This window comes from Moschus berezovskii, chromosome 17 (genome assembly GCF_049115385.1).
Source record: "Moschus berezovskii isolate FMDL1 chromosome 17, NW_MosBer_1.0, whole genome shotgun sequence".
NCBI lineage: Eukaryota > Metazoa > Chordata > Mammalia > Artiodactyla > Moschidae > Moschus > Moschus berezovskii.
Genome location: NC_142476.1, coordinates 63,392,662 through 63,457,387, shown reverse-complemented (window position 1 = coordinate 63,457,387; position 64,726 = coordinate 63,392,662). Strand labels below are relative to the sequence as shown.

At 45.0% G+C, this 64,726-nt stretch overlaps 3 protein-coding genes and 2 pseudogenes across 4 annotated transcripts in view; all 5 read right to left on the bottom strand.

Annotated features, from left to right (window-relative positions):
* Positions 1–4,452: 4,452 nt before the first annotated feature.
* On the bottom strand, positions 4,453–8,526 carry PYCR2 (pyrroline-5-carboxylate reductase 2). The gene is made up of 7 exons (XM_055419789.2): positions 8,284–8,526; positions 7,932–8,002; positions 6,690–6,869; positions 6,373–6,594; positions 6,074–6,166; positions 5,724–5,887; positions 4,453–5,164 (listed from the first exon to the last, which is right to left on the bottom strand). The coding sequence occupies exons 1-7, from the start codon at positions 8,348–8,350 to the stop codon at positions 4,999–5,001; spliced, it is 963 nt and encodes a 320-aa protein (XP_055275764.2). The 5' UTR covers positions 8,351–8,526; the 3' UTR covers positions 4,453–4,998.
* Positions 8,527–13,214: 4,688 nt separating this feature from the next.
* Positions 13,215–20,840, bottom strand: LOC129551635 (left-right determination factor 2-like). Of its 2 annotated transcripts, XM_088845524.1 has the most exons (5): positions 17,532–20,840; positions 17,273–17,368; positions 16,427–16,673; positions 15,953–16,195; positions 13,215–14,403 (listed from the first exon to the last, which is right to left on the bottom strand). In XM_088845524.1, the coding sequence occupies exons 1-5, from the start codon at positions 17,779–17,781 to the stop codon at positions 14,040–14,042; spliced, it is 1,200 nt and encodes a 399-aa protein (XP_088701650.1). In that variant the 5' UTR covers positions 17,782–20,840; the 3' UTR covers positions 13,215–14,039. The 2 variants fall into 2 exon arrangements, with proteins under 2 accessions (XP_088701650.1, XP_088701651.1); XM_088845525.1 differs by lacking the exon at positions 17,273–17,368.
* An 8,274-nt stretch (positions 20,841–29,114) lies between these two features.
* On the bottom strand, positions 29,115–30,162 carry LOC129551636 (deleted in azoospermia-like; annotated as a pseudogene).
* Positions 30,163–41,662: 11,500 nt separating this feature from the next.
* LOC148775183 (cytochrome c oxidase subunit 7A2-like, mitochondrial pseudogene) lies at positions 41,663–42,663 on the bottom strand (annotated as a pseudogene).
* Positions 42,664–55,760: 13,097 nt separating this feature from the next.
* SDE2 (spliceosome associated SDE2) overlaps positions 55,761–64,726 on the bottom strand; it is a 15,603-nt gene continuing 6,637 nt past the window's right edge. The window contains exons 3-7 of the mRNA XM_055419786.2: positions 63,866–63,977; positions 63,367–63,536; positions 62,457–62,571; positions 58,914–59,418; positions 55,761–56,091 (exon numbers count right to left, since the gene is read on the bottom strand). Of these exons, the coding sequence (XP_055275761.2) occupies positions 55,870–56,091; positions 58,914–59,418; positions 62,457–62,571; positions 63,367–63,536; positions 63,866–63,977 (1,124 nt within the window). The 3' untranslated portion in view covers positions 55,761–55,869. The remainder of the gene's footprint in view (positions 56,092–58,913; positions 59,419–62,456; positions 62,572–63,366; positions 63,537–63,865; positions 63,978–64,726) is intronic.

Genomic DNA, 64,726 nt, shown 5'->3' with positions numbered 1-64,726 from the left:
GACAGAGTGGGAAGGATAGAAATTCACTGTGTCCCTCACATTCCAGCCAATCAAGCATGAGCAGAGCATCTCACAAGTGCTCAGTAAACACTCGCTGATTGAAGAAGAGCAAGTGGTAACCCAGCAAACAGTGGATTACCAGGTCCAAAGAGGCTGTGAGCTGCATAGGGCTTTCACCTCAGTAAACCAGATGCCTCAGGAGGCACAGCAAGAAATAGCCCAAAGTGACATTTTTTAAAATATATATATTTTATCGAAGTATAGTTGACTCACAGTGTTTCAGCCGCACAGCAAGGTGATGCAGTTATACACATACACGTATATTATTTTAAAATTCTTTTCCATTGTAAGTTATTACAAGATAGTGACTATAGTTCTCTGTGCTATACAGCTGAAACTGACATTTAAGCAGGAGAGATGTCATTCATTCACGACTGCAGGCATTCATTCGGCTGCATTTCCTGGGCGTTTACTAGGACCAGGATGGATGGTCTACAGCCCAGCCCGCCCCCAACCACTGGAAGCACCCAGACTGGTGGGGGAACCAGACAGGAAAACAGCTGACTATCACGCGACGGACCTGGTGTCATTAGAGAGGAGTCAGAGGTTTCACAGGAGCCCAGAGCTCCAGCCCATCCTGAGGGCTCATGACCCAGAAGGTGGGCTGAGGTGGAAGAAAGAGACTGATGCCCAGAAGACCCCTCTGGCGGACATGCTCGTGCCCAGAGTGTTCCTGGATGCAGTTCAAGACCAGAGTGGGGCACTCAGGTAGTGCCAGCCCTGACTGACCACCTTGGGGAGACGTGTCATTCTGGAGCACTGCGCAGCCGAGGCAGCCCGGCAGCCCCTGAGGGTTTGTAGGATGTATTTGGTGACTCGGTGACACCTTCATATGATTCCTGAATCAGTACAGTACAAAAAGGATTATAGTGAGATATCTTACTCCCGCACCTGCCCCCATCTGCCTCCTTCCCTCTGTCCCCCAGTACCCTTCTTCTTGGTGTCTTGTGTAGCCTTTGAGGGTTTCCTCACCTGATTTTGTACCACCACTTTCATTTTTAAAATTTATTTATCTATTTGGCTGCACCAGTCTTGGCTGCAGCATGCAAATTCTTAGTTACGGCACATGGAATCTAATTCCCTGAACAGGGATCGAATCCAGCCTCCTGCATTGGGAGCTCAGAGGCTTAGCCACTGGACCACCAGCAATGTTCCCTCCCCATCTCTTACATAAAGGTAGCACACCATCCACTCTGGGTTGGACCTTGAAAAGAGGTGCATTTTATTTTCAGAACACTCCTGATCTCACATTGACACGATATCCATTCTGCCTACATTCTGGTTTATTGGTGAAAGCAAGCACAAGTCAAGGCTTTTAAGAAGTTCGTTAGATACACAGAAAGGCCTGTCTACACCGCGGGAATGCTGAGGGAAGAGGCCCCGTCAGGCTCTTCTGTGTGCCTCCCCAGAGAGTTGCTAAGTAACTGACGGTCACATGGGAACAAGGATGAAAGAGGGTATGTTTGTGTCCCACAAATGGGCTGCCGGTGGGGATTGGTGAAAACATTTTTAAATCTTTCGACCATGGAGATCCTGCCTGCTTATCGTAAGCAACAATCTAAAGCAAAATAAAGAAATCAAGCAAGGAAGTAACCTCAATCCCACTTCCCCAAAGTAACTATTGCTAACCTCTGGGCCAGAGGTTCATGCCCCTATTTCACAGGAGAGCAAAACTGAGGCAATAGATGTGGGAGTGCCTGGGGCTTGGTGTCCTGAGAGAAGCCAGTTATGAAATGGGGGTTGCACCTGCTCTAGGCCCGGCTGCCCCCAGAGTCTAGTTCGGGGAACAGGGAGGGCTCGGTGCGGGCAGGGATTGGTTGGCCCCTTCCTCACTCTTTACCTGTCTCCGTGCTGCTGTTTCCTCGGCCTTCTCGCGTTTTCCACTTCTCCCTGTGTCATCTGTCCTCGGCCCTTGTGCAATTCAGAACAAGAACTGAGTCTCACTGACTAGGGCACACCCTGGCCTCGCAGGGCACTCAGCACAGAGGGCGTTCAGCACACTTCCTGAAAGGCTGCGCTGACCTCCAACACCAGCTCTTACTCCTAAAAGGCTTGCAGGGGGCATTTGGGTGTTCTCCTGGTGGCCACACGCTCCAGACCTTCTGGCCAGGGTGTCCACTGGGAGCTGCTGGCCCCTGGCTCTGCCTGCCTGCGTCTCCCACCCCTGGCCGGTCAGTCCTGCAAGAAGGCAGGCAGCTGAGGCGGCAGGACCGAGGCCCTGTGGAAAGGTGCCTGGAACTGTTTCCCTGGAGAGGCCCTCTTTACTCACGCCCTGGAGGACTGGGGCCGCAGCCATCCTGGGTGAAACCTAGTCCTGACCGTACATACCTGGTCAAAGCTCAGAAGCAAAGGTTAAGGGGGTCCTGAGCAGGTGAGGACTCACCTGAGCCAGGTGGACTCATACCAAGGCATGACCGGGGCCTGGTGTTTAGGATGTCCTCAGTAAATGTATGGATTTAGGCCTGGGAAGGGGGTGGCCCTGCAGGGGGTGGAGGAAATGAGGGGACAGTATCCTGTCATCTAAGACAGCTTGTCAGCAGGCTTGGTGCAGAAAAGACAGAATTTGGTATCAGACATGGATTTGATACCAAATCCTGGTACCACTTCCTAGCTAATTAAACTAGGGAAAAATGTTTCCTTTTTTTTAAAGCTTTACAAAGTATAACTTATACACCATAAAATTCATCACTTTAAGTGTACAATTTGACAATGTACAGGTTTGTGCAACCATTGCCATAATCTGATTTTGCGTGCATTCTTAGTGGTTCAGTTGTCTCTTTACGATCCCATGGACTGTAGCCCTCCAGGCTCCTCGGTCCATGGGATTTCCCAGGCAAGAGTACTGGAGTGGGTTGCCATGCTCTCCTCCAGTGGATCTTTCCCACCCAGGGATCGAACCTGTGTCTCCTGCATTGGCAGGTGGATTCTTTACCACTGAGCCACCTGGGAAGGCCTGTGGCATGTTTATTTCCCATTTATTATTGAATAATACCCACCATTACACATTTTATCCTTTCATCAGGTTTTCAACATCTGGGTTATTTTCGATTCTTGGCTATTTTGAGTAATGCTGCCATAACATCCATGTGGAAGTTTTTGTGTGGATACATATTCTTCTCTCAGATTGGTACCTACAAGTGGAATTGCCTGGCCTGTTTAACATTTTGAGAAACTACCAAACTGTCTTCCAAAGTTGCTGCACCATTTTACATCCCTACCGGAGCTACACAAGAGTTCTAAATTCTCCATATCCTTGACAACATTCGTCATTATCCTTTTTAACAAAGCACGATACTAGTGGGTGTGGAGTGCTCTCTCACTGGGCTTTGATTGGAAATGGCAACCCACTCCAGTATGCTTGTCTGGAGATTCTATGGACAGAGGAGTATGGCACGCTACAGTCCGTGCGGTCACAGAGTTGAGCACGACTGAGCAATTAACACTTGACTTTCATAACTAATGGTGTTGAGCATCTCTTCATGCACTTATTTGCCATCTGTAAATCTTCTTTGGTGAAATATCTATTAACATCTTTAGGGCCACTTATTTAACCTCTTACTCTTAAAAAAGTCTAGCACCTAAAGCCATGAAACTATATAGAGGGTTTGCAAAGGGGCTGCTGTATAATGAGGCGCTTAAAGATGACAGTTTTCAGTATTGTACTCGTTGTCACTTTGGCCCCATGGGCTCACAGGATTGGAGTTGGAGCCCTCACTGGAGGGCGAAGAATGAGCTCCACCAGCATCAGGGTCCACATGTTCCAGATGTTTCTACTGAGCCATTCCACACGGTCTCATTTCATACTCACCAGAACCTTTTGATGAAGGATAACCTCGGTATTTACACGGATGAAATTCTGTGGTCAGAGATACTCAGTAACTTCTCCATGGTCACCTAGTTAAAACTGGTGGAAATTAAGACGTGAACTCAGAGCTGCTGCTGCTGCCAAAGCCACAGGCAGGTGCTGCTGGGGAAGAGCACCAGGCACACAGCCTGCACAGGGAAACCACAGGACTGACCAGTAACTCAACTGGGGTAAGTTGCTTATCCCCTCTGGGCCTCAGTATCTTCTATAAAGTGAGGAAAAGAATAATTCCTCCCTCAGAGAGCACTTGTCTGGATCCGATGCAGTGCTTGGCCCACTGCAAGGCAGGCAGCTTCCTCCTGTCTGGGATGCCGCCCGCTCCCCACCCCCATAAAGTGGAAATGAGCACTGGCCCACCTGACTGTAGGGGCTGGGCTGGAGCAGAGTGTCATTACAGCTGTCAGGGCCTGGCCCCTTATTTCTTCTCATCCCTACTTCAATGCCCTCCTGATGAAGCCAGGAACACCTGGCAAGGGCCTCGAGTTCTCCAAGATGATGATTTGAGATTAAGCATAAGAAAAGCAAGGTAATAAAAAATAAAACTTTATTAAAGCAGCCAAACTGAGCAACATTGAATAACACATTTTCAATGGTACACCTATAAAGCAAGAGTTAAATATAACACAGTCTAAGATGTGCATTTCTGATTGTGAGAATTCTAAGTCACTCACTTCTTTTCCTTGTACCAAGTTGAAAAGTCCTTGTCATGTTTCGTACACCTTGACTCAACAACAAACTGACCCTGCTGTGGGCTCAAGTGGGAGGACCCCAGTTGAAGGGGTCATCCACTGAAGGTCTCCAGGCCTGCCTGCACAGCTGGGGCTCTGGAGTCCCAGCCTCCCTGTCCTCCAAATGCGTGAGGTCTGCAGGGCTGCATCTGGTTTCCAGTGTCAGCCACCCCTTCAGAGCATCATCTAACACGAGACAGGAGGGGAAACCAGTGCTGCTGTGTCTAATGGAAGGAAGGAGGTTTATCATGAGGACCTGAAGCTGACTTAGCCTCTGTCAGCTCGCCCTGCATGGCCCCCGCAGCCGAGGGCTCTGGACACAGGGGAGGGCAGACCCAGGCTGCCTTAGTCCTTCTTGCCTCCTGGGCATGGGCTTCTCGTGAGGAGCTTCCCTGAGCTGGTTGGGGTCAGTGTGGTCACTGTGGGGGATTCCAGCTTCACTCTGTCCAGGAGAGTCTTCTTGAGGGCAGCTGGGGAGATCTTCTCTTGGTCAGCCATGGACTGCAGCTCTCTGCAGGCAAAGCCCCAAGAGGTTGAAGGAGAAGCTAGAGTTAGCTATATAAGGTCTCCCCATCCACTTAACCCCAACCCTTGTTGACGTGATACCACCTGAACTTAGAATCCCAAACACTCCCCTAAGCTTCTCAGAAGTGCTATTTAACTAAGTATGGCTTACTACACGGATGCAGAGCTTCAAGTGGTATCTGTGATCAGCTAGGGAGAGAGAGAGTAGGGAAAAAAAAAATCACAGAATTGGGGGTCAAAGACTTGAAGTCTAATCCTACCTCCATCACTTACTAGCTGTTTGACTTTGAGAAAGCTGTTATCTCTAAACCTCAACTTCCTCATCTGGAAATCAAAGCTAAACTCCAGTTGTCAGAACTGTGTAAGAATTACATGAAGTAAGGCCTGCAAACCCTTAAGCTAACAGAGTCTAATAACTGGGTTATTAACAGAGAGGAGACTCCGGCACTGCTAACGGGACACAGAAGGCAGATTCTGTGACACTGACAGCCCACATGGGGTTGGCTCCAAGTGGAGGGCCTGGGCGGAAAAGGAGAGCAACCCACCGTGTTCGGATACAGGAGGCCTCAACCGCATTGATGAGCAGGGAACGGAAGCCCCCGCTCTCCAGGAAGTGCAGGGCGTGGATGGTGGCCCCCCCAGGGGAGCACACATTGTCCTTGAGCTGGCCGGGATGCTGTTCTGAGTCCAGGAGCATCTTGGCAGCTCCCTAGGGCGGGAAGGGCCATTAGAGGAGAAAACTGCTTGTTCCCCTTGGGATGAGCTTCTCCACACCCACTCCTCCTCTATCCCTATCCCAACTTCCCCACCAAGTCCTGCCCTGGCTCAGAGAGCCCTAAGAATCCCATCCCATCCCTACACCAGGGTCCAGAACACGCAGGGAGAAGATACTAACCAGCAAGGCCTGGGCCCCCAGTCGGACGGCCAGGCGCCGTGGCAGGCCCATCTTCACCCCACCGTCAGCCAATGCGTCCAGGGCCATGAACGCCTGTGAAGACACTCACTGAGTCCCAGGGCTATGGGTACTCGGGCACGCGCTAGGGTCTTTTCCTGACAACTAGCTCCAAGGGTCAACCTCCTCCACCAGACAGCCTCACCCAAGAGGTGAGCGACACCCCCAGCCCAGGCTCGCCTGCCAGCCCATCTTGCATCACAGGGTCCCCAAAGGACTGAGTGAGTATATGAGGGCCTCACATAGGCAGGTCCGCTGCCACTGAGCCCTGTGACGGCATCGATCAGGTCCTCCTCCACCTCTGTGCAGAAGCCCACGCTGCTCATGAGCTGCTCCAGGAGCTGCCCGTCCTCCACCAGGGCATGGGAGCCCGTGGCATACACTGTCGCACCCTCCCGCACCAATACAGGTGTGTTGGTCATGCAGCGGATCACCTTGGGTGCCGGCTGGAACGCCATCAGCTTCTGGGGTGAAGGCAGAGGGCCGAGTGAGCTGCCAGTCCCACCAGCAACCACCCCCTCCTCCCCTTACACAGGGGCGCCAGGACTGAGATGGGCACCTTCTCCACAGAGCTGATGGTGACGCCAGCCGCACAGGACACCACGATGTGCCTGGCCTGGACGTCAGCCCCGATCTCGTCCAGGATGAAGGGGATGATGTGTGGCTTCACGGCCAGGAACAGGACGTCACTGTGCCTGACCGTCTCCTTGTTGCTCCGGGTCAGGTTCACACCCATCTTCTGCAGGGGGAGACCACCGGACTCACAGTGTGTGGCAGCCTCACAAGCCCCGGCCCTCCCAAGGAGCAGCTGAACCCTTCCAAGCTCACATGGCCAGGGGCAGCCTGGAATTCCCTGCCCTATTCCCCTCACGATCTGCCTCTACCCCATTGCCTCGAAGTTTTCCAATGTTGCTACTGGGCAAGTGAGCATCGGTGCTGGACATGGACAAGCTTCCCCACGGCAACCAGGAAATCACTGTCCCTCATCCACACTTCTCTGGCACCCAAGGCACCCCTCTGCCAGATGAGATGTCTCCATGGCTGAAAAGTGGCACAGGTAAAGGGAAAGGGGAAATGCTGGTGCCCTATGGTCAGAAGCAGGGCTCTATCCCAACCCTGGACACTTGTTCATCAGGGTGCCCAGTTTCTGTGTGGTCCAGGGGTGTAATGGAGGACACCCCACTAAGACTTCACACTAAGAAACAAGGCCCTCCACTGATGGCAACACCTACCACCCCAGGCCCAGACACTGCCTGTTACCTACCGCCTGCCTCATTAGCCATCCTCTCCCACATTGCTCAGGTTTTGGATGAAGACTTGGGATATTGTTTAGAAAGAGGAAAAACTAACTTGCCAGGTTCTTTCCCAACATGCTCATTTACACCTCAGAATAGCTCAGCAAAGTGACTACTGTGGGCTTCATTTTATAAATGCTGAAACTGAAGTTCAGAGCAGCTAAGTACCTCAACTGCTTAAGCTAAGTACCTCAGCTTAAGTACCTTAACTGACCTAGTGGATGAAGCAAAGTGAATATTTTATCGGGTACCTATTATGTGCTAGGTGCTTTCCACCCATCAAAACCTCAAGTAACCTTCCAATCACCCCAGTGTCTGGATTGGAACCCAAGTCGGCCTGCCTGGCTGCTCGCACCACCCTGAGCTGCCCCAGGAAAGATGGAGGATAGTGATGCTCCTGGTGCGGAGGTCAGCGCCGGCCACGGAACAGCACAGGGGTTCAGCTCATCAGCCCACCCTTCTCCTGGGTCTCCGCCCCCTTCCCCAAACCCTCATGCACCACCTACCCTGAGAGCGGACACCGTGGGCAGGTCCATTTCCGGGGAGCTGGCTATTATTTTGTGAGCCGACAGGATGCCTACAGAAGACAGGGCTTTTCAACTGGGGATCATGGCCCACCCGGTTCCCATGCTTTTCCCTGGGAGAGCAGAGTCAAAACCCACGCCACTCCGACCGTTGTGGAGACGGTCGCTGGTGCCCCCCTGTCCCTTAATCCCTTATTAGGGATTTATGAATCCTTAATTCCCTAGCAGACGCAAGTTCCCCGTTCTTCATTTCCTCACGTTCGTGCGGCGGAGGGTGGTCACAAGCTAAGCTGGGGGCCTTCCGCGCACCCGCCTCCCGCCTTCAGGCGCTTACCTGCGGCCGTGAAGCCCCGCGCCAAGGCGCAGGCCAGCTGGCCGGCGCCGATGAAACCCACGCTCATGGTTATCCGGGCTCCGCGTCTGCCCGGTGGCCGCAGGAGTCCGCTCCGAGGGGCCCTGAGAGAAACGTGCAGAAGCGAGAGCGTAGTCGGGCCGGCGATGAGGAGCCAGATCCCGGGAAACGCTCGCGGCTTCCGGCCTCTATTCCACAACCCCGCCTCTCTCACGCTCACCCACCACGCCGCGGGGTTCCAGACGGCCCCGCCCTCCCAGGGGGGCCAATCCGCGGCCGGGACGGGGCCGCGTGCCCGCCTTCTGACACGGGATTGGTGGGCGGAAGCTCCGCCCCCCGCGAAGGCCGTATCTCCGCGTCGCGGACGCCCCCGCCCTGGGTGTTCCCGGAGCTCCGCCCCCACCTGCGGGCGGGGGTCGCCGCTGGCACCCGGGCTCGGCCCTAGGCTGAGGCCGGCGGCGACGTCTGGCTTATATTATTTCTGGCGCTGGGCCGTCAGCCGCCTCTCGAAGGCTAGAGAAACTCTCCAGGTTGCTGATTTGAGGGGACGAATGTGACGCTCCTGCTGAGGCTTTAGACTGGAGCGTGGAGGTCCGTGGGCTCCAAGTCAGGCTTCTCGGTGCACCCAGGGATTATCTAGGTTGGAGCTGGGAGTTCCCCGGCTACCGTCCGCACCCTCTCGGTCGGCGCGGGGAGGCGGTGGGGAAGCCCCCGTTATTTACTTGCACTTACATGGTTTACGCGATTGGTCTTTCTTAACTAGAATTGCAAACAGAACCAGTTCCTCTGTTTAGGAAATGATGGGCTCCTTAGGACCTGACTAAGGTATCCCCTGACCATGCTACTTGCTTTCATAAGCTTCACAAATGTGATGTTTGCTTTTTCATCCCTAATAAATTTAAGAGAATTGATGCTTTTGAAATGTGGTGTTGGAGTAGACTCTTGAGAGTCCGTTGGACTGCAAGGAGATCCAGCCAGTCCATCCTAAAGGAACTCAGTCCTGAATATTCATTGGAAGGACTGATGCTGAAGCTGAAATTCTAATACTTTGGCCAGCTGATGAGAAGAACTGCCTCACTGGTGACTTTCTCTGATTAGCAAGTAATACATGCATATTGAGAAAAATTTGGAAAATAGAAAAAAATAAAAGTAAGAAGTCAGAATCACCCACAGTCATACTTTCTAAGGATCGTTTCTTGCAGGCATTTTTGGTATATTTCCTTACACATTATTTTATGTCCATACAGACCTTTTCCATCCTTGTAAATAAATGATACACATATGGGTTTGAAATTTCTATGCTAGATATACAATAGATATTTTCCAAAGTTACTGGAAAGTTATTTAAAATAAGATTTTGGTGACTAATTAGTATTCCATTGTACAGATGCTCAGTCACTCAGATTTTATTTTCTTATGATGACCTTGCTGACTAAAGATCCATTTTGTTTGTGCAGTGGCCCCTGCTGTGACTCTCATGACCATTATGTTTGATGCCTGTGAATTTCCTCTGGAGGCAAGTGTTTATAACAAGTTTACAAGTGAAAGTCACTCAGTTGTGTCCAACTCTGCAACTCCGTGGACCATACAGTCCATGGAATTTTCCAGGCTAGAATACTGGAGTAGGTAGCTGTTCCTGTCTCCAGGGGATCGTCCCAACCCAGGGATCGAACCCAGGTCTCCCACATTGCGGACAGATTCTTTTACCAGCTGAGCCACCAGGGAAGCCCTGGGCGCAAGTGTTGAGTAGATGAGATGGGATGGGATGGGATGGGACACAACGCGACAGGACCTCCTCACCACCCAGTCATTTAGGACACACCCTCAGGAATGGTCACAGGCTGATGCTTCTATTCAACCACAGGTACCTGTCTTCTTGGGTGCCTACTCTATCACTTTACTTCATCTGAAGGGACAGAGAAGCCCAGAAAGAAAGCGGGGAGTTCACTAAGAATCCAGGACTACCCACCTCACTTCTCTCCTCTGATCCTCTCATCCACTAGTCAGATGGGTTCAGCTGTTCCTGCCCTTCCTCCCTTCCCATCCCCCACAGTCCTGCCCCCCTGTTCCCCTCTAGCTGTCTCAACAAAGTGGGCCGTGCTTCATTTCTTCAGTCTCAAGGCCTTCCTGGTCTGTCTCTAAATAATAGGTTCATCTGTCCTAATGTTAGGGGAAACACACCGATTGAAACCGCCCACCCTGGCAAGGCACCATAGTAACTATTTGCATGAGTTGTTTTACGACAGGAAGTCCTGGTAAGGAACACAGAACTAATAAGCCACCACCAACCGGAAGAGTTCAGGAAAGATCAAAAGGAGACACCACATGTCCAAGCACCTCCCAGAATCCTCTCTGGCATCCATCTTGGCTGAACAAGGTGTGCACTGCCAGGAAGGACTCTGAGTGAGAATGATCGGCTAAAGACAACCTGGAAACTAATCCCATCACCATAAAACCCGAGACTGTGAGCCATGTGGCAGAGCTGTTCTCCTGGGTTCCCTTACCCTACTGCTCACCACCGGGGTGCCCTTTTCCAATAAAATCTCTTACTTTATCAGCACATGTGTCTCCTTGGACAATTCATCTCCGAGTGTTAGACTAGAGCCCAGTTTCGGGCCCTGGAAGGGGTCCCCCTTCCTGCAACACTAAGAAGGGAGATGATCCAGAAAATGAATCCTTGATTTGCTCCCAGCAAGTCAAATGGCAGGTGCTCTTGATTCCTAATCCTCCCTGATTTGGGAACTTCCAGGGAGGCACATTTTGCATACATTTTCGCTTCTTCTTATACCAATAATCCATGGTTATTGTAGAAAAATTAGAAATTAGATCAAATGGAAAAATGAAAATTGAACATTGCCTTTAATCCCATCATCTAAGGAGAACCAGTGAGGCTCTTTTGGAATGTGACTCTACACCTTTATTTCCCCTATGCGTTAAGGCACATCTTAACCTTAATTTTTAAAACAGGTACGAACTCATGCTGTATGTAAACAGGTCAGGTTGTGTATGAACAGGAGGTGCAAAAACCAAAATAATTCTGTTTTAGGATTGTGGGATTATGTGTGGTTTTCAATTCATTCAAAATTATCTTTTAATGTTGTTACTTCATCTTTTCAGTGGGAAAAAAGTTGTAATTACAGGTCACTTCTAATGGGATTTGGCTTAATGTCTGTATTAGATTTTTTTGCTGCCATAACGATTTATCACAAATTTAGCGGCCTAAAGCAAAACAAATTTGTTATCTCACATCCTGTGGGTCAGAGATCTGAGTGGACCAAGCTGGTTTCTGTGCTCCAGGTCCCACAGGCCAAATCAAGGTTTCAACTGATCTGGGTTCTTATCTGGAAGCTCTGGGGGGAGAATCAGCATCGAGTCTCGTTCAGGTTGTTGGAAGAATTTGGTTCCATGTAGCTGTAGGACCCAAGGAAAAGGTCCCTTTTCCTTGCTGACTGTCAGCTGGGAGTCATTTTCACCTTCTGAAAGTTACTCGCATTCCCTGGCTCATGGTCCTTTTCATCCGCAAACCCACAATGGAAGATCGAGTCCTTCTGAAGCTTTGAATCTCTTGACCTCCCCTTTTGTCTCCAGCTGGAGAGTTCTCTGCTTTCATGTGATTAGATGGGGTATACCTGAAAAATCCAAGATAATCTCCCTATTTTAAGATTTGTAACCTTAATTACATTTGCCATGTCCCTGTGCCATGTAACAGGACATAGTCACAGGTTCTAAGGATTGGGAGGCATGGACATATTTGGAGAGAAGATTCTGTCTGCCATACTGTTGCCCTGTGCTGATGAGCACATCCTAACATGTTGAAATGGAACCAATCTCCTCGATTTTTTTTTAGCTCATGTGGGATGATGTGAACAGGCCCATCCTTGCCACTGATTGCATGTGACTGTCTGAGAGTCCACAGTCCTTCTAGAGTTGCAAATACATCACTGAGTAGCTGGGAGAATTCTTTGGATGGTTTTGATATGCTTCCTGTAGAGACAGCGACTGTATGACCTGGTACTCACAACAGGCCAAGTGGCAGTTCTTCATTTTGTTGTCTTATGAAGGTAATATAGCCATTTACAAGTCAGAGACAAATCTTCTCTCCCTACCTCCAACAGTAGGCCTGCCATATCCTCAAATCTTGGCTGTTTTTTCCCTCTGCTATTCATATGCTTTTAATTAGCTTTGTACATCAACATAGAAAAGCCATGAACTTCAGTAAGTCAGACATAAGGAAACCCCACTGAGCAGAAAAAGTAAACATGGTAGAATTTCTAGATGTGGCATGTTAATTAATTCCTGTTTCATCAGCAGAGCATGCTTACTGGGGCATGTTGAATCTCTACTGCATAGATTTGCATTGCCTCAGCTTTGATTTCTTCATCCAAAAAATGGGAATAATAATACCTACCCTAAGAAATAGTTGCAAGAATTAAGTGACATAAAGTATAGGATGTTGCATAGCATGACTGCCAGGTTCAGAGTGAATGCTCAGTAAATGTCCACTTGCCTGCCCTGTCTCCAGAACCATCCCCTAGGAGTTGGGGGTCCTTGGTCACCCCTTTTCTTCAGATAATTATGTTGCTCTCATTCCCCATTATTGCTCCCTCTCTCCTACGTGAAGAACACTAGAAAATAAATACAAGGACTTCCCTGGTGGTCCAGTGGTTAAGAAGCTGCCTTCCAATGCAGGGGATGCAGGTTTGTTCCCTGGTTGGAGAACTAAGATCCCACATGCCTTGGGGCAACTAGGCCCTTGCACGGCCACTACTGAGCTGTGCACTCTGGAGCCCACGTGCCACAATGAAAGATCCTTCATGCTGCAACTAAGATGATGCAGTCAAATAAATAAAAATTTTTTAAAATAAATACAAAGACACAAAGTGAAACATCACTTCTATTTTATTTCAGGCAGATTATCTATATGCAATTGTTTTCTTTTTGCTAAGTTTTAGAAAACCATGTAAATACTTGTGAGTTCTGGTGATAAGTTCTCTAAAACAGTGGAGGAAATAACCTAAATATTTTAGCACAGGCAATGCTCCATCTCCAGAGGAGCAGAGGAGTGGGTGAGGGTAGGGCTCCCAGGATGATGAAGTCCTAGAGCCGAATCCCAAATCCTCCTTTTTAAAAGGAAATGGTGGCCCAAAGGTCACAGTTTATGGCCCTATTAAATCCAGAAACCAGGTGTCCCCATTCCCTGTCCACTGCCCCTAAGCTAAAGCCCTCCATTCTCCCTTCTAGCACTCTCTCAGGGGCAATGGGGACCCACGTATATTTACAAAAGCCCAGAATAGGTCAAGATTTTGGTGATTTTAAATTTTCTCCCTGTCTAGGGGAAACAGAGAAATTTTTTGTTTTGTTTTGTTTTAATTCATCATGTGGTAGAGTAAGTCAGTCAATTTTCCCATACTCATTATAGGGTGTCCCATACTCAGTTGAGAATTTACTAGAGAACAGAAACTCGGAGCTGACAGTCTGTCCATGCTCAGCTGTATCCTTTAACAAGTTGGCTGAAATTTCCTTCTACAGATCTGCCACCCGGGTTGCATTAGTTCCTCATGTAAGTGCTCAGAGTGGGTGATGGACAGGAGGGCAAGAAACGGAAGGACACACAAGAAAGTTACAAGAGGTGCACTCAGTTGAGGCAGGGCTAACTTGCTAAGTAGAAAATTAATACCTATGTTAAGACCTGCTTTGTGCACGTGCCTGGTGAGAGGCCTTCATGCTACACTCCACACCTACGGCTCCAGCTTCCTTGGCACAAGCGCCCCATCTGAAGCACAGCTGCATGTCTGCACCCTCATGTTGGGCAGGCTGACCACCTGGGGCTGGAGTCGGTCTTCCTCCTGGATGCTGACAATCATGGGCAGCGAGGTCGTCTCCGAGGCGATGCACTGTCGAGGCCCCAGAAATGGCCACTTGACGGTCAGGGACTCTGGGGGCTGCTGGCAGGTGCCCACACACTCATAGGCCAGGAAGCCCGGGGGCTCCAGGACCCAGTTCTCAGCCCACTTCATCCCCTGCAGGTCAATGTACATTTCCATGCGGCAGCAGCGGGTGCCCTTGGTCACTGGTGCCTTAGGATCACAGTTTCCCTGAGCTCTGTGGGGGGCAAACAGAGGCAGAGTCAGAGGTCAGCTGGGAGAGCAGGTGTCAGGGGGCCCAGGGCAGGGCCTAGTAGGGCATCTGAAGGGAGAATTATGATCCACCTCTCACTACAAAAGAACTGGAGGACTTCTCTGGTGTTTCAGTGGTTAAGAATCCCCCTGCCAATGCGGGGGACATAGATTTGATCCCTGGTCTGGGAAGATTTCACATGCCTGGGAGCAGCTAAACCCATGTGCCAAAACTACAGAATGTGGAGTGCCTAGAGCCTGTGCTCTGTAATGAGAGAAGCCACCACAACAAGAAGCCTGCACATTACAGCTAGAGAGTAGCCACCACTCACTGCAACTAGAGAAAGCCCACACAGCAAGGAAGACCCAGTGCAGCCAAAAATTAAACTTTAAAAACTGAATATTTGTGATAAGTGGTGAATGAATAAACATATCTGAAACATAAGTCATAAATCGGTTACTGTTTCTTAATGGTCTCCTATTTATGCCAGGCACTGAACTAGGTACTTTCAGCATCATCCCTATTACACCTGAGGACACAGAGACCAAAGATGTTAACTGACATGCTAGAGGCTCTGCAGCCAGTAGAAAGCAGAGTTAAATGAACCTAGGCTGTGTGATTGCAAAGGCCTGTTATTAACCACTCTACTGCCCAGCAAGGTCCACTCCAAAGCCTCATCTACTCCAAATAACTAATTTGTCCCATGAGGAAAGAATTCAGGAAAGCTTTTCAACCTTGTGCTGTGCTTAGTCACTCAGTCCTGTCTGACTCTTTGTGACCCCACAGACTGTAGCCTGCCAGGATCCTCTGTTCATGGGGATTCACCAGGCAAGGATACTGGAGTGGGTCGCCATGCCCTCCTCCAGAGGATTCTCCCAACCCAGGCACTGAACCCAGGGATCGAACCCAGGTCTCCTGCATTGCGGTAGATTCTTTACCACCAGGGAAGCCCTTGCTGCTGCTGCTGCTGTTGCTAAGTCGCTTCAGTCGTGTCTGACTCTGTGCGACCCCACAGACGGCAGCCCATCAGGCTCCCCCGTCTCTGGGATTCTCCAGGCAAGAACACTGGGTTGCCATTTCCTTCTCCAATGCATGCAAGTGAAAAGTGAAAGTGAAGTCGCTCAGTCGTGTCCGACTCTTCAGGACTCCATGGACTACAGCCTACCAGGTTCCTCTCTCCATGAGATTTTCCAGGCAAGAGTACTGGAGTGGGGTGACATTGCCTTCTCCCAGGGAAGCCCTTAGTAACCACTAATGGCTTTTAATCTTTCAAAGAATTAATTAGAGAAAAGGGTAGAGTGAAATAGATGATTACAATAATGAATATGCATCAATGACAACATAAAACCCATTGAAAATATCTGAAGGTATTTTCAACAAAATGTTTAAATAATGAAAATGTCTGCCATTAGAAACTCTGGCATAGGGGGAGGAATCAGTTGCGTCCTGGGGCTGTCTGCCTCTGCTCCCCAGCTGGTCCCGCCCACCGGAGGGCTGGACCACCCAGTCTGCCGCAGCCTGCCCCCGGGCCTACCCGTAGTCCCTGAGGTCCAGCGTGTGCAGCTCCAGCTGCGGCTCCCCCTGCCGGCCGCCCGACGGCCCCTGCGGGGCGAAGCGGACCAGCCTGTGCGCGCTGGAGGCCAGCGGGCCCAGGTGCTCCCGCTGCACCAGCACCTGCAGGAGCAGCGGCTGCCGGGGGCCGCGCAGCTGCTGCCAGAAGTTCACCGCCTCGGTCACGTCCAGGGCCTTCCAGCCGCTCTCGTGGATGGACACCAGCCTGCGACACCGCACGGCGGGAGACACAGGCCCGCGCTCAGGGGTGGGGACGGGGACTGCCCGGGGAGGCCCTGGGGGGCACCTCTCCCGCCCGCTCGCGGGTGTCCCCTCCGGGAACGAGCCGCCTTTCCTCCCGCCCCGGGCCCAGCCCCCTTCGCTCCCCGCAGCCCCCTTCCCTCGCCGCAGCCCCCTTCCCTCGCCGCAGCCCCACACCGCGGCCGCCCCTCCGCACCTGGAGTCGATGAGGGCGGTGCGGTTGGAGCCGTCGTCGCGGACGTGCAGCCACTGGACGGTGACCCGGGCGCGGTCGCTGCGCGGGAAGAGGCGCTCGTGTCTGCGCAGCGCGGCCCTGGGGACCGGCTCCTGGAAGAGGCGCAGCACGGCCTGCACCAGCTCGCTGCGGGGCGGCAGCCGCTGTTCCACGTCGAACACCAGCAAATGCGAGGACGCCTCGGACGCCAGGAACCTGCCGACCACCTCTGGGGACAGGAGTGGGATCAGGGGAGCCCCTCTGGGGCACCAGGAGAACTCTGAGGATGCAGGGCCCCTGAGGTGGTGGCCAGGCTGGGAGAGACCAGCCCCTGTTCTGTCCCCCTGGGCCAAGCCCAGTTACCTGAAAATCCCTCGTCTGTAACAACCCTGGCCCACAGGGAGGGTTGGCAGGGCTGCCTCAGCTGAGATGCTGAAGACCAGATTCCTCACCTGGGGGCACCTGGCCTTGGGTGTAGCTCTGGGCACTGAAGAAGTGAGTCCAGGCCCAGGGAGGGAAGAGGCTGAGTAGGACTCAGGATGCCAGCTTCCCTGACAGCTGAGTAGCTCCCAGTCACACTTGAGTGTTGTTAGTACACCTTTTCCTCCACAATAATATTTCCCTCCACTTTAATATTCACATTGCTGCGAGATGGGGCAAATAGTCACACCAATGTTCCAGAGGGGCAAACAGAAAAGAAAACTGTGATTGTAAAGCCATTTGCTCAAGGTCAGGCTACTAGTATCAGAGTGAAAAGGGAACCTGAGAAGCCCTGACTCTACCGCAGCTCCTGGAGGCTTCCCGGGTCAGGGTTCTTGCCACACCCACCCTCTCCCGTTGGCTCTGCTTTCTCTTCTCCATCCTCATCTTCTCCGACGCCTTGTCTTTGGCAGCCGGTCCAGCCCGGCCCAGCTCCTCCTAGCCCTGAGGGGCGGGGTCCTCAGTGCAGACAGAGACCAAGGGCCCAGGCCCGCCGTCCTCACAGGCCATGGTCCCCCCTCACCGCCCTGTGGACCCTGCAACCCAGACAGCCACCCCACCCCTCCCCACCACGAGGACCAGGCTGCAGCAGGAGGGCGGGCCTCACCTCGGAAGTTCTGGCTGAGCCTCTTCCCCCGGGAGCGCGCCCCATGGCCACGCTGCAGCAGGGCCACGTACTGGGCCCTCACGTGGGTGGGGATGACCAGCCCCTCCACGGCGGCCTTGTCCACGATGGGGACCTCGCTGAGGTGCAGCTGCTGCAGCAGGCTGTCCAGGATCCGCTCCTCAGTCAGGGCCGCCCCGGGGCCGGCCAGGGACAGCGCCCAGAGGGCCCAGCAGAGCCACAGGGGCCGCATGGCGCTGCTTGGGAGAAGCAGGGACAGAGTGGACGTTTCCCCGGAGGAGGCTGCAGGAGGGTCCCGGCAGCGGGGTGAGCTGAGAGCCAGGTTGGGCCAGCTTTATAGCAGCCCTGGGCTGGGCCAGGGTGGTGGGAGGGGAGAGAGGCCGGGAGGAAGGGAGGTCACACCCCTCAGACCTCCTGGGAGCTCAGCATCCAGACAGGTCCCTGAGCCTGAGGAGGGGGCTGTCTAGAAGGGCACAAAGAGCTGTATGGATGCCACACAGACCTGGGGCCTCTGACCGCAGCTCTCTGGCAGCTCGATAATAATTTCAGTGCCTGTTGAATTTCCCTGATCCTACCCTAGTCCTTAGTCAATGGAAAAGTGAGCCTACCCTGTGACAATGAGAGTCCCATCAGCCAGCTATTTAAATCTCATTCCTGAAGGCCAGTCTGGGTCTAGGCTTGCTCACTGACAGGAAGGAAGGAGGGAACGTGTTCTGCATTCCTGCCTCTTTTACGCCAGGCCCCGTTCAAGGCACTTTCACAGAAGCCCCTTGCGTCGTCGTCCTCCATTCTTCAGTGCCTGCAAGCCCCCTCCCACTCCTACCACAGTCCCTCAGGGCACTCTGTCCTCCCCCGTGCAGAAGGAAGGTAGATGCCATGAGGACAGGACAGCGGGCAGCTCAGCTCTGCTGGTTCCAAAAGAAGCAATTTCTCCAAGCGTCCCTGCAAGCACAGCTTGGTTCTGGGGAGCCCTCTGAGCAGTGACCCTGCCTTGGGTACTTGGCATCAGCACTCAGTTTGAGCCCAGGTCACGCCTGGATTCAGAACACAGGAGAGGAACCTGGAAAGCAGAGGTCAGAGCTGCCCAGTGTCACATCCTGTCCAAAGTCACGGGTGTGAGCATGTGGGGAGAGAAGCCCCAGTGCCGCCTCAAACACACAGTTAAGACTGGCAGGGCTTAATCGTGGGCCTGCTGCTCGCTGGCTGTTTGACCTGCTAACAAGCTCCCTAACTTCTCAGTGCCTCGGTTTCTCCTCCGAAGAAGGTGATAACAGGTCTACTTCCTAAGGCTAGTGTGAAAGTGTTAGCCACTCAGTCGTCCAACTCTTTACGACCTCATGGACTGTAATCCACCAGGCTTCTCCTTGGAGAAGTCTGTCTCCAAGCAAGAATACTGTAGTGGGTTCCATTCCCTTCTCCAAAGGATCTTCCCGACCCAGGGATCGAACCTGGGTCTCTTGCATTGCAGGCAGAATCTCCAGGGAAGCCCAAGGCTAGTATGAAGATTAAATGAATTACACACCTAAGACATTCAGGGCAGGCCTGGCATGGTGAGCACCCTAGCGGCTTTGCTCTTGTTCTCACTGGTCTGCTGTTAAGGTCTCAGTGTGCGCCTTTCTAAAAATGAAGATGACAAGGAGAGGAGTCATTTCCTGCGCATCACTCTGTGCCAGGCACTGTTCTGGGCTCTGAACATGTATTCACAACAGCCCTAGGAGGCAGGTGCCAGCATCCACCAGTCTTCCAGATATGAAGCCAGAACACGTGCATAAAGGAACCTGCCTGCGCTCGCTCAGCAGGTGGAGGGCGAGGAGGTCAATGCAGGCCTCTGTCCCCAAGGTCCCTCCTGGCACGAGGCATTTGAGGATGTGCAGGAGGACGCCCTTCTTGAAACATGACAGCCTCACCTCCTCGTGTTCTGTCACGTGGTGGATGAGCCATGACGGTGGAAGAGGATGAAGACTGTGGTTGGGGCCAAGGGGCCCAGTGGCAGGGAGCACCCCTCAGCTCCTTCCCAGCACAGGCACTCTGGCCTCCTCTGTGGGTAACTGTGTTACTGGTGGGTCTCTTGTCTCATCCCCCTGCCACTGTGCTACTCACACGTCCCAGGCAGAGGAAGAGAAAAACTTCTGGTGCTTCAGGGAGGAATTTCTTCCGGAAGAGAGCACAGATTGCCACCATATGCATGTACATGTATCCAAACATATGTATGTATTTGCACATGTGCATAAGGTGGGGGGTGGACTTAGAATTTGAAGAAAGGGAGGAATAATAATAATGCTGATAATCATATTGGCTAATACTGCTTATGAGCTGCACACTGTTCTGAGTGCTTTGCATGCATTAACTCTATCCTCACAACTTGCCATTATTGTTCCCATTTTACAGATGAAGAAACTGAGGCATAAAACTGTCACCTGACATGTCCAAGGTCATACAGCTAGTAAGTGCCAGAGCTCGTGTTATTTGAAGGGAGGAAACAGAGATTCTGTCAAATACACAGGACAAGATAAGAGGAAATACAGAAATTCCAAGACTGAACTGGGAAGGGGAGAGAAGGCAGATGGGGGAGAGTGGGAAGCCTCTCAGGGGGCAACATAGTCATGACCTCTGCTGATTCTCTGCTCCCCTTTCCTCCTCTTGCACCTCTGTGTCCTCAGAATTTGAGTAATCCTCAGGGCAGAATTCACATCCCATCTCGGAGTTCATACATCATATTGTTCCGACACCCCCTGAAATATAAGACGCCACCTCTGGGTCCAGCCTGAGGGGGCCCTCCTGCTCTCCCTGTGACAAGTGTAGCCTTCTTCAAAAGAAGAGCTGTTGCCTTTCTTTACAAGTGATTAGCAGGGAAAGGACTTACTTGGTGCAAACATTTGGGCCTTAAGTCAGGCCAAAAGGTGAAGAAGTGTCACATTTACGGGAGACTCAGGACCTGTGGCCCTCAGTCCCCAGAAGTTGTTTTGGGCAGGCATTCTGTAAATATGCAGTAGTCCACCCTCGCCACTGGGTGAGAGGAAGCGCTGGGGCTTATCACTGGTGCCAAGGATATAACACCCAGGCTGCCCTCACAGGCCGAGGGCCCCTCTCCAGGCCTCCAGCATCTGGACGTCCGGGAACTCCGTGGGGCTGGAAGCTCACAATGAGGCCTTGCCAGCCCCCATGCTATTTCAGCAGGACCTGCTGTCTCAGGGCAGAGGTTGGCCAAGCCCTGGGCTGCAGGGCCCTGACCAACATGTGCCCACACGAGGCTCTCTTCTGCCAAGGAGATGCTTCAGAGCTGAGGGCCTCTGGGAGTCGCCCAGGGTGGGGGTAGGGAGTCAGAAGCCGCTTCTCTACCTGGGTAACTGACCAGTTAAATTGAAACTTCATTTTCCAGAGAAAAAAGTAAACTGAAAGGACCTTCCTCTGTTGGGTTCTCAGCCTTTCCCGGGTGTCTCACTGGTGCTCCTAGACTGGCCTCCCATCTCAGAGCTGACTCTAGAGCCAAGTCTTTGATGGGAATTGGAACTGACCAGGACCAGTGCTGCCTGCATGGATGGGCTTCTGGGGTCTGTTGCTCAGGGAGCTCCTAGGGGCTACTGGTGCCTGGATAGGAGTCCACAATTCAAAAAATCGAGAATCCTTTCCAACCATAGAGACCTCCCTCAAGGGCAGAGAGCCCGCAAGCATGTGTCACCCTCAGAGGATTTGTCCAGCAAGGTACCCCCATCCCCAGCCTGTCCAGAGCTGCTTTGTAGAATCAGAGGACTTAATGCTGAAATGGACTGCCGGGTCCATTCTCCTGCCCTTGGTTTTTAGAGCTAAGAAAATCGAAGCTCAGAGAAGTGACAGCATCTCCAAGCTCACATAGTTAATGATCAATGCCTGCATGAAGTCAGGTCTTCTGATTTCCAGCCTGATTTCCAAACCTTCAAACTATGTCCAGTGCACAGTCCTGCCAGACCTCCTGAAGCCTGCAGAGCGCATCCATCAGCCTCAGGCGAACTGGGGACTCAGTGAACTCAGGGGCGGGGCAGGGGTGGCAGGGGAGGAAGTGGGGGCAGACAGACAGAGGGCAAGTCCCCCAGACTCCTGAGGCTTCCTGGACACAGGCTGCTGGTGCTGAATGTGGATTCCAGGCGGACTAAAGAGTTCTGCTGAGGAAATAAAATAATTGGGCAATTAGCTAGTGGTGAATGTGGATTGGGAGACTTTTTTCAAGGGACCCATCAGTTGCCTGGAGGAAGAGCAGCTGCCCTTTGTCATGCAGAGTTGGGAACCAGGCCTTCCCTCTGACTGTGGATCTGGGTTGGGGGGAGAGTCTGGTCAGCCGTCTGTAGGGTCAGGTTGGGTTTGGAAAGTGGAAAAATTGCAAAATAGCCTCTTCTGATTTTGTGGGAGGGGAGACTACTTACAAAGCTGTCTAAATCAGACCTCTGTCCCCCAAGGCAAGGTGGAAGGAGTCTACACCGTTTATGAATCAGTAGTGTTAAGAGTCTGAAAAGTTTTTGAAGACTTTTTGTTTTTCCCCCAGAGATACTGTAGTGAATGTTCTAAGTGCAATCGTGTGAATGCTGTACAAGCATGCAATTACTTCACGCTCCCGTCTGTTTTGTTGGCATGCACAGGCATTAGGACTGGGGACACTTACATAGTCTCCTCACACTCAGGTGGCCTTTAGATCAGGGGCCCAAACCCCCAGGCCATGGGGTACCTCTTCGAGGCCTGTTGGGAATCAAGGGAGGAGGTGAGCAGCAGGTTAGTGAGTCGAGTTTCATCTGTATTTACAGCTGTTCCCCACTGCTCTCCCATCGCCCCCAGATGGGACCATCTAGTTGCAGGAAAACAAGCTCATGGCTCCCACTGATTCTGCATTATGGTGATTTGTATAATCATTTCATGATATATCACAGTGTAGTAATAATGGAAATGAAATGCACCATAAATGTAATGCAGTTGAATCATCCCAAAATCATTCCCCTCACAGCCAACCCCCTGTCCCCCAGTCTGTGGGAAAATCATCTTCTATGAAACCGGTCCCTGGTGTCAAAAAGTTTGGGGACCGCTGGTCTAGGGTAACCCAGCCTGGCAACCTGGCCCTGCCTTCCCCAGACCAGGGTCCATGGCCCCTGCAGCGGCTTTCTCTGGCCTGGCGGGGTTGGGTGGCAGTCTTGTGAAGATATCTCATCCTACCATTAAGGAGAACTATAACCCAGCCTGTTCCAGATGATTCCTCAGCTTCCTGATTCCCTGTGATGATGGAGAAGGAAGTGACCAGAAAGAAAAATGGAAGACCTCATTTTTTCCCCGAGGTCTTTTCTGGGCTTGCCCTGAAAATTTGAGAGTAAGAGAAGGCAAAGAGAAAGGATTTTTCTCTCCTTCAGGCAAAAAACCCTTTTTGTGTCTTTCTTTACAGCTTCTGAATATTTTCATATTCAAGAACCATGACACAGGAAGCGGTAGCCCAAGGTACTAATGCTGAACCATGACTCTCTGCCCAGGTGACCCCTAACTTGTCACTCCCATGGCCACACGGAGCCCAGACAGAGGTCCCTCTCCTCTGAGGTTCAGGTTGTTTTCCCAGCCCTGTGTCCTGCCCCTCACAGCCACCCTCCACTCAGCATTCTGGCCTCTCAGAGAACACCCCCTGGAGGGTCATCTGGTGACATTCTTCATGTGTTTTTTATCTTTGAAATGGTCTCCTCTGCAAACCTCAGCATACATTTCACTTCCTTTACGAACACCCTTCCTAATGTTCTGACCACCCCCATCTCTCCTTGCCCAGCTCACACTGTATTCTCTGGATGCACTTGGTCCCTTGTGAAAACAGGGGGATGACAGTCCCTGTGGCATTCTGGAAAGAGACGGGGTACAGCTCTCCTGACAGAGCAACAGCTCAGCAAGGGATGGACACTCCCAAAGGTCCACCTTGTAATCACACTTGACACGTGCCCAGAAGATAATTTGTACTTGAACTGCACTTGCTAAAAGAGAGAGAGGCAGCAGGTGGAGGACAGGGGAAAGAGAAGATTGAATGGATGAAACTAGATACATGAAACCTTGGTCCAGATTAAGGGCACTACTGATTTTAGTTCAGTTTAGTCGCTCAGTCGTGTCCGACTCTGCGACCCCATGGACTGCAGCATGCCAGGCTTCCCTGTCCATCACCAACTCCCAGAGCTTGCTTAAACTCAGGTCCATCGAGTTGGTGATGCCATCCAACCATCTCATCCCCTGTTTTCCCCTTCTCCTCCTGCCTTCAATCTTTCCCAGTATCAGGGTCTTTTGCGGTGAGTGAGTTCTTTGCATCAGGTGGCCAAATTATTGGAGCTTCAGCATCAGTCTTTCCAATGGATATTCAGGACCGACTTCCTTCAGGATTGACTGGTTGGATCTCCTTGCAGTTCGAGGGACTCTCAAGAGTCTTCTCCAACACCACAGTTCAAAAGCATCAATTCTTTGGCACTCAGCTTTCTTTTTAGTCCAACTCTCACATTCATACATGACTACTGGAAAACCATAGCTTTGACAAGATGGACTTTTGTTGGCAAAGCAATGTCTCTACTTTTTAACATGCTGTCTAGGTTGGTCATAGCTTTTTTGCAAGGAGTAAGCATCTTTTAATTCCATGGCTGCAGTCACCATCTGCAGTGATTTTGGAGCCCCTCAAAATAAAGTCTGTCCCTGTTTCCATTGTTTCCCCATCTATTTGCCATGAAGTGATGGGACCAGATGCCATGATCTTCGTTTTGTGAATGTTGAGTTTTAAACCAGCTTTTCACTCTCCTCTTTCACTTTCATCAAAAAGCTCTTTAGTTCTTCTTCACTTTCTGCCATAAGGGTGGTGTCATCTGCATATCTGAGGTTTTTGATATTTCTCCTGGCAATCTTGATTCAGGCTTATGCTTCATCCAGCCCTGAATTTCTCATGATGTACTCTGCATAGACGTTAAATAAGCATGGTGACAGTATACAGCCTTGATGGTACTCCTTTTCCTATTTGGAACCAGTCTGTTGTTCCATGTCCTGTTCTAACTGTTGCTTCGTGACCTGCATACAGATTTCTCAAGTGGCAGGTAAGGTGGTCTGGTATTCCCATCTCTTTCAGAATTTTCCACAGTTTGTTGTGATCTTCACAGTCAAAGGCTTTGGTATAGTCAGTGAAGCAGAAGTAGATGTTTTTCTGGAACTCTCTTACTTTTTCTATGATCCAACAGATATTGGCAATTTGATCTCCGGTTCCTCTGCCTTTTCTAAATCCAGCTTGAACATCAGAAAGTTCTTGATTCACACACTGTTGAAGCCTAGCTTGGAGAATTTTGAGCATTTCTTTGCTAGTGTGTGAGATGAGTGTAACTGTGCGGTAGTTTGAACATTCTTTGGCATTGTCTTTCTTTGGGACTGGAATGAAAACACCTTTTCCAGTCCTGTGGCCACTGCTGAGTTTTCCAAATTTGCTGGCATATTAAGTGCAGCACTTTCACAGCATCATCTTTTAGGATTTGAAATAGCTCAGCTGGAATTCCATCACCTCCACTAGCTTTGTTCATACTTCCTAAGGCCCACTTGATGTTGGACTCCAAGATGTCTGGCTCTGAGTGTGTGATCACACCGTTGTGGTTATCTGGAACATGAAGATCTTTTTTGTATAGGATCTTTTTTGTATAGTTCTTCTGTGTACTTTTGACACCTATTCCTAATATCTTCTGCTTCTGTTAGGTCCATACATTTCTGTCCTTTATTGTGCCCATTTTTGCATGAAATGTTTCCTTGGTATCACTAATTTTCTTGAAGAGATCTCTGATCTTTCCCATTCTATTGTTTTCCTCTATTTCTTTGCATTGATCACTGAGGAATGCTTTCTTATATCTCCTTGCTATTCTTTGGAACTCTACATTCAGATGGATATACCTTTCCTTTTCTCCTTTGCCTTTCACCTTCTCTTCTTTTCTCAGCTATTTGTAAGGCCTCCTCAGACAACCATTTTGCCTTTTTGCATTTCTTTTTCTTGGGGATGGTCTTGATCACTGCCTCCTGTACAATGTCATGAACCTCTGTCCATAGTTCTTCAGGCACTCTATCAGATCTAATCCCTTGAATCTACTTGTCACTTCCACTGTATAATCATAAGGGATTTAATTTAGGTCATACCTGAATGGTCTAGCAGTTTTCCCCACTTTCTCCAATTTAGGTCTGAATTTTGCAATAAACTAATAACCAACATATCCAACCTTTTTTGGCTATGCTGGGTCTTAGTTGCAGCATTCAGGATCTTTGTTGTGACATACAGGTTCTAATTCCCTGACCAGGGATCAGCCCCGGGCTCCCTGCATTGGGAACATGGAGTCTTAACCACTGAACTACAAGGAAAGTCCTCAACACATAAAACTTTAAAGTTGACAAACTTGGCAGATGGACAGACAATGAGAAGCATCTCTTATGTTAACACCTAACCTCTGCTCAAAACAATGCTCAAAACAATGCTGAATCCTGTATGAGCTTCTGGAACATCTGGACCTGCACAAGCCCAGGTGTGTGGTATCCTCAATGTGGGAATGTGTTTTCCTGTTTTCACCTGACAGCATGTCCTTGGCCGCCTCCCTGCCCTTGGAAACACAGCCGTGAGTCATCAGTGTTCGGTCCTGGTTTTCCTGAGCTCACGTGATTCCCTAGGCCTTTTCTTTATTTTTTTTTTTCGGTGTACCAAAATTTGCTTTTATAAGCTACTTGGCCAGATTAAGAAACTGAACAATATTTATACTTTTGAATTTTAAGAATCTGAATCTTTTCACATGCTATCCCCCAAAGCTCTACCATTTTTTTAAAATAATATGACATGAAAAGTGGGTCAAAACATTTTTGAAAAAATAGTTTATTTCTATTTATTCATTCACGCTAAGACAGTATCAGCATAGGTAATAGGAACACACTTTTAAGTTTAAAATTAATTTTCCGTTTTGAAAAGTTCAGGATTTTGTCTCGTCTTTCTACCTTACTCTTTTAAATATGTCAGTTCAACAAAATAACAGACACATGAAAAGTTTATTCCCTTACTTTTCTCAAAATAACAAATGAAAAGTGTATTCCTTTACTTTTCTTAAGGTCATATTGGGATAATTAAAATTGATTCTTTAGAATTTTGGTATCATTTATAGTAACCTGGAGATTTAACCACAGAATAATATAGATAAGAAGGTTATAGCACACACACAGAGAAAAGAACAGAGAATTTTATTAATAAAATGAACAAATCTCAGGGCATTTTCGACTTCTGAGCCACAAGAAACCCTCCTGGGTATCCTTAAGCTGAAAGACTCCTCGCTCCAGAGTAGAGTGGAGATCATTAGAAACTGTAAGTCAATGGGCACTGATGATGTGGCCCATGGAAGCTATACTGTGGTTATTTGGTCACTAAGTCGTGCCCAGTTCTTTTTGCGACCCCTGTGGACTATAGCCTGCCAGGCTCCTTTGTCCATGGGATTTCTCAGGCAAGAATACTGGAATAGTTTGCCATTTCCTTCTCCAGGGGATCTTCCCAACCCAGGGATCGAACCCGTGTCTCCTGCCTTGGCAGGTGGATTCTTTACCAGTGTGCCACCTGGGAAGCCTTGGAAGCTTCATTAGGATAGGCAGTTTCTGTGTTTTAGTGAAGGGGCTGGTGAATGAAACAAAAGCCAGGAAACCCCTTTAAACTCATGTCCATGGCCGGTCGAATGATGCTGATACAAGCGTTTCCCTTAGAAAGACTATTACCCCATTGTTACCTTTCCAAGGCTTAGCCCTCAGCCCTCTTACACTGCTACCTCTCTTCTTTCCATCACCTGTTCTAGGAACAAACGCCCTGAACGCATGGTGGTACAGACTGGAAAAGCCAGACCATGGGTACAGCAAAGGGACTCTGGATCTCTAGCTGTTTGTCACGATTTGCAATGTCTAACGAGGAATCTAGTAAAACAGATACTTAAATCTGTTTCAAGAATTAATCTTAAACTTAAGTTTAAAATGGATTGTTAATGCTGATTTTAGTGTATTTTGAGGATATTACTAAACAACTTTTGTGGTTTAGAACCTCCAAAACTACCTTTGACTCTCCTGGACATATTTTACTTTTAAAAAGGAAATACAATAGACAAAAAAACACAAAAATAAAAATCTATCTGTTCTATAACAAATAACTAACATTTTAATGTTTTTTGTAAAATGCAATTTCTTTCAGATACTCTTAACTTTTAAGTGACATAAAAAAGTTTCAGCCTCTTTAATATCTCCTTTAATACTTTAATATTTGGCATAATTTAAAATACAGCCATAGAGGTTAACATTTCAAGGAAAAAAAAAGTAAATGGAAAAAAAGGGGAATAGTAACTCACTGAGAAGCTTATGATTTAGTTTGTTTTGGATCCTTTAAAAAAATTAGGCCTGGAGTTTTAGTTATCCTAATTACCAGTCCAATTGGATATCTCAATGTGTGGATTCTAGATAAAAGATAAAATATTTTGTGGGCTTCCCAGGGGGTGCTAGTGGTAAAGAGTCTGCCTGCTAATGCAGGAGATGCAAGAGACAGGGGTTCGATCGCTGGGTCAGGAAGATCCCCTGGAGTAGGAAATGGCAACCTGCTCCAGTATTCTTGCCTGGAAAATTCCATGGACAAAGGAGCCTGGCAAGTTCATGGGGTTGAAAAGAGTCAGATACTCAAAGAGTCTCCTGAGGGACTGAGCACACGTGCACATAATAAATGTAAAACCCACTGACTGGATTGTTTGTTTAGAATCTGTTTACTAGGTTTGGATAACTTCAATAAAGCCAACTTTATACTGAGGTTCACTGATTGAAAATGCCGTTTTAAAAGCTCTGCTTTTGCGGCAAATTTCTAGACAAATCATAAAAACATAATATTATAGATATTGTACTGTTCATAGGTACTTGTTGGGGAAGTGAGGTGCTTGTGTTTAAACTATCAAAAGTCTGATCTTTCAAAAACATGTCCATGAATGCACTTCCGCTTACCACATCACTCTGCTTGACCCCCCCAAACTGTATGTAATGATTTCATATTGTTAGGTTAATCATGTTCCCATTATGGCTTGCAATTGTAACTATCTTTTATTTTTTGTCTGGTTACTGATTTTGAAAACTGATAAACATCTTTTTCTATTGAGAAAATGTTAAAAAAAATTCTGACCTTTCAAAATAGGTTTTCTAATGCAATAGTTTTTTTAAAAAAATCAGCATTTGCTTTCAAATGCATAAAATGTCAATTAAAAAGTCCTTACAGATAAATGAGAAGTTATAAATAAAAAGTTATAGATAAATATAGATAAATAAAAAGTTATTCCTTTCAGTCTCAATTATTTTTTCACTTTTAACTATACTCAACACAGAATCATTTTCCAAGTAAATGTCTAATGAAAAACAATTTCAATGTAAAATAAAACTAAGTAATCCAATATGACTTGCATAGAAAACTCTGAGTGCAATTTATCAAAATTCAGAATTAAATTTCTATAATAGTGGAAAAACTTTTAGTCTCTTATTATTCAAAACGTGCAACTTCCTATGAGATTAGAAAGTTAGCAAAGAGGATCAAACAGACTTAAGCACTGCCTGACTTCTAAAGCAATGAACTCTTTTATCCTTGCAGTAGTCATCTTGATTAACAAGGGAGTTTTTCAGTTTGTTCTCTGGATTAAATAGTCAAGATACCACTGTCCATATGCTTCAGTTCACAGATTTCTTTTGTGGGCCATTTCCAGAGGATGATGTAGCTTCATGAACTGAGCATTCACTTGGCAAAACTTCAGCTCCTGGATCAACTTGATCAGAGTAGCAGTTAATAGCTGTATAAGCCAGAGAGATAACATAACTCTGTTGGTCCTCAGCAGGTCACAGTGGTAGCATCTGATAATTATAAACTGGCAGCTGATAGCCAGTGATATTCTGAACCAGTGAAGTTGGATATGGAGGGTAAGCCTGAACATACCGAGTTATAGGATTCATCGTGGTTAGAGGCTGCCCGTAAGTTTCAGTGTTTGAGTCACTCCAGACACTCTGTGGTAGAGGAGGAAGATTAAAAACCAAAGGATGAGGCTGTACATGATAAGCACGTAAATTTTGTTTCCTGAGTGAGGAGCTCAATTTCAGCTTTTTATCAGGGAAATTTGTCTATGATTCTACTATCTTCTGCCCATTCACATCATTGCAAAATGCAACAATCCATAGCCTTTGGACACATCAGTTCGATCTGTGATTATCTTCACTTCTTTTACTGAAACATACTTAGTAAAGCAAAAGTGTTCATTGCTCAGCCACATCCGACTCTTTGTGACTCCATGAACTGTAGCCTGCGAGGCTCTTCTGTTCATGGGATTCTCCAGGCAAGAATACTGGAGTGGGTTGCCATTTCCTTCTCCAGGAGATCTTCCCAACCCAGGGATGGAAACTGAATACCTAGTAAAGAAGCCTCTGATTTCGGTTTCGTCCATCCTAACATCAACTTCACCAGCAAAAAAGGAGTGTTTGGCATGACTTTACCCTCTGGTAAAGCATAGCCTTGGTGGGTCATAGCTGATGAAGACTGGTGCTGGCCTCTGGAGATGGTTGAGTGTGGAGTCTCAGGATTTGCAGCAGACATGATGGCGACAACAGTGTTCCCACAGAGGGGCTGGAGGAGGAGCAGAAGCTGGCTGGCTTCATGCACCTCACTCGCCACTGCTGTTAGGCCTGCTCATGCTCCCTACCCGGCTTGAATGGGCAGAGGAAGCAGAGAAGAGCGGCAAGGCCAAGGGGCACAGGCGAGCTCCCTTGACTTTTTCTTTAGGATCAACTTGTTCTAGATGGAAAATTCTGGAAGGTCTGTATCAGAGCATATTTTTCTAGGCTGTCAGTACTGAATTCATTCTTGTGGAGTCAGAGTTCTACCCAATCCAGGGGAGAAGTGTTAATGGAGGGCAGTGGTACTGATATTTGTTATCATTAATTGATATGTGGTATCAGAATCATTATTATGGTATTGCTCTCATTACCCTGTTCTTTACCCGGTTCTTTACCTCTCACACCTGATAAAGCAGAGAGGAAGGATTTGCCCCTCTGACAGGTAATTGGAAAGGTGGCCTGAGTAAACAAAATACATAACAACGAGCATAGAGTCATTTGGGAAATCCCTAGGATTAGCACCGTCCTGTTGGGCCAGATCCTTTTCCCACATACTTCAGCATTTTGTCAGTAGCTCAGCACTGCATCTATCATGGAAAGGAAACGAGCTTTTGCCATCCACTCTGGCGTGTTTCACCCACTTCCTGCATGTTCATTAGGGGATGTGACAATCCAGCCACCAGGCAGCCCCCACACCTCCTGTAAACACTTTTTGCTTCCTCTTCTATGCAGCTCTAAGCTGTCCTTAGAGCATTTGGCCTGCTGCTTGCTCTTGGAGCTCTGAGGGGTTCCTGGTGGGAGCTGATGAGTTTTCTGAAGAGCCTTTTGTGTATGTGTGTTTGTGTGTGTGTGTGTGTGTTCAAAGATGTATCTGGGGTGCTACATCAAATAGCAAAGAAAGACTTAGACTAAAAAGAAATAGCCTCACACTGCGTCCTTCCCCCGTCCTCAAACAAAACTTCGGACATTTTACCTCCCAAACCATAAGCAGTATGCTTGACTCCTTAACTTTGCTGTATCTGCTGACTCTTTGCTGCAAATCACAAGGATTTAGCTCCTTTCTTCCTCACTCTGGATTCCATCCTCCTCTCAGAGTTTTAATAAATGTGTTGGTCATTTTAGTTCTTCTCAACACTTTTGCGAATTTCAACAATGTACGAAAACCTCCATTTCTCACTCCTTGAGCTTCAGACAGTGTTTTAATATTGCTTCACATAAAATAAGACTATGCAGCGGCCGTGTCTCCCACCTCCTCACCCACTCTGGCCTCCTAACCCTGTACCAGTTACACCCTGGCGTTTTTAATATCAAGGTTGGTAACCATAATATTCTATTTAGTCCTTTGTTTAAAAGTTGATTTTAAATGCTGAAAACCAATGTGACAATTATGCTACCATTATTATGGAAATATTCTTTATTGTAGGGCCAATAAATAGAGCTGAGTCCAAAATAAACCCTGCAGCACTCATACTAAGCAAAGTAAGTCAGAAAAAGACAAATACCATACGCTATCACCTATATGCAGAATCTAAAATATGACACAAATGAGTTTATCCACGAAACAGAAACAAACTCACAGATGGAGAACAGACTTGTAGTTGCCAGGGGAAACGGGGGCACGAGAGGACTGGATTGGGAGTTTGGGACTAGCAGATGCAAACTATGCTATATTATATTTAAACAAGGTCCTATTTTATAGCACAGAGAACTGTATTCAACATCTTGTAATAAACCATAATGGAAAAGAATATGAGAAAAAATATATATATGTTATACATTGTTGTTCAGCTGTGTCCGGCTCTTTGCCATCCCATGGACTGCAGATGAAGCCCATGGGGATTCTCCAGGCAAGAATACTGGAGTGGGTTGCCATGCCCTCCTCCAGGGAATCTTCCCAACCCAGGGATTGAACCCAGGTCTCCCACACTGCAGGCAGATTCTGTACCATCTGAGCCACCAGGGAAGCCCTTATATACATTGATAGATAGGTCCTTGTTTAACTATCTTATATATAGTGGTGCACACAACAACTATGCTGCTGCTGCTGCTAAGTCACTTCAGTCGTGTCTGACTCTGTGTGATCCCATAGACGGCAGCCCAACAGGCTTTCCCGTCCCTGGGATTCTCCAGGCAAGAACACTGGAGTGGGTTGCCATTTCCTTCTCCAATGTGTGAAAGTGAAAAGTGAAAGTAAAGTCGCTCAGTCGTGTCCAACCCTTAGCAATTCCACGGACTGCAGCCCACCAGGCTCCTCCATCCATGAGATTTTCTAGGCCAGAGTACTGGAGTGGTTTGCCATTGCCTTCTCCGACACAACAACTATACTTCAATAAAAAAAAAATAATAATAAAAGAATGCCTTCTTTACTCTAAGATCTGTGGGCCCTTCTTATCTGTTCTGATTCTCATCTCTCTTCCTCTTCTTTTTTCTTTTAATAACATTTCATCCTCTTTGTCCACCCTCTCTCCAAGGTCTCTGTTTTCTATATCTAGACCTGGTTGAACCTCTACATTGCGTATTTCATTTGTTTATGTGTACTGATATTTATTGTTTGTGCCCATGGCTTCACATTCTGAAACATTCATGACTTTACAGCCTAGCCCTTCTGTTGCTGTTTGTTATTTTAGATAAAAAGTTTATTTTAGGACAGCAAAGGAAACTGTAAACAAAACTAAAAGCAACCTACATACAGGGGGAGGGATAAATTAGGAGTATGGAATTAATAGATATGCACCACTATATATAAAATAATTAAACAAGGACCTATCTACTGTACAGCATAGGGAAATATATTCAATACTTTATCATAACCTATAATGAAAAAGAACTGGAAAAAAATAAATATATATATCTGAATCACTTTTCTTTACAGCTGAAACTAATACAACATTGCAAATCAATATAATACAATACTAATACAATATTGCAAATACTTCCATTAAAAAATCATTCTGAGAATTCTAATTGTAATTTTTGAGCATTTAATGTTCCCAAATAATGCTCATTTGCTCTAGAGTCAATCCTTCAAAGAGACTCACCTATTTCTTTGGAGAAAATAGGGCTGTGAGTCTTCACTATCAAAACCTCTTCTTTGGCAAAGACCTGAGACCATGTCTCCCCATTGTGAATGTAGGTCAGCTTGCTCCTTGTACGAGGATGTGTGCATTTCAGCCTCATCTGCAGTGGGCGGCTGATCTGGACTCTGTGAATGAAAGAGATATCCCTGGACGTCACCCAGATCCCTTGGCCAAGGGCATCTTCTAGGCTCCCCCAGAGGCACTGACCACAGAACCGTGCAGCCTCTCCTCTCTTTTCTCAGGAAGACTTTTCCAAAAAAAGGAGCCCCACCACCACCACCCCTGTCCCCAGAGCCCAGAGAAGCCTCTGAGGAAGATAAATTGAAGGACTGGAATCCTGGAGACCAACAATTTGCCCAAAAGCTTGCAGAAGGAAAGCAACCATTGTGCCCCACAAAAGCCTAAGAGACAATGATATTGGAGCTGAAACTGACATGCTATTTGCAAAATAAAGAACCGGACAGCGCAGACCTTGCTCCTTAACTTGCACGCAAACACCTGCAGCAGGCAGCCTCTCAGAGGAAAACGTTGCTATTGCTGTATATTAATATTGCCTGTTACAGGGTATCTCTAAACAGAATAATACTTTTTTTTTTTAGAGCACAGGGCATTTATTAGCATATCAGAGGTGTTCAGAGATGATATTCAGAACCAGCACAGCATTTCAAGGGAAGTTTGTAATTTCTGCCTTTTTATCTAGAAATTTTCATGATTAATAAAATCTGAAGTTGATCACCAGGTGTTGAAAAATGAATAGAAAGCAGCTATCAAAAATAGGACATTTATGTGATGTTCTTTTTCAAAGCACTGTGTGTAGTAGTATGTGGGTGCTCAGTAGCTTTCGCTGGGTCCTACTCTTTGCAACTCTACGGACTGTAGCCATGCTCCGCTGTCCATGGGATTCTCCAGGCAAGAACTGGATTGAGTTGTCATGCCCTCCTCCAGGGGATCTTGCTGACTCAAAAATCGAACCCACATCTCCTGTATCTCCAGCATTGCAGGCATATTCTTTAGCCACTGAACCACCTGGGAAACCCATATGTGGTACAGTTTTCTAACTTGAGTCATGAATAGTCTTACCAAAATCAAGTCATTCACCTTTGGAACAAAAGCTAGTTTGTACCCATCAGTTTCACAAATTCAAAAGTAGTCTTTTATTATCCAAAGTTAAAAATTAATCTTGTAATAACTTATAATGGAAAAGAATCTGAAAATGAAAATGTATACATATAACTGAATCATCTTGCTGTATACCCAAAACTGACACAACACTGTAAATCAATTATACCTCAATTTTAAAAAGTTTCAAAAGAAAATATTTTAGCATTTTAATGTCTTAGTATTAATCAACATCTACTGATTCAAGAGTTAAAAAGTATGTCCCATTAAATTTATGCATCTGAATTTTTTTAAAAAACTTGAAATTACAATAAAATTGTCGGTATTTTGCCCATTATGTACTTAGGTAAATAGAATTATGACAAAGTCAACCATTAGTGCCTAGCAATATGCCAAAATAATCTCACATATTTATAAATATATTGAAATCTCTTCTACTTTCATTGTCCTCAGAAACCTAAAAATACCACTCAATAGTCATTTACTTGTCCTTTTCATTAGACACCATTCTTTTTGACTTTGTATGCTACTGAATCCATCTTTCACTGTTTACTCCTATTTTACTAAAAAAAAAGAAATCTTGGGAACAAAATGAAGTTGAAATTAATTCAACAGCTACTGAAATTTTATACAGCTACAAATCTGCAAAAGGAAAAGGTAAGCCCATTACTTTTAATATATAGCTAGTGCACAGTTAAAATTAAAAGAGTTATTTTGGGAAAGTCAATGCAAGTAGAAAAAATGATTAAAGTATATTGACTAAAAGTCCTGTCATCAACATTTTTATTTAGTTTGGTAAATGCTATTATATATAAATATGTAACAATATAAATACATACAATACAAAAATGTCACAAAAGAATATAAACACTGTGAATCTTTCAAAAGATAAATGTTATCTTGATGTCATATATTTTCTCAGTTGAGCTTCCTTTCATAGTCTTCTTTAGGTGATGGTAGTTTGGCAAGATTTTCATCAGGAAATCCAACTGCGGTGTCTGGGGCTGTGGCTACTTGGTCTGCACCTGACAAAGCCAGTCTGCACCATAGATCACTGTGTCCTCAGGGATGACTTCAAACATATTCAGATTGCAACAGGCCCCAGTAATGCAACCACTTATCAATATTACGTTTCTGCCTACATATGCTTTTAATAGAATATTACTTTTTTTCAAAACAGAGTCCTTACAGGAAAGAAGGCTACAGGACTTCCCTGGTAGTACAGTGGATAAGAATCTGCCTGCCAATGCAGGGGGTACGAGTTCAATCCCTGATCCACAGGGATCCCACAGGCAGTGGAGCAGTTAAGCCACAACTACTGAGCCTGTGCTCTAGACCCCTTGCTCTGCAACCAAGTGTAGCCCCCACTCTCCGCAACTAGAGAAAGCCTGCAAAAAACAATGAAGACCCAGCACAGCCAAAAATAAATAAATAATTTAAAACAAAAAAACAAGGACGGCTCTAGCTAGAGAGCTCTAGCTCCATCTGCAAGATGGTCTGGGGACAGGACCTTGAGGCAAATGCTCTCAGGTGGGTCTCACAGTCCCAAGGACTTGTTTGCTCTGTCCCCAGACGAGCAGCCATCTCCCTCTGATGGAGGTCAGAGGAGGGAGGCTGAGCCCCCGCCACCTGCTCGGGGCTCTGTGGAAGAATGAACGACCAGAAATAGAGAAAGGGGAAGGGTGGAGAGAGGAGCGTCAGGAAGGACGCAGTGGAGATGGACCCTTGCTTCTCTGACACCCTCGTCCTCTGCCTTCGCCACATCACCTGGTTGCTTCTTAAATGTTAACGATGGGAGGAAGGTTTAGAACTTCCTGGAGACCAGCCTCAGCCAGTGTGAGATGTGTCCAACCAGACTCCAGACGTCTTTGCACATCAGCTTCCTGCCTTCCAGAGGCTGAAGCCCTGTCATGAGTGCAGAGCCCTCTCTTCAGGAAAAGCATTTTCAAGGAGGGCAGGAAAGTCAGAGGATGAGATGGTTAGATAACATCACCAACTCGTTGGACATGAATTTGAGCAAACTACGGGAGGTAGTGGAGGACAGAGAAGCCTTACTGCTGCGGTCCATAGGGTCGCATAGAGTCAGGCATGACTTTGTGACTGAACAGCAACAGGAAGGCAACCCTGGAACCCTGAGTGTGTTGGCTTTGCTGAGAAGGAGGAAGGGTAAGAGCAGGTCATGGCTCCATGATCCAAGTCTAAAGGCTCAGCACCCATCATTCTGTGTACCTGGGGCTCCTTGCAGTCACACCATTCCATTTGTGCCCCCACAACAATGGGAGACTTTGAGAAGGAAAATCGAGGCCGAAACACACAACACCATTCACGAAACACAATATCATCCAAGGCCATGAGCCTGAATGTCAGGGACCCCACTGGGATTTGAACACAGGCCCCTTGACCAGTGTAGGCTGCACCCACAGCACCTTAATCTCATGGGTAAACAACCTCCCAATCTCTACCTCTGGGCAGCCAGCTAATCCCATCCGCAGTTCATTCATTCAATCAACATTCACTGAGCACCAATCAATCACCAGACACCTCAGAGCTGGGGAAACAAAGACAGAGTCCCAGCCAGTAGGAAACCCACCCTTAGTAAACAGACAGCTACTCGGGGTGATAAGTGTGGCTGGGCTGAAGATAGGCTGATGTGGATTCTCACTAGCTTCCCAGGGAGCCGTCCATGTCAAATTTCCCTGGTGTGACCCTTCCGTGCTGACTAGCAGAGGCAGCCCTGAGCTTTAGGGATGGGGAAGGCCCCAGGCACAGTGATTCATGCCTATGATCCCTTCCAAACTTTCTTGTGCCACAACTTTGACTGCAAAGAAAGTGTCATCCTTGGCGCCCCAAGGACCCTGGCCAGTCTGCCTGTTACCGGTGCCCGGGGCACCTGAGGACATAAGATGAGGCCTAAAAGAAAGAAGCGTGATGAGTCAGGAAATGTGTGGCTAAGACCCAAATAGGAGGTGCTGGCTTCTTCACGCAGCAGGAACCCCTCCCCGCTTCTGAGTGGGCCCAGCGCCTGCTCTCACCCAAGTCCAGTTCCACCTTGTCAAAGTCGAGTGGCCTTGGGCTGCTTCCCGTGACTTAGTTTCCACATTTACTGAAGGAGGAGAATGATAATAGAGCTTTCATTGTAGGGTCATTTGGATCACTATTTATTAAGCACTGAAGCAGTTTTCAGGACTTGGAAAACACTATGGAAGACCTTTTTTAAAAAAGTAGAGAAAGGATTCAAGGAGCTATTTAACTGGTGCCCCTGCCTTCAGCCAGGATCCCATCCATGGAGCAGGAGCAGTTGAAAGAGGACAGGGGTAATCAACAGAAAGGTAGCACTGTTGCTGGGAATGTAAACTGTTACAAGCACTGTGAAAAACAGTATGCAGCTTCCTCAAACAATAAAAATAGAGCTACCATACGATCCTGAAATTCCACTCCTGGGTGTATATCCAGAGAAAACTACAATTCAAGAAGACACATGCACCCCAATATTCATAGCAGCACTATTCACAATAGCCAGGACATGGAAACAAACTAAATGTCCATTGACAGATGAATGGATAAAGAAGATGTGGTATACACACACACACACACACAAAATGGAATATTATTAAACCACCAAAAAGAATAAAATAATACCATTTGCAGCAACATGGATAGATCTAGTGATTATCATACTAAGTGATGTAAATCAGACAGAAAAAGACAAATATCATATAATATCACTTACATGTGGAATCTAAAACATAACACAAACGAACTTATCTATAAAACAGAAATAGAAACAGACTCACAGACATAGAGAACAGACTCATGGTTGCCTAGGGGGCAGGGACAGAGAAGGGCTGGACTGGGAGTTTGAGATCAGCAGATGCAAACCATTTATACATAGAATGGATCAACGCCAAGATCCTAATGTATAGCATAGGGAATTATATTCAAAATCATATAATAAACCATAATGGAAAAGACTATGAAAAAATAAAATGTATGATTTCAGTCAACACACTAGAGGGGAGAAAAAGGAAATTTACAAATGTGTCAGCACTGATTATTACTGAGTTGAGAGAAATCTGGGTGATTTTTGGTGTCATCTTTATCATTTTTCTGTATTTCCCACTCACCCCCCACCACCCCCACCAGCCCCTGACCTGGCTCTGAGCAGGGCCTCCTGGGCAGTCAGAGGGAGGGGAGTGGTGGGAGCTTTTCCTGACTCTGACCCTGACACTGATACTGGACTGGCTGCTGGCGGGTGGAGGGGGACGCAGAATACCTGATGCTGTGGGACTCACAGGGTTGCCCTGCCCATCCACAGCATTTCCAAGGTACTTTGGCTCAGCGGTTGTCTTCTCTTCTCCAAACCGTGTGAGATCACAGGGTCCTCCCAAATGAAGAAACCAAGACCAGAGAGGTCGCAGGACTTGCCCAGGGTCACCAAAGGGAGAACACCTGTGGCTGTAACTTCAGGCCAAGCAGGATTCAGGCAGTGGCCGCAACGCCCAAGGTAAAAGAGAGGAAAGGGTAGCACGTGAGCTTGTCAAATGCATAAAAACATTTTACAAGAATTCATTGCTTTTTCAGCTTTTTCTATTGCTCATGTAGAAAACATTTGAAAATACAGAAAACTATAAAAAAGAAAATTTAAGTTGTCTATAATCATACCTCCTAGATATTAGCCTCTATTACCACATGTTGGTATGTTTTCCTTCATGCTGTTTCAAAATTTAAGGTGTTGGTGTTTGTAGATTGTTATCCTGTTCTCCGCTTAGTGTGTTATAGCATGGAATAAAAGTCTTCAAAACATGATTTTTAATGACTACACAGTTAAATAGTAATCATGGCCAACAGTTTTATAACATGGTTTTGTTAACTCAGGTTTCCATAACAAAATACCACAGACTAGATGGTGGAAACGACAGACATTTATCATCTCACACTTCTGGACATTGGGAGGTTCAAGGTCAAGGTGCCAGCTGATTCGGTCTCTGGTGAGAGCCCGCTTCCTGGCTTGCAGGTGGCCGTCTTCTTGCTGTGTGCTCATGTGGCAGAGAGAGAGTTCTGTTGCGGCTTCCTCTTTTATAAGGGCATTAATTCCACTATGAGGGCCTCATCTTCATTACCTCATCTAAACCTAATTAATCCCTGCTGCTACTGCTGCTGCTGCTAAGTCACTTCAGTCGTGTGACCAGGCTCCCCCATCCCTGGGATTCTCCAGGCAAGAACGCTGGAGTGTGTTGCCATTTCCTTCTCCAATGCAGGAAACTGAAAAGTGAAAGTGAAGTCGCTCAGTCATGTCTGACTCTTCGCGACCCCATGGACTGCAGCCTACCAGGCTCCTCCATCCATGGGGTTTTCCAGGCAAGACTACTGGAGTGGGGTGCCATTGCCTTCTCCGAATTAATCCCTAAAGACCCCCAATTCCTAATACCATCACATTGGGGGTTAGGATTCACATATATGAATTTTGAGGGGATGAAATTCCATCCACAGCTGCACTTACTGGGAACCCAGAACACAGTGAATTTTACAAGCACCAGTTCACCAGCTCCTCACCAGGAAGGGCTGTCAATACCCTCATTTCGCAGATGAGGAACCTGCGGCATAGAATGGTAGCTTGTTAGTAATTTGGGGTTTGAGGTTTAAACTCAAGCCATCTGGACGGAAGGAAGAAGTGCAGAAAATGTGAATTAGAGAGCACACTAAGAGAAAATGAAAGTGCATATCTGGGTTCTACTTTAGGGAGATGAGTTGGATCTCTGTGATGAGCTAGCATTTAATATGATATGTGGAGAATGAGTTGGATTCAGCCAGGCAGAGTGGTGGAAAGAGAGGTGAACTGCTCCAGGCTGGTGACTCACTGCTCCCTACTCTTACTTTTAAGTTGAAAACACCCAAACAGCCAGATTTTTCATGATCATTTTGAAACTTAAAAATGGGGTGTGGTACCTATAATCCTACAATTTTCATTCCTCCTTTTACTCCCTTACAACTTTTAGTACTTTTTTCCCTTGCAAATTTTAGTAGATAATCTACACCCGTTTGATGGAATTTGTTTTTAACTTGGAAGAATTCCACACTCTTCCCTGTTTTACACAGTTGCTATACACCTCATTTTGATTGCTCTGTCACCATGTCACCACGATTGTCACCATATGGGACACCATAGTTTGCTTCGTTTTCACTGCTGGAAGCACTGCTATTATAAACATCTCTGCGCATGCAGCGCTTTTCTTCTTTCGACCTAGAGGAGGTAGGGGCAGATTGACAGGTGGTACTGGCCATTTTGCTACTCTGTTTGCACTCAAAAAGGAATGTTCACATTTTCTAAGTCTCTAGCAATGAAATGACTGCACCTGTTTCCCAAAATCTGGGGAATTTTCAAACTAGACTTCTTGATAATCTAGCACCTCACCATTGTCTAAGTTGCCCTTCCTTATAATTTTAGTTTTCATATTTAGGGTTTTATTTCTTCTAGACTCTCTTATGTTGAAAAAGGGTAATTTTAGACATCAGTTGCAGAAAATACCCATCCTGAGAAAGAAAAATGGAGCTGGAAGAATCGGACTCCCTGACCTCAGACCACACCATAAACCCACAGTAAAAAAAACAGCATGAACTTCCCTGGTGGTCCAGTGATTAAGTCATCATGCTTCCATCATGCAGGGGGCAAAGGTTCGGAGAGTTAAGACAACGTGGTATCGGTAGGGAAGACAGGTACACCAAGAGAACAAAAGAGAGAGAGTCAGAAACAGACCCATGAGTGTATGAATAATTGATTTATCACAAATGTACAGCAATGGTACATTTATTTTTATGTATTTATTTGTCTATGTATTTTATGTATTTATTTATGCATTTTTAAAATGTACAACATTGTAATAAAGAAAGAATGGTCTTTTCAACAAATAGTGCTCTATCTTTGAAGTATCTATATGGAAAAAAGTAAAATTGGACCCCTATCTCACATCATACAAATGAATTCTTTTTTTTAATTGAAGTATAATTGAATTACCATGTTGTGTTAATTTCTGCTGTACAGCAGATTCAGATATATATATGTATATATATATGTGTGTATATATATACATTCTTTCTTTGTATATGTATATATACATATATATGCGTGTGTGTATATATTTATATATATATATACACATTCTTTCTTTTTTTTTGTTCATTCATGTATTTATTCCACAATTAAAATAAACCATAATTCAAAGCCATAACATTTTTAAAAGGTAAAGGGGAATCTGTGTCACAGCTGTATTAATAAAACAGACATTGGTCTAAAGTGCAACACTAAACAGGTGTTCTCTGTTCCCATGGTGGAATAAATACATAATAATTACACATAAAATTTCACTGAAGATCTGAGATGACGCAAATAACCCTTTGAAACAAACTGCCCAATGAACGGAGGCAGGCTGCCAATAATTTCCATTAACATTGAACTGAAAGATAGAAAAATCCCCAAGGTGGCCAACATTTTCATGTGCCTGGCCTGAGCTTCTATCTTCCTTCCTTAGTCACATGCTAATCCAGAAAGGCTGCCCCACCCCATGTTCAAGACACCACCATAAGTCTCCAAGGACCTCAGCACAGATGGCCGCTAATGAGCCTGTGTGCGACCTTCATTCAGAAGCTCCAGGGAAATTAGGAGCCCAAATGCACAGAGCAACATCATTTCTTTAAACAATAGTTTTAACTGCTGAATGAGCTCTGGCAGGCCATGTTCATTTTCATAACAAACCAAAATATTGTCTTAATATCTTTCTGCTTTTAAGAATGTTAAGTGGAACATTCAAGTAAAAAACAAAAAAATTACAGAAATAATGAAAAATGAAAATTCAAAGGATTTATGCCAACAAGCAAACCAGTCCTCTGCAGCCTAACTCATTTGTTTCTGGGCTGTGATGCCATGTAGAGGGCAATCAGGCAGTAGATGGTCCCTCCCACTGTCAGCGCCATGGTGGTCCGGTAAAGCATTTGGTCAGGCAGGCCTCACTTCAGGTGGATGGGCACACCGTCAGATTTCTGGAAAAACTTCTGTAGCTCTGGAACTGTGTTTTTCCCAGCATAATCATATGCAATAGAACTGGAACTCAGTTTAGTTGGTGTGGCAAATATGATAGGCTGTGCTTCTGTGGAAACAACAGGTCTTAATCCCTGAGGGTTATAGGCGTCAGAAGCCCATGCTCCGGCCAATTTCTGCGTGAAGCCGCTGAATTTATAATACATGACGCCCCGTGTGGACCTCCCGCAGCCACCACCGCGCGACTCACATTCTTTCTTTATATTTCTTTCCATGATGGTTTATCTCAAGATATTGAATATAGTTTCCTGTGCCATACAGTAGGACCTTGTTGTCTATCCATTCTATATGTTATAGTTTGCATCTGCTAATCCCCAATTCCCCGTCCATTCCTCCCCTCACCCATCCCTCAAATCAAATCTTGGTGGATTATGGACCTAAATCTGTGAGGCACAGCTAAAAAAATTTTAGGAGAGAACAGAGGGTTTATATGTTAATGAATATAGAGTAGGGCAAGATTCCTTGGACTAAAAGAACTGTCACAGGGACTTCCCTGGAGGTTCTGTGATTAAGAATCTGCCTTCCAGTGCAGGGGACTCGGGTCTTGTGCCCGGCGGGGCAGTTAAGCCCATGCATCACAACTAGGGAGCCTGCGTGCCACAGCTACTAGCACAGGTGCTCTAGGGACTATGCACCATGACAAAGACCCCGTGTGGCCAAAATAAAATAAATAAATAAATTTTTTAATGTAAAAAACTGTCATTAAAGAAGACTGCTCAATTTGACTATATTAAAATTGGAGATACCTACTTATCAAAGATAGTTTAATTTAACAGAAATAGAAATGTTAACCATAAAGGGGAAAAAAATGATAAATTTAAGATTGCTGTTCCTCAAAAGGCACCATTAAGAGTGAAGTTTTTTTGTTTTAATTTTTGAAAAAAAGAGTATAAACTTAAGCCAGAGATTTGGAGAAGATATACTTTAACAAAAGACTTGTATTCAGAATATATAAAGATTTCCCAAAAATCAATAAGAAAAGGACAACGAGACAAGAACAGACCGTCTAACAGAAAAATGGGCCATAAACTAGAACATATGTGTCACAGAAGAGGCTATCCAGACGGCCAATCAACATATGAAGAGATACTCAATTCATCACCAGGGAGACGCAAAATAAAACATAATGCAATGCGAGCATCCTCCAATTGTGATGAAAAAGAATCAATATCATGGAAAGACAACAAGAAACCAGGTGTTGACATATTTCCCCCAAAGTCTCCTAAAGTGGAATATAGACGCCTCCTATGACCAGCATAGGCGTATACCCAACAGAAACGTGTATACGTGCTCATCAAATGCATGTGGGAGAATGTTCACAGCAGCGGTATCTGTAGTGCCTCTGAACTGGAAACCACCCAAACGTCCATCAGTCATACGATGGATAAACTGTCATTGCAGATGACACCACCCTTATGGCAGAAAGTGAAGAGGAACTAAAAAGCCTCTTGATGAAAGTGAAAGAGAAGAGTGAAAAGGTTGGCTTGAAGCTCAGCATTCAGAAAACAAAGATCATGGCATCTGGTCCCATCACTTCATGGGAAATAGATGGAAAAACAGTGTCAGACTTTATTTTTTTGGGCTCCAAAATCACTGCAGATGCTGATTGCAGCCAGGAATTAAAAGACGCTTACTCCTTGGAAGGAAAGTCATGACCAACCTAGATAGCATATTAAAAAGCAGAGACATTACTTTGCCAACAAAGGTCCGTCTAGTCAAGGCTATGGTTTTTCCCGTGGTCATGTATGGATGTGAGAGTTGGACTGTGAAGAAAGCGGATCGCTGAAGAATTGATGCTTTTGAACTGTGGTGCTGGAGAAGACTCTTGAGAGTCCCTTGGACTGCAAGGAGATCCAACCAGTCCATTCTAAAGGAGATCAATCCTGGGTGTTCGTTGGAAGGACTGATGCTAAAGCTGAAACTCCAATGCTTTTGCCACCTCATGCGACAAGTTGACTCACTGGAAAAGAGTCTGATGCTGGGAGGGATTGGGGTGGGAGGAGAAGGGGACGACAGAGAATGAGATGGCTGGATGGCATCACCGACTCTGTGGACATGAGTTTGAGTGAACTCCGGGAGTTGGTGATGGACAGGGAGGCCTGGCGTGCTATGGTTCATGGGGTCGCAGAGAGTCGGACACAACTGAGCGACTGAACTGAACTGAACTGAACAGATGGCTGTAATGCAACAAACATGGGAGAATGACAACTGCCCAAATCAGTGTGCTGAATCCCACACGCAAACACACACCAAAGAGAACAGGCTTCATCTCCCATGTATGTAAGTCAGGACAGTGCTTATCTTGGAGCATGGTGGCCAGAGAAGCCATAAAGGGGCTTTGGGATACTGGTGATGTCAATTCTCAATCTGGATGCTGCTCACACAGTTCATGTGTAAAAAACATTCACATTGTACTGTACAATGTAGTCACTCTTCTGTATGCATGCATGTTATACTCAGTAATATATTTATTTTAAGACACCATTAATGAAAAGGCAAGCTGAGAGTAGGAGGAGATATTTGCAACACAGAAAAAATATGCCAGTACATATATCACTTAGCTCTTTGCCTGCATGCTAAATTAAGGGCTTTGCCTTTTAAAATCTCTTCATCCTCCTCTAACTGTGCATTTTTATGTGTTTCTATAGATATGTATAATTTGAAAATAAATTACTTTTTGTATTTATTGAACAGATTTTGCCTCGTTACAAACTTTTTAATGCAAATGAGTGGAAATTCTGCTCTTTCTCTGGGGAAATTTTTCAAATTATTTATGTTCCTCCTGGTTCCTTTTTTCCTCTGGTTGAAGGATTTGATATATTTCTTTTAAAAACTCTTTATGTTTACCCAATATTCTTCATTTTTCAGTCTCCTTACGTTATCAGAAAATGCTGGTAACCCAGGAGATTTGTGCTGTCAGCCTCCCCTACCATGGTTTGATTTAAGAAGAAACTGAGACCTTCGGTCCAGCTACATGATTGAGGGGTTTGGATACCCCTCGTGGAAGAGAGGGAGAAAACCTGGATTCCTAATAATCCAGTTCAGCCCCTCCCAAGGTCATAACCACCTTCTAACATCAGTACGATATTTTTATAAACGAGTATTTAGAACAAGTGACACTACATCACAGCAGGCCACACCCCCTGCAGACAGCCCCACAGCCCCCATTCAATGAGACACTCCTCCCAGCATCTTTACTGAGCCCACGGTAGCACCCTCGACAGCCAGGCCTGCGGCTTGTGAAGCTCCTATTCCAAAGAGAGGAGACAGACAATAAACAAGCCACCAAAGAAGCCAGATAAAGTGAAGGAAGTAAACAGGGTGAGGGAAGAAGGAGGCAAGATCTGGAGTGAGAATAGACTAGTGCGAGAGGAAGCCAGGAAGATGGCTCCAGGCAGAGGGCGTCGTGAGTGTGGGGCGGGGAAGGGTTTCTTCTGGGATCAGGAAGGGACCAGTGGCCAGAGCAAAGGAGGCAGGGCTGGAGGAGGGGGTCCCGGCCATGAGAAGGCTCTGACTGAGAGCCACAGGAAGTCACTGAGGGGTTTTAAGCCAAAAAGGAATATGATCTGATTTGTATTTTAAAAGATAATTCTAACAGATAAAGCAAGTGTGGCATGCACACACAATGGGATATTACTCAGCCTTAAAAAAGTGGAAATTCTGACACAGGCTGTAACCTTGAGGATATTATGCTAAATGAAATAAGCCAGTCACAAGAGGACAACTGTCGTGTGAATCCACTTACCGGAGGTACCCGGAGTACTCAAGTTAGTAGAGACAGAAAGTAGAATGGTGGTTGCCAGGCGCTGGAAAGGGAGGGAGATGGGGAGCTATTCTTCAGTGTTCAGAGTTTCCATTTGGGAAGATGAAAAAGTTCTGGAAACAGACGGTGTTGACGGTTACACAATAATGTGCATGTAATTAATGCCACCAAAGTGTACACTTAAAATGTTAAAAATAGTAAATTTTATTGTTCTATATACTTTACCACAATAAAAGAAAAACATTTTAAAGATAATTCTGCCTGCTGTGAAGAGGATGAACAGCAGGGTTGGGGCTTCAGAGAGGAAGCTCAGAGACCTTTGAAGACAGAAGTATTGAGGGCAGCCAATCATTCAGGACTTGGCCGTGGACTGAACTGGGGTGAACGGGAGGGACAGGTCAGTATGTTTGAGACCTAACAAGTGACAGTAACAATACAAAATAGAAAGCACTGCAAAATAAGTTGTGCTAGTGTAGTATTCCACGTTTCCATTTTCAGAATTGTCTTCAACATCATTGTATTCATACATCATTTTTTTTCAGCAAGGTCTTAATACCCACACAGAAGGCCACTTACAGCTTTCAGGACTCTGCATCAGACCCCTGTCCACAGGACTGTGTTCCAGTGGGTTTGATTCAGGGGCTAACTGCCCACTCTCACCTGACAGTAGAGGGGAATAAGTCCTATTCTGAGCACTGGAAAGCACTAGGCACCCTGGTGGGTGCTTTAGAAAAACAATCTCATTGAATCCTGGAGATCACTGTATGGGGCAGGGACTACGGTCCCTATTTTACAAATAAGAGACATGGTGAGCCTTTCAGAGGTTGATTAAGCTGTGAATCTCTGCCGCCTACAGCTCGCAAAATGGGTCCTGCCCACCAGGCAAATGCAACTATCTCCCAGTAGCCCAGGGTGGATTCTTTTTCATTTTAATATTTATTTACTTATTTATTTGGCTGGGTGGGTCTTAGTTGCCACATGCGGGATCACTTTAGTTGCGGCAAGAGGAATCCTTTTTTATTTTTAGTTGAGGCTTGCAGGATCTTCAGTTGTAAACTCCTAGTTGTGGCCTGTGGGACCCAGCTCCTGGACCAGGGATCGAATTCGGGTCCTCTGCATGGGGAGCGCTGAGTCCCAGCCCCTGGACCACCAGGGAATTCCCGGTGGATTCTGAAGGCAAGGCAGAGGGGATGGACACTGAGCTACCTCACAGCAAAGGGGGAAAGAGGTGTGAAAAGGGTCTCATCCTGAAATGCTCTGGGCCCAATGGGGAAAGACAGGAATCAGAGGTCCTGAGGGCCTGGGTCTCCTCTGACGGGTGTGTCTGGAGAAGCTGTGCCACCCTGGCCTCAGGGGTCCTCCAGGGCATCCCCCTATCAGGCTGGGCTTGGGGAAGGTCAGTGGACAAGGCCTGAAGGTGGATGGAAAGCGTGTAGGCTCAAAGTCCTCTGCTTCATCCCCAGCTCAGCCCTCCAAAGCTGTGTGCTCTGGGGCTGGTCGTTTCCTATTTGTAAGCTCTAGTTTCCTGTCTGCAAAGAGGATGATAACAACATCTACTTGGAAGGGTTGTGATGAGGAGCAAACTAGATAAAGTATTTGAACATTGTTTTCAATGTAAATTTGTCCGTTTATTTGGGAAGGCCTGGGTGGCTCTATTATGGGGGGCTAGAGGCAACAGCTAAGCTTCCCCACCACCACCAGCCTTGGAACTGCCAAGGGACTGGGAATGACTTTATGAATCATGTGTGGCCTGCAAATACTACTTCTTACTAAGAAGTCCCTCAGTTTATGTCCACCTTTTGGTCTGGGATGGAGGAGTATCTTTTAAAGCCCAGGCTCCCAGTTGCCTCCCCAGTGACCCTGACTCACTCTGCCAGATGGAATTTCTCCTTTTTCGTGCCACGTCGCCCATGAATATGCTTTATTATTGCATGTTCTCCATAGAAAACCGCTGTAACCACATTGTAAACATTCACTGTGGCTGCTGGATTTAAGCTCTATGAGAAAGGCATCCCCAAGAGCAGAGTGCAAGGCAGGTGCTCAATCAGTACTTTTTGAACAAAATCAAGACAGTGACATATTGCAGCAAGGAGCCATAACATGTTTCATTGTTATAAAAATTATATACATATACACACAATGGAATATTATTCAACCATGCTGCTGCTGCTGCTGCTGCTGCTAAGTCACTTCAGTTGTGTCCAACTCTGTGTGACCCCATAGACAGAAGCCCACCAGGCTCCCCCGTCCCTGGGATTCTCCAGGCAAGAACACTGGAGTGGGTTGCCATTTCCTTCTCCAATGTGTGAAAGTGAAAAGTGAAAGTGAAGTTGCTCAGTCGTGTCTGACCCTAGCGACCCCACAGACTGCAGGCTACCAGGCTCCTCCATCCATGGGATTTTCTAGGCAAGAGTACTGGAGTGGCTTGCCATTGCCTTCTCCGTTTTCAACCACAAAAAGAAGGAATTCCTGCCATTTTTGACAACATGGATGGACCTTGACGGCATTGTGCTAAGTGAAATAAATCAGAGAAATACAAGTACTGTATGATCTCTCTTATACATGGAATCTAACAAAACAAAATAATGATTTGTAGATACAGAGAACAGATGGGTAGTCCCCCCACCAAAAGTAACCTGATCATAGATCATAGAATATTTAGGAAATACATCAGACTGGGGAGAAGCAGGGAGTAATCTGTTTTCACAGCCTCCAGTGATCATGTTGGTAAACATTAACCTGTATTTCCTTCCAGTCATTTTTTTTCCTAGACAAGCTGTCTTTACATTATTATAAAATCACAAATTACATAATAATTTTGTAATCTGTAAATGCCATTTTTACGTCTGGTCTCTTTCAACATTATAACAGTTACAATATTTCATTCTTACATTGCAAGGTCATTTTTCATTGTTTTTCCCCCCCAGTTTACTCTGTTCTGGACTATCCATTTTTCCAAAAATCATATTTCCAAAATACCAGTATAAAGAATTAATGTCTCGAAGCTTTCAAAATTGCTTCATCAAGAAGCCTTGTTTTTATAAATTGAATCTTATGTAGAACTTCAATATATGAAGAGATAGTATTTTATTCAAATAAAATCGATGTTGAAGTCAAAGGCCTGGTATTTGTTTTTGATAACATCAGTTGACACGCACACTAAGTCTATTTAGATGAAGACAAAATTGGAGCCTAGGGATGTATTACAGCCCCTGAGGAGGCACAGATTCACAGCACCCTGAACATCCAGGCATTCTGTGGTGGCTCCACAGAGAAGGGGACAGAGCAGCCAGCTCCCCAGGAGCCTGGCTCTTGGGTTTCCCTCCCCATGCCTAGGTATGCCCACTCCGGATTTCCAGGCAGTCCCAGATGGTAGTGGTGTAAGTCGTGTCCAACTCTTGCGACCCCATGGACTGTAGCCTGCCAGGATTTTCTGACCGTGGGATTCTCCAGGCAAGAATACTGAGGTGGGTTGCCATTTCCTTCTCCAAGGAGCCTCCCTAATTCCATTGATTGAGCTGAGGGAAGTGGTGTCTCTAAGGGACCCCCGTCTGCCTCGACACTACTTAGGGTGATTTGGGGGACTGACTTTAAACAGAAGTAGCCACTTATCTCTGACTTTCCAGGGCAGAAGAGAGGGTTTTGTGCCACCCACTCCCAGCCTGAGGTCTCCCTGTTGTCCCTACTTTGTTGTCTGCTCTTAGCCTGTGGTCGAATCTCCCTGCAACCTTTCTGCAGAGAGAAGGAAGAGAAGATGGTATATTTCCTTGTGTCTCTGTGTTTGGGGATGGAGACAGGCTACGGGCAGAGGCCTCTTTTGCTGGTTGGTGTAAGGGCAGTTGCACACAGTTCCCACTAAAGTGACCTGAGGACGCCAGCAGAAATAAATACGGCAGAGGTGTACAAAATACAGCTGTACCTGCCTCTCCTGTTTTTTATTTTTACTTTAGGCTCCGCCGCTTAGCATGCAGGATCTTAGTTCCCCCACCAGGGATCAAACCGTGCCCTTGCATCGGGGGTGCGGTCTCTTAACCACCCGATCGTCAGAAAAGTCCCCCTAATTTTTTTATAACACGAAAACAAAACAGTTGTTACTCAAATTGGATACTCAAATTCCTCCATCAGAAAACAGCAGGAAGTGATTAGGAAAGAGCTGTTTGTTGAAAAGTAGCAGTTTTCTGGGATATTCGGCAAGCTCGTGTTCAGCTCGTTGAGATCCCTTGGACTGTAACCTGCCAGGCTCCTCTGTCCGCGGAATTCTCCAGGCAAGAATACTGGAGTGGGTTGCCATTTCCCTCGCCAGCGGTTCTTCCCCACCCAGGGACTGAACTCGTGTCTCCCTCTTTGGCAGGCGGATTTTTTACCACTGAGTCACCAGTGAAGCCCACATTCAGCAAGCCTATACATGATTTATTCACACCTGGTAGAGTGAAAGCTGAAGTGAAATATGGGAATCCCAGGATCAGAAAGGACAGAGCCTGGTCAAATCAGGCCAGCTTCCTTCTATCTGCCACTTATCTGTGTCACCTCACCTCGGAGCGGGTTCCCTTCCCGTCCCTGCTCCTGCTCACATTCGTTGGTGACCAGCGCCCTCTACTGGCAACAGGAAAAGTCTTTCTTCCTCCACAAATTGGCAGCGTTTTGTTGCTTGCCAGGTGCTTAGCAATAGAATCCCTTTCTGTAGGGTTGCCCTTCCTGCCCCGACTTCAGCTATTCAAAATATTTGATAAAATATCAAAATATTTTATTCTGATAAAATATTCAGTTCCAGTCATTTTTCACAACGACCTTCAAAGGCACCCCAAGTCTACAAACAAAAGTTTCAAAGGTACACCACGGGATATGGGGCAGTAGTACATTCATTCATTCATTAAATATTTTTTGAGCAGCTTTCATGCACCAGGCTTTAGTAAAACAAATATTTCTGCCGTGATGGAGCTTATCTCTATGCTATCAGCGGGGTGGGGACGACATATAGTAAGTAAAATATATAGCATGAAATTGGTATTATGAAAAAGAACAGGCAGGAAAGAAAGATAGGGATGTCTATGGGGGTAGGAGTAGCTGCTATTTTAAATTAGAGAAGTGAGAGGCACACCTGTGGACAACCAGAGATAGAATGTTTCAGAGAGAAGGAAGTGAGTGCAGAACTGTGGAAGCCCCGAGTGTCTTTGCTGGATTCGGTTTATCCAAGCAATAGCAAGGAGGCTGCCTTGGCTGAGACGGAGCAAGGCAGTAGACAAGGTCAGAGCCGGGTGAGGGCATGGCCTGTGAAGGGGTTGCCAGGGATTGTAAGTAAGCCCTTGGGCTTTTTAGTCAGAGGCAGATGGAGCTCTAAATAAATGAGTGATATCATCTGGGGTGCACACCCCAAATGTTTTACTGATAGACGTGCACAATTAACACAGAAACTGTAGGTCTGCAGAATAAACCCTTAAGATCAGCCTACTGTTTCCTTTCACAGAGACCCACAGTTGGAGGAGGTAATATGAGCTGCCTGGAAAGATGAGAACTTCAACAGGCAGAGACCTGTTAGGCCTCCCTAGACTGTCATTCCTATCCTTGAAGTGTAACAAGTGATCCAGTTGTAAACTGAGATATCCAGCCCTGGGGGCCTTCTCAGTACTGAATGCCCGTTTTCATTATTTGTCTACACTAATTCCTCACTTTTTTTCCTTGTGATTCTTTACCTGAATCAGACTTCTCCCCAGAAACAGGTCGACAAAACAGAAGGCTGAGAGCGAGGGCCTATGTGACACAGAGCCACCTTTTCCATGTCCTAGTTCAGACACACAAGGAGCGTCATGAATAGTTGGTACCTTACTGATTTTGATCACAGCCAGCCTAGAATTGTCAACACCTACTATTAAATTATGGAACTTTCTGGGAGGCACTTTTGATTTAGAAAATCCAGTAACAGGGACTGGTTCAGAATGGTAAGCAGAGGACACACACTTAACTCCTTCTTACCAACTCCCACTGAAGTGATTAAAGGAACACAAGGAAACTCTGTAGTAGTACTAGAAATGAGGAAAAAGGTTAGTACATCAAAATCAACCTGTGAGCAAGTAAGTAAAACTGAGTCAGAGAAAGACAAATTCATAATCTCACTTATATGTGAAACCCTACAAAGAAAATCAAGCTCATTAAAAAAGAGGTTACAAGAGGTGGAGGGTGGAGAAGGGAGAACAGGAGGAAGATAGTAGGTACAAACTTTTAGGATTAAAAAGTACTAGGCTGTGATAGCCTATGTAAGAAAAGAATCTAAAAAAGAATGAATACATGTGTATATATAACTGAATCTCTTGGCTGTACACACGAAACACATTTCAATCAACTCTACTCCACACAGCTGTGTGGTGCGTAGGAACGTTGAGAGTAAATCCTAAGAGTTCTCATCACGAGAGTATTTTTCCTTTTTTCTTTTCTTTTTATTGTATATATTTGCGAAGACAGATGTTAGTTAAAACTATTGTGGTCATCATTTCACAAAATATGTAAATCAAATCATCATGCTGTATGTCTTCAACAGTGATGTATGTCAATTATTTCTCAATCAAGCAGGGGGAAAAAAGATTAAGCCATTAAAATGAACCCCAACAGAAGCCCATTACCATCCCACATGTGCACCAGTGAAAGCTGGACAAACCACAGCCACAAATAATGATCTCAAGACAGACAGTCTTCGTGCGTTGTGAATCTCCTTACTTCCTTTAATGATACAAGGGACAATTTCAGAATTATGGGTTTTTACTTTGCCAGTGAAGTGTGGGGAAGGGCTGTTCACACCTCCACACTAAATGAAGCAGTGCACAGCTTGAATTGGCAACTGAAGGGCATAACCATGCCAATCAGGAAAGGGGCACTGACCAGCCAACTTCATGTTGCCACAACAGAAAAGAAAGTCTCTGGACACGGCTGCCCAAATCTCACACACATACAAGAAACTCTAATCTGACAAATCTTCTACTAAATCTAAACTCTCCCCTTTCCCTTTTGAGCATGCTTTTTAAGTCCCCCATTTGCACAGGGGACTTCCCTGGTGGTCCAGTGGCTAAGAATCCGAACTCCCAATGCAGGAGGCCGGAGTTGGATCCTTGGTCAGGTAACTAGATCCCACACGCCACAACTAAAGATCCTGCATACCACAGCAAAGATCAAACTGTCACAACTAAGACCCAATCACAGTCAAATAAATATTAAAAATATGCATTTGCACAGGTACCCATATCATTTGAAGAAAACTGATTTCAACTACCTGAGCCAAAACAATAATCCTAAGCAACCATGAATGCAACCACGAACCTGTCAGATCCTCTGGTGGAGAACATCATTGACTGATGGTCCCATTGGCTGCCCCTCTGGATCCACAGATCCACCCCAACCTTCACTTCCAGGGGACTCTTTCTAGCCGACGGGTGCCGTGGGATAGTAAGGCAGGCCTGTTCAGCGAGATGCTGGATTCCACAGATGACTGTGGCTTGAGAATTCTCCATATGCTTGGCCCAACCTTCCTTGGACTGTAGTCCAAGATTCTTCCTACCTAACCCTCCTTTGTTCCCTCTCCTTCTATGGTATCAAACCTACACCTGAAGCTTCTCCCCTGCCTTCTCCTATACCAGTTCCCAGCCCTCAATAAATCTCTTGTATAGTTAATCCTATCCTAGAAAATCTAAATGTATGCACATGCAGACACACTAAAAGACTGAAAAATTATAAGGAAATCAATTTGAGGAATTAGAGGAAAGGCACCCTTATGAAGAGAAACAGAAAACATAGAAGACCCCAAAGCACATGCATATCAAGTTTCAAGAGAACATATTTAAAAACAGGAGAAAGTAAGCATGGACTGATCTGAAAGTAAGAAAGATTTTCTAAGGGAAAAGCCTAATTGTTTACAAATAGAAGACTGGTAAACAGCAGATTGGATATGGCAAAAATCAGGTTCCATGGGAACAAATAAAGGCAATAATCAAATAATAGGAAAATAATGGTGTAAAACTAAAAGGCCAGTCTGTAGACTGCAAAAAAGTTACCTAAGAAATATTAAGGAAGAGACCATACCTAGAAATAACATGGTGACATTTTAAAATTTAAAGCATAAAGAAAAAGCACATCTATTCAAGGAAAAAAAATTCACATTAAGAAACTCAAAATCTGAATCAAAAGCTTCCCTTCTGCAATATTATATCCCAGAAAACAATAGCAAATATCTACTGTTTTTAAAGAAGACTGTAAACTAGGATTTGATATCCAGTCAAGGTTATCACATATGCAAAAGTAACAGAAAAACACTGCCATGTATGTGAGGATTCAGAAAGTGCATCATCCATCCACTCTTTATTAAAAAAAAAAAAAAGGCAATTCCCTGGCAGTCCCATGATTTGGATTCTGCACTTTCACTGCTGAGGGCCTGGATTTCAATCCTGGTCTGGGAACTAAGATCCTACGAGCCATGAGGCACAGCCCAAAATAATGATAAAAACGGAAAACAAAAACTTGAAAAGCTATGTACACTCCCATATTAATTGCAGCATTATTTATAATAGCCAAGATATGAAAACAACCGACAAATGAATAATATATGCAATGGAATATTATTCAGCCATTAACAAAGAATTAAATTTTGCCATTTTTAGAATATGAATGGATCCTGAGGGCACTTTGCTCAGTGAATTAAGCAAGATACAGACAAATACTGTATGACCTCTCTTACATGTGGAATCTTAAAAAAAAAAAATTTTTTTTTTTTTTTTTTAAAACCCCAACTTCATAGATACAGAGAAATGATTGGTGGTTGTCAGAGGCAAGGAGTACAGGGTGGGAGAAATGGGTAAACTATTTTTTTTTAGTTTAAATAAATTGAACTTTTAAAATTTGCTAATTAGACAACATACTTCTAGATAACCCATGGATCAAAGAAGACTTCACAAGAAAGTTAGAAAATATTTAAAACTGAATGAAAATGAAAGTATATTAAAAATTCTGAGATGGAGTCAAAATAGTGCTTAAAGAAAACCTCACAGCTTTAAGTACTTACACTAGACGAAGTCTAGTCAGTGACTTGGTATGTACCTTAAGAAGAAAAACAAAACAGACCAAAGTAAACCCAAGCAAAGTAGAAGAAAGGATAAAGAGTAGAAATTAGTGAAATTAAAAACAATTAAGAAAAAAAAACAGAGCCAAAAGGTGGTTCTTTGAGAACAGATCAACAAACAATAAATTCCTACCTAGACTGATCAAGAAAAACAGAACAGTATGAGAATGAAAAAGAAATTACCACTACAGCTCCTACAGATATTAAAAGATAGAAAAGAGTATATTATGAATAATCTTATGTCCACAAATCTTTGAAAGTACAACTTATCTAAAAGACACAATATGAAACCCAAACTCTGAATAGCCCTATATTTATTAAAGAAATGAGCTATAAAAAAGCTTCCCACAAAAAAAATCTTCAGGTTCAGATGGTTTCACAAATTAATTCCATAAATATAATAATGAAAAAGAGGATAATTAGAACTGGATTATTAAAAAGTCACCTTTAATAGCAAAAGGAATAACGTTCAACAGTCAACATTATACAGGTTAAAAGCACTAGACTATAAAGAAACAGAAAATCAGCTCTCATGAAATTCACTTCTTCTTCCCTTTTGAAGGCTTGGCAAATAAAGCTGGATCTATCTGCTCCTTTGCCAGTCCTCTGACAGAGAAGAGCCTCGCTGCCCGCTCCTGGAGAGTGCCCCCACACTTCAGTCCCCGGGCCATGAGTTCACACTTGAGCTTCTCCAAGCCCAGCAACTCCATTTCTGCAACAGAACTGATTGCCAGTAAATCTAAAGTTTCCTGACTGATATCCTGAGAAAAAGAAAAAAAAAGAGAAATTTTAAGTAAGTCCATTCCTTTGTCTCTTTCTAATTAAAACTTTCTTCAACTGTCAATGACATCCTATTTTTCAAGAAATTTTCATTTAATATGTCATATCTTACTACTGAATGCTAATAATCATGTTATTCTATACAAGTTCTCAATTCAAGTAAATATCAATTTTTAATCTATATACTTAGAAACAGGTATTCAGAACAACAACATAAGTTATAAGATTTCAAAACAGATAAATATTAATATGCATGAACATAACTTTTCTGACTTATCCAGTAAAAATTCAAACAGCAAAACATACTTCACCTACCTCGCCTACCCCTTCCCACTATGACTGGAGAAAAAAGCAGCATCCTATAAAGCTTCATTTTAATGAGAATCCTATGCCTATGCATCTACTGATATTAACCCCATCATCTTTTTAAAAAATATTTATTTGGCGGCATCAAGTCTTAGTTGTCACAGATGGGACTTTCATCATTGTGGCGTGAGGGATCTAGTTCCCTGACCAGGGATGGAATCCAGGCCCCTGCCCTGGGAGTGTGGAGTCTTAGCCACTGAACCACCAGGGGAAGTTCCCTAACCCCATCATCTTAAGCTTTCTATTCTAATCAAATAATCATGATTGTCAAAGTTCTCACTTAAATAACTTGACAAATTTAAATGCTGTTCAAGAGACCTGCAAATGTTCTGTTAACCAAGTAACTTTACAGACTTACCAAAATTAAATACTTCTAATGACGGATGCTCTGCCAAGAATGAAAGTGTTCATCGAGGGTTTTCTGGGTTTTGTTGTTTTTCTGCACTGGGTCTTTGTTGCAGCACATCGGCTTTCTCTAGCTATGGTGCCAAGGGCTTAGTTGCCCCCAGGCATGTGGGTTCTTAATTCCCCAACCAGGGACTGAACCCACGTCCCCTGCATTGGAAGGGGGATTCTTAACCACTGGACCACGAGAGAAGTCCCTCACCTAGGAGTTTTTTAAAAAACATATTCAGTTCGGTTGCTCAGTCGTGTCTGACTCTTTGCAACCCCATGGACTGCAGCATGCCAGGCTTCCCTGTCCATCACCAACTCCTGGAGCTTGCTCAAACTCATATCCATCAAATCGGTGATGCCATCCAACCATTTCATCCTCTGTTGTCCCCTTTTCCTCCCGCCTTCAATCTTTCCCAGCATCAGGGTCTTTTCAAATGAATCAGTTCTTCCCATCAGGTGGCCAAAGTATTAGAGCTTCAGTTTCAGCATCAGTCTTTCCAGTGAATATTCAGGACTGATTTCCTTTAGGATTGACTGGTTGGATCCCTTTGCAGTCCAAGGAATTCTCAAGAGCCTTCTCCAACACCACAGTTCAAAAGCATCAATTCTTTGGTGCTCAGCTTTCTTTATGGTCCAACTCTCACATCCATACACGATTACTGGAAAAACCACAGCTTTGACTAGACAGACCTTTGTCGGCATATTTAAAGGATAATAATTCTCTCAAAGCTAAGTTGTTTTTAAAAAAATATTGAACATAGATAGATTCCTTATTTTTCTAGTTGATCTTTTTTTTTTTTAAAGGTTAAAAATTTTGTTAGATTTCTAGAGTGAATCTTGACTTCTTTATATATGGCCAAATCCTAACCCACCATGTGTCTTTGGAGAATCACACATGGCTGCACAGAGTTATTATGAATACAACCGTTACAACTACATGAAGAACAAAATTTCCACAGTTAAAAGCTCAAAGATTAAAAGTCAAATCAGGTTTTATTCTATTTTCCTTTTTCATTTTTTAAGACTTTGCTCAGGATAAACTCCTAGCATATATGAGTTACATAAAGGCTGAACATTCTTATAACTCCAGAGATGGAGGGAGGGTCAATTTAAAGCCCTTAGCTCAAAAAACTTCACTATCTCCCCTAGAAAGAGCAATATATGCATTTCTGCTTATTTCCTGGGAGTAGGGAAGGTGCTTTAAATAAACCAATGGTAAGCTTTGTGTTTATCAAAGGAAGCCAAGTCAGGTTTCATCTGTCCTGAAAAGGAAATCATTAGACTGAAAAATAAATGTTAAAGATTTTTGCTGGAAGTCAGTCCACTGAAGATAGCAAATAACTATTTAAGGGAAAGCATGCATAATGAAAATAAGTTTTTAAAAAGCTGAGTGTAGGGCTTAAGATTTAATGATAAATTTAAAAGGAACTGCTCCTCTTCTGCATGAAAGGTCTTAATCTAAAAGGGACATCTATCATAATATGCCTTACTACTGCCTGTATTATTAAGAAAGAATAAATAATATCAAGTAAACTGTAACATGATATATATCCAAACTCAAGAGATACTAAAATGTGAAAAATGTGCATCTTAGAATTGATGAAATATAGAACTAAGGATACCACCTAGTGGCAAAATAATACCAATTCCACAGCTTAAAAACAAAAAACCCAAGGATTTCTCTTTTGGGGGGTAAGGTAGGGGGCAGACACGACAAGCTTCACTATCATCGACTTCTGATTATTAAACAAGCCTTTCCACTAAACAGCTGATGGGGAAAAGCACGTTTTCATTTTAATGACCTACTGTGGAGATTAAATTGACTTGGCTTTAGCATGGAACTCTGCTCAGTGGTACGTGGCAGCCTGGATGAGAGGGGGCTTGGGGGGGAATGCGTTCATGTACATGTATGGTTGGGTCCCTCTGTTGCTCTCCTGAATTTATCAAAAACTATTAATCGAGTATACCCCAATACAAAATAAAAGGTTTAAGGAAAAAAAACTGACGTGGCTTTAGCCATCGACTCCTAGAATTTACTTACCATGTTTCCTGACTGGCTGGCCTCCAGCTTGGCCACGGCGGCGTTTTGCCTGTCTCCTCCAGGCGCTCCCTTGGCAGCTCTTGCCCCATCAGTCATTTCTTTTGTTTCTTGCTCCGTATTCTGTCCAGCTCCAGCTGCTTCCTTTTCTAAGGATCCTTTGCCCTCTGCCTCCTTTTTCTCTTGGGTGTTCTGGGTTTCTACGGCCCTCTTCCCTTCCATGTACTGCTGGGTAGGTGTCTCCCCCAGCTCAGCACGCAAGTTTTCTGAAATACTGTTCCCAGAGTCAGTCAAAGGGCTCTGTAGTTTTTCTGGTGATCTACAGTCTGTACTCAATACTCTGGCCTGCTGAGAACCACTAGGAATTTCAGCTGCCATGTCAACACCATCACATCCATTTTGCGAAACATGAAAGCTCATTCCAGAAGTACTAGGTTCTTCTTCACTGTCGTCATCAGAGTTCTCAGAACTGGACTCCTCTGCAGTCCCTAGTCCTTCCATGCCCATCCTATCAGAAAGTAACAGAAAGATTTAATGCCATTTACAGCTTCAACTTAAAAAAAAAATAAAAAGAGAGAGCTGCAGTTAGTCCAGGAAACAGACTCTGAATAAGGATATCTGCTAGTTTGAGATGGAGAGTACGTAAGTTTCAGAACAAGATATCCCAAAGGTGTAAACAGAAGGGAAAAAAATTTCAGTGAGACTGAGAGCAACATTCCAGAGATCCTAAGGATCTCTCTTTAAAACATGTGACTCTTTAATTGATTTTGCTTAAAGCGTTTTTCCTAATATTGCACAAATTTTAACTGTTGGAAATTAGATACAATAATGAACAGTTAAAAGAAAATCCAGTTTTATTAATAATCACCCAAAACTGGAAACCACCCAAATGTCTAACAACTAAAGAATGGATAAACAGGTTGTGGTACAGCCATACCAGGCAACAACACTTGGCAGCAGAAAGGAATTAACTATTGATACATATAACACCATCTATGGGTCTCCAAAGCATTAAGCTAAGTGAAAAAAGAAGGCCCAGCCCTTCCTATAACAATGAAGGGCTGTGTCTTCTGGGAGTGTCTATGTTAATCCACCTCTTGGAACTAAATGTAATCTGCTACTGAGTCACTGAAATGCTGAAGACAGGAGTTAGAGGCAGGGTGAGGGGAAGGGCTCTTGGCTAATATCTCCATTATCTAGAAGACAGTTCTAAGTTATAACCATGGGTCTGTATGTGCATTTTTGTAAGGTACCTATGTTTACTGTAGACAAGGTACACTATTTTACAACATCGAGGCTTTCTAGATGTCCAGAGGTAACAATGTATGATAAAGAGTAGAGCTGCTGAATTAACCAATCAGTAAATATTTTTGTTATAACTGATTAAACAAACAAACAAACCAAACAAAAAACATCCTGAACATGGATTAAACCGTCTCTGAGGAATATACGCCAGGACTTGTTCATTTAGGATGGCGGCACAGGAACAGAGGAAGGGAGGGACGTGTTCATCTTATATTCTGATGATGACCACTGATGCGGAGCACAGGCTGGAATCGGGACTGCCGGGGGAAGTGTCAGTAACCTCAGACATGCAGGTGACACCACCTTACGGCAGAAAGTGAAGAGGAACTAAAGAGCCTCTTGATGAAAGTGAAAGAGGAGAGTGAAAAACCTGGCTTAAAGCTCAACATTCAGAAAACTAAGATCATGGCATCTGGTCCCCTCACTTCAAAGCAAATAGATGGGAAAACAGTGGAAACAGAGACTATTTTTTTGGGCTCCAAAATCACTGCAGATGGTGACTGCGGCCATGAAATTAAAAGATGCTTGCTCCTTGGAAGAAAAGCTATGACCAACCTAGACAGCATTTAAAAGCAGAGACATTACTTTGCCAACAAAGGTCCATCTAGTCAAAGCTAGGGTTTTTCCAGTAGTCAGGTATGGATGTGAAAGTTGGACTATAAAGAAAACTGAGTGCCAAAGAATTGATACTTTTGAACTGTGGTGTTGGAGAAGACTCTTGAGAGTCCCTTGGACTACAAGGAGATCCAACCAGTCAATCCTAAAGGAAATCAGTCCTGAATATTCATTGGAACGACTGATGCTAAAGCTGAAACTCCAATACTTTGGCCACCTGATGGGAAGAACTGACTCATTTGAAAAGACCCTGATGCTGGGAAAGGTTGAAAGCAGGAGAAGGGGACGACAGAGGATGAGATGGTTGGATGGCATCACCGATTCGATGGATATGAGTTTGAGTAGGCTCCAGGAGTTGGTGATGGACAAGGAAACCTGCTGTGCTGCAGTCCATGGGGTCACAAAGAGTTGGACACGACTGAGCGACTGAACTGAACTGATTGATGTGTGTGCATCTCTTGGCTGTATTATAGGAATGCACTGTTAAGTAATTCAGTGGAAACATACCTCCTTGCTAATACTTTAATAGTTTAGATCTGATAATGAACGCTCTTAGAAGCATTAAAAAAAAACAACCCAAAAAACAGAAAGAGACACAAAAAGCTATATGACATTCTAGAAAAAAAGAAACCACAGGAACAAACATCAGGCTAGTGATCAGCGGTTGCCAGGGGTGGAGGTGGGGAGAGGAAAATTAACTACAAAAGGACACAAGGGAACTTCTGAGGCTGACAAAAATATTCTACAGCTTGATTTTGTTGATGCTTACATAATTATGTATTATAAACTTTTCAAAACTTGTAGAACTGTTCAAAAAGGGTGAATTTTACTGTATATAAATTATATATCAGTTAACCTGGCTTAAAAAAAGAGACCCACAGGAAATACCATTACCTTTTCTCTCAGGAACATTTAATTTTCATTTCAGAAAGAACACAAAAAATTCTATGCTGGACTGAGTTAAATAGTGTTTAGTTAACAATTACCTTTCTATCCCCAAAGGGGAAGCCAACAAACAAGCCAAGATCCAACTCATCATCATCTAGAACGTGGCCCAAGAGAACTAAGCTGGTAACCAAAGGACCAACTGGGAAGGGAGGAGGAACTAAGAGGAAAAGGGGTAAGAAAAAGTACTGCTGTGCTTTTCACCCACAAGCGCAAAAGTGATGAAGAGAGGTCTGGAAAGGTGACCAAAGACCTCAGTGATGACTATGAAACACCAGAGAAAACAGAACAACTTGGAAACCAAAGTCATGGCTTCCCCCTGGAATTTTTAAAGTCACCTCTTTCAACATCTAATAGTAAGTCAAGTATAAAGCTATTTTTTGTGTGATTTTTCACTGAAGGCAAACAAACTGTCCCTTAGTTCTATTAACGGCACTTATGGCAGAAACCATTACTAATGTGTATAATGTGAGAACCACTGAAACCTGATCCGAAACACTTGGGAAAATTTCTGAGCTTCCATTAGACTTTACTTACAAGTGTGTTTATACCAGATAAGACAAGGAAGAAATATAGCAGGTAAGTTTCAGAACAAGATATTCTAGAGGGATAAACAGAAAGAAAAAAATATTTTTCTTCAGTCCTCAAAGATCTATTTGGAATGAAAATGAACATACTTACCAAAAGCATTTCCTTTTCCCTGCACTGGCTCCTTCGTCTGTTTTTGATTTGTTTGGTCGTTTCCGACTCTCACCAATTTCTGCCAATACCATCTTGCTAGAGGCAGCCTGCATGCCTAGCCACAAATTTTAACAACTCAGTTTCTACTCTCAGGACTTAGCTTAATTAAAGAATTTACAAATAATCTGGATTGCAAAAAGAGCTGCAATCTAAAGCTCTAGACTTAAATTTCTTAGCATACCAAAATTTAATCCAGTTAAAATGAGACTAATCTTAAAATTCACAGACTTAAAATAAGCATTTTGGCTCTTGAACCAGATTTTTAAAGCACTATGTCCAGTTTGTAACTTTGAAGCTTACAGATCCATTCCTAACACTCCTCAAACCTAACAATTCACCCCCTTATGCCCCTTATACATCCCTTATTTGCATACAACTATCTTTCCCCCTATTATGTGATAACGCTTTTGATGGAAAAGACTCCTCCTCATCCAACTGAATGCACAATAGTCCTAGCATATTCTGATGCTAAAACATAAAAGCTAAGAATAATCATTCCCATTAAAAACCATTTAATAAAAAGGGGACCTAAAACTGAAAGCAAATATGTGGGAGTCTTGGTACCTCCTGAAGACTTAGCTTATTCCCAGGAAGCACAAAAGGCATTCTGACCTGGGGCCCATGAGCCTCCAGAGCTCAGGGATCAACTATGTCAAATGTTGTATGGATATGTGGGTTTTTCCCCTCCGTGTAGTAAGGCATACTGTGTTCATTACTGCGTGGAGAAATTTCATAGCTTCATCAGATTCTCATAAGTCTGTAACCTAAGAAGGGTCAAGAACTGCCCTTGGTGTGGAACAGCTGGCTTTCAGGATGCCTGCAGATGGCACTAAGGAACCCTGCTCCTCACCTTTGAGGACGGAATCCTCCAGGCGCTCAGCCATCTCATGGCACTGCTGCTGGTAGTCGGGGCTGGAGAAGCAGTGCCTGGGTTCTGCAAGCTTCCGCTGCAGTCGTTCCAGCCGCTTTTGCTCCTTTTCAGCTTCTCGCTCGGCTTGTTGTTTCACCCATTCAGCCATTCTAGGGATGGGAAAGAGGAGATGTAACTAAATGGCTAAATTATACACACATACTATTATATAGATAACACCCCACCTATACAAATTATTGCACTCTTATTCACACTGTGATAGTCTCTCAGAAAGGTGTGCCATGCTTACTAGCATACCGTTATGGACTTGACTAAAACCCAAAGATAATTATTCAATCATGAAAAAGGTTAAGTCTGGTAACAACAAATTAGAGCATAAGTATTTTAAGTTTACATTTCTGATATGTGTAGTATATATGCCATCACTAATGACAGAAAACTATGTCTCTTTAAAAAACAAAACAGGTGGGCATCTTACGCTTTTTCATGATTGACATCTCGTAATCTCCTTCCACTGAGATCCCGGCAAGCCTCTCGATTGGTTGTCTTTTCAATCTGAGCACCGAGTGCTCGGAGCATTGAGCCAAAACCTAAACAAATATATTTGGAGAAAGCAGGTTAAAAAGTATTCAAGGATGGTCAGTTCTAATGAGATGGATGAAACTGGAGCCTATTATATAGAGTGAAGTAAATCAGAAAGAAAAACACTAACACAGTATATCAATGCATATATATGGAATTTAGAAAGATGGTAATGATGACCCTATATACAAGACAGCAAGAAAGACACAGAAAGAACAGACTTTTGGACTCTGTGGGAAAAGGCAAGGGTGGGGTGATTTGAGAGAACAGTATTGAAACATGTATATTAGCATATGTGAAACAGATGACCAGTCCAAGTTCGAGGCATGAAAGAGGGCTCTCAAAGCCAGTGCACTGGGACAACCCAGAGGAATGGGATGGGGAGGGCGGGTGTTCAGGACTGGGGGACACATGTATACCCGTGGCTGATTCATGTCAACGTATGGCAAAAACCACCACAATATTGTAAAGTAATTAGCCTCCAATTTAAATAATTTTTTTTAAAGTATTCAAGGATGGACAAAAGCTGAACTTGTGAAAAGAGTATTATTATAAGATTATTGTAGGAGTAAAGGTTTTAAAGGAAATGCACATTAAGATTCTAACCCAGGCAGCAGAGGGAAGAATATTGATAAATGTGATTTGGTCTTGTGCTTCTCACACTTTCTCTTATACTTCTGCAATACTGTACCTTCACCACTGCGATATTTTAGAGGGCTATACCCAGTGACAGAAATCCCAAAATTCCACAATTAAG

Bases quoted from the DNA above. Each gene is read 5' to 3' on its own strand.
- PYCR2 (XM_055419789.2), bottom strand. From the start codon at position 8,350: ATGAGCGTGGGTTTCATCGGCGCCGGCCAGCTGGCCTGCGCCTTGGCG. The intron at 6,870-7,931 runs GTAGGTGGTGCA...CTCCCCCTGCAG, and splicing joins CCACGGTGTCCGCTCTCAGG to AAGATGGGTGTGAACCTGAC. The intron at 6,595-6,689 runs GTGCCCATCTCA...CCTTCACCCCAG, and splicing joins CCATCAGCTCTGTGGAGAAG to AAGCTGATGGCGTTCCAGCC.
- LOC129551635 (XM_088845524.1), bottom strand. From the start codon at position 17,781: ATGCGGCCCCTGTGGCTCTGCTGGGCCCTCTGGGCGCTGTCCCTGGCC. The intron at 16,674-17,272 runs GTGGGTGTGGCA...TCCTGTCCCCAG, and splicing joins AGCAGAGCCAACGGGAGAGG to AGGTGGTCGGCAGGTTCCTG. The intron at 14,404-15,952 runs GTAGGCCCGGGG...TGCCCCCCACAG, and splicing joins CTGGACCTCAGGGACTACGG to AGCTCAGGGAAACTGTGATC.